At 48.3% G+C, this 71204-nt stretch overlaps 1 protein-coding gene across 3 annotated transcripts; it reads right to left on the reverse strand.

The window, feature by feature from the left end:
• Positions 1 to 15609: 15609 nt before the first annotated feature.
• Positions 15610 to 59614, reverse strand: TRMT9B (tRNA methyltransferase 9B (putative)). 3 transcript variants are annotated; one of them, XM_043969601.1, is made up of 4 exons: positions 59392 to 59614; positions 31404 to 31561; positions 24258 to 24431; positions 15610 to 19090 (listed from the first exon to the last, which is right to left on the reverse strand). In XM_043969601.1, the coding sequence occupies exons 2-4, from the start codon at positions 31558 to 31560 to the stop codon at positions 18102 to 18104; spliced, it is 1320 nt and encodes a 439-aa protein (XP_043825536.1). In that variant the 5' UTR covers position 31561; positions 59392 to 59614; the 3' UTR covers positions 15610 to 18101. The 3 variants fall into 3 exon arrangements, with proteins under 3 accessions (XP_043825536.1, XP_043825535.1, XP_043825537.1); XM_043969600.1 differs by lacking the exon at positions 59392 to 59614 and adding an exon at positions 44048 to 44097; XM_043969602.1 differs by lacking the exon at positions 31404 to 31561.
• Between the last annotated feature and the right edge of the window lie 11590 nt (positions 59615 to 71204).

Consider the following 71204-nt stretch of genomic DNA (forward strand, 5'->3'; position numbering starts at 1 on the left):
CTAAGGGGCTTTCCTCTCCGGGGCAGAGCCCCAGGCTTAACGGAGGAACCTGGGCCACTTTCCAGGCTTGGACTAACACCACCTTCCTTGGCTAAGTACCACAGTATAGAAGAAAGATGGCAGTCAGACTGAGGCCTGGTTCCTGCTTTGACTATACACCCCCCCCCTCTTCCACCTCAGTTTCCCCAGATATAAATGAAGAAGTTGGAGCAGCAGGACTCTAATCTGGGATAAAGATAGGAAAGAGGTCCGAATGGGGGTTTCCAGGAGAGAGAACGGCCGGTCGGAGCCTCTGGGAAGGAAGTGCTTGGCATTGTTGGGGAATGTGGCCAGGCCACAGCAAGGGGGAGCACCCGAGCCTTAGCAGGACCTGGGTGATGCCCTCCCCTCTTCGCCTTGGTTTCCTTCCTCTGTCAAATGAGGGATTGGATGGGATCGCCTGGGAGGTCATGACCTTGGGCTCCTCATTTCCCTGCTCAGTATCATTTCCATCTTGGCAAAGTAAGTGGTGTTCGGTTAAGCATCTGGGGTCCCTCCCAGCTCTGCCGGTCGGTCGATATTCTTTGAGAAACATTTTTGCTGTCATTTGATTTTATGTAAGCTAAATGTCCCCCGGCTTCCTTCCAGAGAGCCATGCCATAGTAATAAAGAAATGATTAAAGAGGAAGGAACAACTGGCAAAAAACCTCATCCATGCATCGCAAAAAACCTATCGCTAATGCAACTTTCCTCACCTGTGTGTGGCCCCCTACCTCGAAACCACCTCTGCAAAGGAGAAGCCGGGAGGTGACGCCATACTCTGTGGTGTGGTTTGGCCTCATACTCCACTCCTCCAATATTCCACAGTGCCTCCTGAACTGACGTTCTCCCCTCTATGTTCCACAGTCACTCCCGGCTCTGGCTTCCTCTGTTCTAGGTTCTGAACGCCCCTCCTCCCTGCTCAGCTAGCTGTTCTCAGGAGACACCTCAGAAAGCCCCTGATGGTGCACAAGTCTGGATAAATCCTTGGGATTGGTACCATCTAGACGCCAGGGCTTTGACATCAAAGACAGCAGGTGCCTTTCCACATGCCTAGGATGGGGGTGGGGGCGTGGAGGGGAGGTTCAAGGGCCAAATAAAGCTGGGGTCGGGACTCTGGTCCCCGGACCCTCCAGATAAGATGAGGAGATGTTCTCCACCCAGGTGAGTGTTAGCCAACCCTGCACAAATTGCAGGTGCGCAGGGCCTAAGCACAGCCCTGGGAGGCCATCGGTGCCTGGGGCATCGCCCCCTAAGCACAGAGGACACCTGCCGGGCTATAAAATGTACCTTCCCGCACCTCAGTTAAGTGAGCAAGAGGAGCCCCGGGGAGGGATCTTTTCCAGCTACAGATGCCCGGCTGGGGGTCTGCGGTCTCCCAGTGGGAGGAGGGAGCTGAGGCTGTTGTCCATCCTTCCCATTTTGTTGGGGATTCACTAGAGCCTGTGGCTGGGGGTGAGGAGGGGAGAGAGGGGCCTAGTGCCTGCCCCCCCCCCCAATTTCTGGAAATCCCTCTGGGTTTGTTTGCATGCCTCCCCCTCCCCCCCATTTGGGGTGAGTGACTTAATTACTCCTGATCTTGTATCCACAGAGTCGGTCAGGTTTCCATTGTTTGGGGCTTTTGTAAAAGACTGCTCTAAATGACCTTGGGAAGTGTCCCTTAACCTCCTTTCCTCCATTTTCCCAGGAAGCCCCAGAAGCTACTGTGGCCATTGTTGACCTGGCTGGGCTAGTCTCCCGGAGCTCCCCGAGGCTTTTGGAAACAAAAAGCAACTAATGGAAACAAAGCCTACATTTTCATAGCACTTAGAGGCTTGTGCCGAGACTTGCAAACAGGGTCTCTTTGATCCTTTCCATCATCACTCTGGGAAGCTGGTGCTGTCACCATGCTCATTTTACAGGTAAAGAACCTGAGGCTTGGGGCGGCTAGGTGGTGCAGTGGATAAAGCACCAGCCCTGGATTCAGGAGTACCTGAGTTCAAATCCGACCTCAGACACTTGACACTTAACTAGCTGTGTGACCCTGGGCAAGTCACTTAACCCCCATTGCCCCGCAAAAAAAAAAAAGAAAGAAAGAAAGAAACTGAGGCTTGGCGGAATTATGAACTGATCCAACCCCTCTGTAGAGCAGTTTAGAACTGTGCCCAAAGGGTTATAAAATCATGCTTGCTTTTTGACTTAGCAACACCAATTCTAGGTCTGTATCCATAAAGAGATAAAAAGACAAAGGAAAAGGACCCACGTGTACAACATATTTATAGCAGCTCTTTTCTGGTGGCAAAGAATTGGATATTGAGGGCATGCCCATGAATTGGGGAATGACGGAATGCTATCGCACTATAAGAAATGATGAGCAGGACGGTTTTGGAAAAACCTAGCAAAGGTCCTATGAGCTGATGCAAAGTGAAATGCCTTGTATATAAAGTAACAGCAATATTGTAAGATCCACTGTGACTGATAGCCATTCTCAGCAACACAAGGATCCAAGACAACTCTGAAGGGTTTAGGATGAAAAATGCGATCCATCCCCAGAGAAAGAACGGGTGTGTCTGAACATAGATTGAAGCAGAATTTTTTTACTTTATTTTTCTTGAGGTGGGTTTTTTTTGTGTTTTGTTTTGGTCTTTGTTTTCTTTCACAACATGACTAATATGGAAATGGTCTGCATGACTAATAGTAGGCCTCCACCAGTCGCAGACGACCATGGATCAGCTCCTTGAAGAGCCACAGGCCACAGTGTGGCTGTGCAGTCTGATACGGGAGCCACAGCTCCTGAGTGACTTATAATCGGTAACTGCCACATCCTGTGTTGTATCTACCCAATGGGGAGTAGCTGGAGTGTCCTCTCCATGACTACACATGTATAAACTATATCCAATTGCTTGCCTTCTCGGTGGGGGAGAGGAGGAGGAAGGGAAAGAATTTGTAATTCAAAGTTTAAAAAAACAAATGTTTAAAATTGTTTTTACATGTAATTGGAGGGAAAATGAAATAATAAAGAAATTGAAGCAGACTTGCTCAGAGCCACATTTGAGGTGAGGCTTGAACTCATCTTCCTGAGTCCCAGGCCCCACCTACCTGCCCTCGGTAGGGTCGAATGCCTGTTGTTGGCTCTGGGTTCTTTGCCTTCCTTTTTTTGTTTGTTTGTTTGCTTGTGGGGCAATGCAGGTTAAGCGACTTGCCCAGGGTCTCACAGCTAGTAAGTGTCAAGTGTCTGAAGTCAAATTTGAACTCAGATCCTCCTGAATCCAGGGCCGGTGCTTTATCCACTGCGCCTCCTAGCTGCCCCCTTTGCCTTTCTTTTTGAGGGGACCTCTGCCACCCACTTTCCCAGTGTGGAGTTTGGCCCCAGAATTGGCTCTGGAGGTTTGCTTTCTAGGATCCTAGATTGGTGTTAGAAGGCACCTTCCAAGATCCAGATAGAGTCTGAGGCTTCTGCCCCCTAGAGGCCCCGAGGCCCCTTGACACTCCTCAAAACGACCGAGGCCCCCAAGAGCTTAAACTTCTGTGGGTTCTGGTGGGATCGGTCCCTCAGAAGTGGCCTATGCGGCCCACCCGCAAATCGGAGCTGGAGTTGTTCTGTTGATCATCTGGACGTAAGAAAGTGATGGAGAAAATCTGAAGGATGCCGATCCAGCTGAGAAAATGCTACAGGGAGCCAACTGTGAAACATCACCAAGCACATCACTGTTTATAGCCATTCATATTTACTGTGTCTGACTTGTAGGTGAATAAATTTTAATAAAATACTGAGTTATTAATTTAACAATCCTAATAAAGCAATTACATTAACACAAATAAGATAGTTTCAAGAAAATAACTAATTTTACTGAGGAAAAATGGCATTTTGTTTTTTATCTTTTTGCAGATCTCTTTAAAGTCTGACTTAATAGAAGACTAAGTATGTGGGAGAAATCCAAAAAGTGGTTGGAAAAGGAAGGAATGTTTTAATAGGCAAAAGACATCTTAGTATTGTTTTCAAAATAGCTTTGAACTCGAAGACCCCCTGGAAAGGTTTTAGGAATCCAGAGACCACTAGGAGAACTGCCTGTTCTAGTCCAGCCCTCTCATTTTAAAGAGGGGGAAAAGCGGCGCAGACAGGTGAAGGCCACAGCGGCTGCCTGACCCCCTGGGCCTACAAAGTAATCCTTTGATAGTTTTGTTGGTGTGGCACTGAACACATTGTTTTAGGGAATACTTCATTTTCGTTGTATTGGCTCCACCTACTGGAGGCAGTGAATATTTCTCCAATTTAGATTTGTCTGTTCCACTCTACAGTGTTGTATCATTGGAGTCATTTAGTTCCTGTCTTGGTAAGTAAACCTGAATACATGTGTCTATGTATTTGCTATAAAGTGTCCTCATCTTGAGGAAAGTTAACAGTATTGCAGCTATACCTATTTAAACTAAAGATAAATGTAGGTAGGCATGGAAGGTTGAAGAAAACGATTTTGGTCCAATTTGGGTAGCTGCCCAGGTGGATTGTACTGCCAAGGTACCCTGACTCCTGTGTGAATCTCAGTGAAGAGTGCGAATCTCGGCTACTAGAAAAATATGCAAAAGTAAAAGTTAGACTGTTCTATGTTTCTGAGATCACCTTCCCTTATCTAAAAGGTTTGTGTAGTGGAAGCCTTTGGTATTTCAGTTTTTAAATGACATTTCCTAAAAATTAAAACTCTTTCTGTAAGCTTTTAAAGGGTTTTTGTGAGAACCAAATGAAATAATATTGATAAATCTCTTATCACAGTACTGGCAGATAGCAGACATTTAATAAACAATTGTTCCCTCCTTTCTTCTAATATAAGAGAGCTGTTGAGTCAAAGAATACATGAGCATATTCATAAAGCCAAATATTTTAGTTGCAAACTAAAGTACCAAATGGCCATTATAATTTGTTACTTAAGTTTGATGAAATAACATTTCCAATTTTTAAAAATTTCACCCCAAAATCCATTTTCCCCAACTCTGGTGTTTCCTGGTTTCTGGTGTTTCACACATTCCGAGATCAAGCCAGTGACAGACAGCAGGCAGATTTCCATAATTCTGGCATTTGCTGCAACTTGGGGTTCTCCAGTAATAGGAAGTTTTTGGATCTGAGCACTACCTCCACCAAAGCAGAATGGATCAGGGGATGCCCTCCTGTCACCTTTGTCTGGTGAGAAGACATCTACTGCATCGGTCACTCACAGGCATTAAATTAAGGGTAAACTACTTAGAGGATCAAGTTGGGGAGGAAAAGGCTTCTAGCCATGAAATAAAATGAAATTACAGACACAGGCAGTGTATTGGGATTTTGTCACCCGTAGGCCTAACTGTAACCCCCTGGCCATTTTCCCCATTGGCCAAAACTGCCCCACCCAAACATATGTAATAATAGACTTGTTATTCAGTAGTTTCTCAGTTGTGTCCAACTCTTCCTAAGCCCATTTGGAGTTTTCCAGTTCCAGTTTCTCCAGTTCATTTTACAGATGAGGAAACTGAGGCAAACAGGGTGAAGTGACTTGGATAGGATCACATAGCTAGTCAGTTTCTGAGGCCACGTTTGAATACAGGAGTCTTCCTGCTCCAGGCCCTACACTCTACCACTGCGCCACCTAGCTGCCCACAGAATTGGCTAAATTTCTTATTCTTGTAAAACATCACCATCTTGTGGACAAAATCTATATTGTAGCTTGTGAACGAATCCATCTCCTGGACCCATGTGTTGTCATGGTGGAGCTCAGTGAAACTATGAGCTATACCTCCTGGGTTATCCAAGACGGACATGTCATAGTGAGAGTCCTGACAAAAGGTGATCCACTGGGAAGGAAATGGCAAAGCACTCCAGAATCTTTACCAAGAAAACCCCATGGATACAGTATTAAAATGATCCAAGAGATGACACTGGAAGATGAGCTGGATTGTGGAGAAAGCAAGGGGGCCCCAGAAAAACGCCCACTGTTGCTTCATTGACTCCACCAAAGCCTTTTGCTGTGTGCATTACAACAAAATGGGATGAATTCTCAGAGAGATGGATGTGCCGGATCATCTTACTTGTCTCTTGAGGAACCTGCACGTGAGCTAAAAAGCCACAGCTAGACCACCATTGGAGGGAATGTGGGAAAACTGGAACACTAATGCACTCTTGGTGGAACTGTGCACTGACCCAACCATTCTGGAGAGCAATCTAGAATTGTGTCTCTACCCTTTGAGCCAGCAATACCACCACTAGGACTATTTCCCAAGATGATCAGGGAAAAAGGAAAGGAACCTACATGTTCTAAAGTATTTATAGAAACTCTCTTCGTGTGGGGCAGTGAGGTGGCACAGTGGGTAAAGAACCAGCTCTGGATTCAGGAAGATCTGAGTTCAAATCGGCCCTCAGACACCGGTCACTTTACTAGCTGTGTGTCCCTGGGCACACAGGTTTATTAACCCTAATTGCCCTGAAAAGAAGAAGAAGAAGAAGAAGAAGAAGAAGAAGAAGAAGAAGAAGAAGAAGAAGAAGAAGAAGAAGAAGAAGAAGAAGAAGAAGAAGAAGAAGAAGAAGAAGAAGAAGAAGAAGAAGAAGAAGAGCTCTCTTTGTGGAAACTGAGGAAGTGCCTATCAACTGGGGAATGGCTGAACCAGTTGTGCCATATGATCGTGATGGAATATTACTGTGCTGTAAGAAATGACTAGCCGGGTGATTTTAGAACAACTTGGAAAGACATGTGAAATGGTGAAAAGTGAAGTGAATAGAACCAAGAGAACATCATATACAGTAACAGAAATATTGTTTGAAGAACAACTTCAAGCAACTTTGTCATTTTGACTATTACAAATGCCCAAATTAACTACAAAGAATCTTTGACAAGTCTGTATATTGTCACCTTATTTATTTAACCTATATGCAAAGTACATTATGTGAAATTCCAGGCTGAATGAATCAAAATTCAGAATTAAGGTTGCTATGAAAAATATCAACAATCTCAAATATGCAGGCGATACCACTCTGATGGCAGAATATGAAGAGGAATTAGACAGTCTCTTGATAAGGGTGAAAGGGGAAGGTATAAAAGCTGGCTTGAAGCTTAACATCCGAAAAACTAAGATCTTGGCAACCTGTCCTATCACATCCTGGCAATTAGAGAGATGAGATCCTGGCAAAGTAGAGAAAAATGGAAGAGAAATTAGAGAGAAATGGAAGCAGTGTCAGATTTTTGTACTCTTGGGCTCAAAGATCACTGCAGACAGTGACTTAGAAGGAAAGCCCTGGCAAATCTGGACAGCAGACTAAAAAGCAGAGACATCATCTTGTGGACAAAGGTCTCTATAGTCAAAGCTGTGTTTTTTCCAGTAGCAACAAATGGCTGTGAGAGTTGGACTATAAGGAAAGCTGAGCACCACAGAATCAATGCTTTTGAATTGTGGTGCTGGAGAAGACTTCTGAGAGTGCCTGGGATAGCAAGGAGATGAAATCAATCAATACTTAAAGAAATTAATTCAAGATATTAACTGGAAGGTCAGATACTGAAACAAATCCTATGGCCACATAATGAAAATACAGGACCCATTGTAAAAGACTCTGATGATGGGAAAGATTGAAGGCAAAAGGAGGAGGAGGAAGCAGAGGATGAGATGGATGGAGAGTGTCCTGGAAGTAATTAACATATACTTGAACAGACTTTGGGAGATAGTAGAGAATAGAAGAACCTGATGTTCCATGGTCTAAAGGGTCACAGAGCGTCAGATATGACTGAACAACAACGAAGAACAAAATATCTTCCTTTTAGCCCTTCTTCTAGTCAGGGTTCTGGTGTGGTTTGTTTTCCTTTTAGATTCTGTTGGTCCCTAGCAGCCTCCTTCTGGGAGGGGGGACTGGAGGGACAAGGCTGCCAGGAAAGCCCCAGGAGTCTGGACTCCTGACCTCTCCTATCACATGAGCAGAGGATTTATTTGTGAATTAACACTAATTTTGTTTCTAACACTAAATTCATTTCTTTTTTTAATCAAAAAAGTGTTTTATTATTTTCCAGTTACATGTAAAAATAGTTATCAACATTTGTTTTCATTAGATTTTTAGTTCCAAATTTTTGTCCATCCCTCCCTTCCCTCCCTCCTCCCCAAGACAGAAAGCAATCTGATATAGGTTATATATGTATGCTCACATTAAACAGATTTCTCCACCTAAATTCATTTCTAATCCTTTTTTTTTAAAGTGAGGCAATTGGGGTTAAGTGACTTGCCCAGAGTCACACAGCTAGTAAGTGTTAAGTGTCTGAGGCTGGATTCAAACTCAGGTACTCCTGACGCCAGGGCTGGTGCTCAATCTACTGCACCATCTAGCTGCCCTCATTTCTAATCTTAACCCTAAATGCCTCTAACTCCAACTCTAACCCAAACCTGAATCTGAACCCAAACCCTCACCCTAAATTTGTTTCTAATACTAATCCTAAATACTAACCCTAACCCTAACTTTAAATACCTCTAATTCCAACTCTAACCCTAACCCAAATTCCAAGTTACTAATGGATAGCTTTAGGAAGTTGACTCAGGATGCTGAAATACCTGCTGTGCTTCTATCACAAAAGCAGCTTACTCTTTGTACTCTTTAGTAGGTCTTTACTTTGGGAGCAGCTGGGTGGTGCAGTGGATAAAGCACTAGCCCTGGATTCAGGAGGACCTGAGTTCAAATTCTGCCTCAGACACTTGACACTTACTAGCTGTGTGACCCTGGGCAAGTCACTTCACCCTTATTTCCCTGCCAAAAAAAAAAATAGAGAAAAAAATAGATCTTTACTTTCTGTTCTTACATTTCCCTTTGCAGCCCTATCCTTCCCTACCTGTCCCTCCCCCTACTCCCACCCCCAGCCATCCTTTAAGGCAAAGAAATGTTTAAGAAGAGGAAAATACATGCAGGAAAGGACATCAACAGATTCTGACCTTCAATGCCATCTGTGTTCACCTGTGACCCAATAACCGCTTCTCCAAAGGTGTAGGGATAATTACCTTTTCATATCTCTTCATGGGGGCCAACATGGGCTTTCATTTCACAACATTCAGTTTTTATTGTTCTGAGTTTGATATTCATGTGGTTGTAGTTTTCCAGACGCTGTAGACTTCTATTGCATCATTTTATATCAATGTTCCAGGTATTCATCAGGTTCATGTTTACACCAGCCTCACAATATTCCCTTTATGTGTCATGATTTGTCCAGTCATTCCCCACTCAATGGGCATCCACTTTGTTTCCAGATCTTTGCTATCATAAAAAGTACTGCTATAGGGGCAGCTAGGTGGCACGGTGGATAAAGCACAGGCCCTGGATTCAGGAGGACCTGAGTTCAAATCAGACCTCAGACACTTAACACTTACTAGGTGTGTGACCTTGGGCAAGTCACTTAACCCCAATTGGCTCACCAAAAAAAAAAAAAAAAAAGTACTGCTATAAATATTTTTGTGTAAGTGAGACTTTCTTCTTGTCATATACTTTGTAATATATACCTGGATCAAAGGACATGGGTATTTCAGTCACTTCCTTGGCATAACTCCAAATTGCTTTGTAGAATAGTTGGACCAATTCACAGCTCCATTAACAATGTACTAGAATGTGCATCTTAACACAACCTTTCCAACAATGACTATTCCTATATTTTGTCATCTTTGCCAATTTGCTGGGTTTGAGGTAAAATCACATGGTTGTTTTTATTTACATTTCTTTTATTATTAGTGATCTGCAGTATTCTTTCCTGTGGATGTTAACAGTTTGCAATTCTCTGTTCATCTTAAACTTAAAGTTTAAAACTCAAAGTTGTCTCTGTATATCGTATCCGAAACACTTATTAGATATGTTTAATGCAAAGATATTTTCCCCGGTTGATCCCTTCCCTTTTTTTTTTTTTTTTTGCAGTAAGAAAAGAACTGTATTTAGTTTCATTTTTATAAACCTTTAAAGTTTTTATTTTTAAAACACCAATAAAAAGGTACATCTCAGCTCCCTCCCTCCGCCCCCCCCCCCCAAACAACCGTGGGAAGTGAGGGCAGGGAAAGCCAGACAGCTAGTCAGAGTCTGAGAGGATGGTGATCTCTTCAGGGTCACATTGTGTTGCCACACTCATCTCGAAGGCTGCAGGCCTGGGAGCTTGTAGTCTAGGGGGCCTAGGCGGTGGAGGGCTACACCTAGAGCTGCTGACCAAGCCATGGCTGGACGGATCTGCTGCAGTGGAAGAGTCAGCAACTAGAACCAGGGAAGAAGCCCTTCCCTTCTTATTCTATGTGAGTTAGTTTTGTTTGTGGAAAAGTATTTCAATTTTATTTAAGAAACATTTTCTATGCTATCCTTTGTAATTACCTCTACCTTTTAAAAATGTTTTTGGTTTAGAATTCACCTTTCCATATCAAGGAAAAGATCTTTCTCTCTTCTAATTTTCATTGGAATGAACTTTAATATTCAGGTCATGTATCCATTTTGAATTGATTGTGGAATGTGATTTAAGATGTTGGTCTAGGGGAAGTTAGGTGGCACAATGGATAAAACACCAGCCCTGAATTCTGGAGGACCTGAGTTCAAATCTGGGTTCAGACACTTGACATTTACTAGCTGTGTGACTCTGGGCAAGTCACTTAAACCTCATTGCCCCACCAAAAAAAAAAAAAAAAGATGTTGGTCTAAAACCTAGCTTCTGCCTGACCGCTTTCCAGTTTTTCCAATATAGCTATCCCTTCCACGTTGCAACTTTCCCATCATGGTTGTGGTATAATGTGAGTTGGCATAAAAATTAAATGTGAGTTTTGGGGAAGCTGCAGATGACACAAGAAAGCCAGAAGACAACACAGAAACAGTTTAGAAACACAGAAATGCACAAATATATGTACAGTATTGTATAATATAAACATATTTTATCCTTTAATACCATAATAATTCAGACTTCTCTGGTATGAAGGGAGGGTCAAAAACTTTTACGCGGATTTTCCAGATTGTGGGAGAGCTGTGCCCCTAACCCCCATGATGTGGAAGAGATAACTAGTTCTTATCAAATAGGGAACTAATTCTCTTTGAGAAAAATTATGTTTAGAGGTTTACTGAATACTGAGTAATTAAGGTAAAAGACTGTTTTAAAAAGTTTTCATCAAACATTCTTTGTTCTTTCACACAGGTGTAAGTGGATGAAGAGGTTTTTCCTTTTAGACTCTATTATTCTCAAGCTGCCTCTGCTGGGACGGGGTGGAGGCAGGCAGCTCTAGCAGCAGGGATGTGAGAGACTTCAGAGCTCTGACTCCCCAGCCTCTCTGCACATAAGTGTGAGCAGAAGGTGGGGACATAATGACCTCTGGGGATGGTGGGAGGAGGAACAGGACCTGCCACTTTGCTGGGTGGCCAGAAGGTGACCGCATCCTCTCCTCAGGCAGAAGTTGTGGGCATGTCCCCTAAATAGGCGTTGGTAAGGAGGCAATCAATTATCAGTGCATTTGGGCAATACAGGAAATGAGGGAACTCTGATGATCATACCAATCAGAATAGGATTAAGACACTTGATTCCTCACCCACAGATTCCCTGACTGTCTGGGGCCTGTGGGCCCTGCCCACCTGAGTCAAGTTTCCCTCTGTCTCATCTTCTCCAGCCTCACTAGTTACAAATGTATTAAGACACCTGTTACTCTCTGACTCCCTTTGGGGTTTTCTTGGCAGAGATACTGGAGTAGTTTGCCATTTCCTTCTCCAGCTCATTTTACAGATGGGGAAACTGAGGCAAACAGGGTTAAGTGACTTGCCCAGGGTCACCCAGCTAGTAAGTGTCTGAGGATGAGTTTGAACTCAGGAAGAGGAGTCTTCCTGACTACAGGTGGGGCGCTCTATCCAGGCCACCCAGCCCTGGTGGTTTGCTAGGGTGGGCTATTTCGCTAATGAGTGTGGTTGTTGCCAAGCTGCCAGCTGAGTGGTCTCAGCCCCAGGTGAGCCATAAGCCTTTCTTCCAAGGGCCACTACAAGGTTCTATGAAGGTCTTTGCTATCTGGCCCATTCTTCCTCTGTGTTCTAGTCCCTGACTCGGTACTCGTGGATGGTTTGGACTCCTGCATCCCGAAGCTCTGTGGATAACCCCAGGGTTCCTGTGGAACATTCTGGGGGCTCCTCATTGGAGTCAAGTGAGCCATGAGCTGAATACCTTTTACCAACAGATGGTCCTCTGCGGATCAAACCTCTTGCCAAACAAAGAAACTGAAAGTGGGAAATTCAGGCTCCTTCCCCATTCTTCCCCCTTTGCCTGAGAACAGGAAAGATGCTGCAGTGCTCAAGAAGCCTAGATTGTGCACCGATTTCCAAAAGTGGGGAAAGAGTCAAGTGTCTGTGGGAAACAGGGTGATAAACCTGCAAACATTGGGGAACAGTTTATTAAGGAGATAATCTGTTACCTTCTAGAAAGGAAAGTAGTTACCACTGAAAGGCAGCTCAGTGCCATCATTCATTCATTCATTCATTCATTCAATCAATCAGTCAATCAAGAAGCAGGTCTTCACTGCCCATGACACTATGTCCTGGAGGAACAGACACAAACATGAGGCAACCCTGTCCTCAAGTTGCTTGCTGCTGTTGTTGTTTGTCCTACATTCCCAAAGAGGACCATGACATCAGGGTGATGTCATGACTTGCAGTGAATTGGATTTAAGTGAGGTGGGGCTGTGCAAGGCCACCAGCCTCACTATCCTCCAGAGTCATCTGGGTCCACTGGCAAGATATAGGTAAGGACAACTGGAGATGGCCCCGGAAGTTTTGAGGCAACGAGAGTTTAGTGACTTGCCCAGGGTCACACAGCTAGTAAGTGTCTGAGGTGAGATTTGAACTCAGGTCCTCCCAATTTCAGAGCCAGTGGTCTGTCCACTGCACCACTGAGCTTACATTTGATGGGGCAGAGGAGGCATGGGACAACCTATTCACAGGTACAGATGCAAAATAAATAGAAGGGGCTGGTGGGGACCTGAGCAGCCATCTGGATATACATATGCAGTCTTCAGGTCATGGTGATGGGGCGGGGGGGGGGTTACTGACAAATGGGGGAATCAGGAAAAGCCTCTTGAAAGAGAGGGCGTCTGAGCTGAGCCTTGAAGGGAGGTAGGGACTTAAGAGAATAGAGGTGAGAAGGTGGTACTTTCCTGGCCTGGCCAAAGCCAGGGAGAGAGGAGCTGGAGTGTCATGAATGAGGAACAGCAGGTAAGCCTGCTTGGATGAAGCAGGGATAGGAGCATAGCCTGGGGACACAAGCTAAAGCCAGGCTGAAAGGTAGGAATGGTGGGTGTCCCCTCTCCCCAGCTGAGGAAGAGAGAATGAGGGTGGCGGTTCACCTCCTCTACGTTCTACCAGAATAGAAGACCTGAGTTCTAGTCTTGCCTCTGGCTCACTGAGACCCTGGACAAGTCCCTTCTGCTCTCTGGGCCTCTGCTCACTCTGCTGTAAAATGAGGGATGGTGGACTCAGTTACCGCCAGGAACCCTACCAGCTTTGGTTTATAGTTCTATGATCTATGACCACTGACCCCAGCTCACCTACAAAGCACACGATGACTCCTACAGTTCTGCTACTACCCCATCAAAGGCTACAGGGTCAAACCTCGAGTCAACTGTTTTCCATTTCTGGATCTCAGCTTCTTGTTGAAGACTAGAATCACAGGCTCAAGGACTCTCCATTTTTCAAAAGGGGAAACTGAGGCATCCAGTACAGCCCATCAGTAACAAGTTGTTAAATCATATTCAACTCGAGGTCCACTGAAACCTTCGGCTCTCTTTTCAAGTGAGGTGCTGCCCCACCCCATCTTGTACTTGTGAAGTAATTGCTGTGTGTTCAAGTCTAAGAATGTATATTTACCCCTAGCAAATTTCATGGCATTAGATTTATCCAGAAGCTCTAGCCCCCTGCATCCTGGACCTCCCTCAACATGTTATTTTTTTCTTGCTGACATAGTAGGTACAAGTGTGATAAATGTGTCATCTCCATCAGTATGTGAGCCCTGATAAAAATGTCTGAGTCCGCAGAACCCCTGTCCCTCCACTAGGGGTCACTTTTGAAGATCACATCAAACCAAGAGCACCTGACCATTATTTCTGTCCAGAAATCTGACCATTGCTAAGTCTGCTAAATTTTTCTCTTTCCAGCCCATCTGTCTCCATCTTGGCTACAAGGATAGCCCGAGACTCTGTCAGATCCTCTTTTAAAATCTCAGTACAGGGCAGCTAGGTGGTGCAGTGGATAGAGCACTGGCCCTGGAGTTAGGAGTACCTGAGTTCAAATCCGGCCTCAGACACTTAACACTTACTAGCTGTGTGACCCTGGGCAAGTCACTTAACCCCAATTGCCTCACTAAAAAAAAAAAAAAAAGAATAAAATATCAGTACATTAAAGCACTGGCCCTGGATTCAGGAGGACCTGAGTTCAAATCTGACCTCAGACACTTGACACTTACTAGCTGTGTGACTCTGGGCAAGTCACTTAACCCTCATTGCCCTGCAAAAAAAATAATAAAAATTTAAAAATTAAAAAAAATTTAAAATCTCAGTACATTATGCACAGTCTACACTGGTCGGCCAGTTTAGTGACTGACTGGATCCCCAAAGAAGAGGAAGCAGGTGAGTCTGGCATGACCTGTTCCTGATGAAGCCACATCAGCTCTTGATGACTGCACCAACAGTTTGCTATGGCAGCTCTGTCTTCACTGACCAAGGGTTCACATTCAGGACCAGGGGAGGAGTTGGCTCCTGATACATCCATCTCTGTTCAGACCAAACCAGCAGGATCTTGCCCAAGTCTAAGCATCCCCTTTGAGCTTCAGAGAAGCTGGGGAGCATGAGGATCAGGGCAGCCAGGAGGGAGAGAAGATGGAAGAACATGCAAGAGAAGGATCAGGGGATGTGACAACTTCGGGGATTAGAAAGGCTGTCATGGAGGTGACTTTATGCCAAGTCTGTTTGGCTTTGCCAGGTAGGATTAGGGATAGTGGATAGAAGTTGTAGAGGGGGCAGATTTCAGCTGGATGGGGAACTAGGCAGGAGCAGAGTGAGATGCCCCAGGAGCTAGTGGACTTGCCATCACTGGAGGTCTTTACACAAAGGCTGGATCACCACTTGTGTGGAGTGCTCTTAAGGGGATTCTTGGTCAGGTGGGGATTGGTCTTGGCACCCACTGAGGCTCCTTCCGGCTCTGAGACTCTGAATGTTATTAGGAGCCATGCTGACTGAGCACACTTATTGGCACTGGAAGGAGATGTCTTATTGGGATGAAGGATGGGGGTTCTCTGGGCTCCTTGCCCACTCAAGTTACCTCTTCATTCCCTTGGGACACAATGGATCTATACTTGCTTCCCACTCCCAGAGCTTCTTGGTTTTTGTTGACAAACCTAATACCACAGGTGTCATTGTCACTGAGTCCCTTCACTTCCAGACAGATGCCAAGTGACATGCTCATGTCATCCTTGGATGCGATCAGAAAGGGAAGACTGCAGGGCATTTCTTCATCATGCTCTACCTATATCCCTGTAAGGACTGATGGTATGTGAGCAAAGTGACTTTGAAAAACAATTTTAACAAAGACCAGTCCAGAAAAATATCCGAATGAATAAGTGAACAAATGAGCATTTATTAAGCACTCACTGTGTACCAAGCACTGGCTATACAAATACAAAAAGCAGGACAGACCCTGCCCTCAAGGAGCTCACATTCTCATGGGGAATGGTGACACATGATTTGTTTCTTCCATGGCAGGTCTCTTTAACTGGCTTCCAGTGGAGGGATTCTACCCTCAGAAGCCATGGGAGGAACACGTTTTTTCCCAGTAGTTTGCCAGTACATACATGAGCACATAAAAGAAAATTCAAGGGTGACCAAGGCACAATGGATGCAGCTTTGTGGCTGAGGAGGAAAACACCTCAGCCTCTGGGAAGTCTTGGGAAGAACTCACCCCTCCCCACCCAGGCCCTTCCAACCAGAAAGGTGCTGTGTGGAGCTACCTGCAGGATCAAAGATAGAAAGTCTTCTGGCTTTCAAGCCCTTCACAACCTCAACGCACCACCCTGACCTTTCCAGTCTTCTTATGCCCCACTTTGCAACATGCACTCTTCTATCCTGTGACACCAATCGCCTGGCTGTTTCACCACCAAGATGCTTTGAGCATTCTCTGCCCACCCCCATGCCTGGAACCCTCTCCCTCCTCCTTTCTGACAACTGACCCCCTGGCTTCCTTAGTTTCAACTAAAATCCCATCTCCTACAGGAAGCTTTCCCCAACCCTTCCTGACTCCAGTGCCTGCCCTCTGTTGATTATTTCCTATTTATCCTGTATAGCACTGATCTATACATGGTTGTTGGCATGCTGTCTTCCCTGTTAGACTGTGGGCTTCTTGAGAACAGGGATATTTTTTTCTTTCTTTGCATCCTTAGCACTTAGCACAGTGCCTGGCACATAGTAGATGCTTAATAAATACTGTTGTCTGATTCCTTGTCAGAAGCAAGACTTCTATTCCTGTTTTTTTTTCCTCTGGCTGACCTCCAGTTCTCTTGAGTTTCTCTGTCTTGCCATCTGTGGTAGCACTGGCCCATTGGGTAAGGACAAATTGTTGACAGGCAACTTTCTCCTCAGGAAGGGAAACTCTGAGGTCACAATGGTGGCAAAGCCTATTCTGCCTCCCTCTGTTCAACTCAGTTACAGCTTTATTCCAAGATACAACTTAGAATTTTCTTTAATAAAATGAACAAAGGCATTCCTTCCAACAAGCTAGAAAGAGGCAGACCTTCAACATCTCAACATAAGACAAATGTTGCCCCAAACACCAAATTATATGGAATCAAGTATCACTGGAACCCTAATGGTGTGTATGAATGAATGAATGAATGAAAACACATTTATGAAGCACTATCTCTGTGCCAAGCAATGGGGTACAAACACAAAGCAGAGATAGTGCCTGCCCTCCACCATGGTCTCTGGTCAGGGAAGAGGCAGATGACCAGGAGGGCACTGAAAGTTCAATGCCCAGATCTTCTCTGTGAAGTTAGCCTAGTTCCATGTCCACCCAACAGCACTGGTAATCCACCAGATGAAGGTGGACTCTAGCCTGATTCTTACCCTCCTGTTAGCTCAGGTCCCTCTGAATCCTCATGAAGGACACGAGGAGGGACCAAGTCCCTTTTCAACCCATGGGGCAGGTGTCCCTGGGAGTGGAGGAAAAAGGAGACAAAGCTGCCAGACCATGTCCCTAATCAAAGCCCAGCATGGAGAGGCAGGGAGCGGGGAGGGCACCAGGGCCACAAAAAAGAGCCCCCACCCCCAAGGACTGTGAACATGGAGCTGGCAAGAACCAGCCCCAAAGTGAACCCTGTGCAATTGTAATGAACAAGCACTTTCCTCCCTCCATCTGTGTGCAGGTGAGGGGCTATGGATGATGTGTTGGTTGGGATTTGGGATTTCTTTTCTTCTTTTTTACTCTTTCCTATAAAAGATGGAAGACTGAGTGGTGGAGGAGGAACAGAGAGATTTGGAAATAAAGATGTAGTTTTAAAAATCAAAAGTAATAATAAAAGTCTGAATGCTTTCAAGAAAACCCTTCTGTAATATTGGGCATTGGCCCTAAATACCAAGGACTCCAGTCTCCAAAGGACTTCCTAGCTCCTGCTGGGGTATCTTGCAGGACAACAAGTCTCCCCTCCACTGTCCCCACACTTGGGCATGTGCTATACCTCCCTCCACAGCCTAGCAGGGTACAGCCTCTAGTCCCATCTCTGCGGTTCCTGGTGCAGCTCTGGCGGGAAGTTGTTAAAGGACCTAAGGTGTCCTCGGGGAAGAAATCCTGATTTTAAAAAGAGATGCTGATGGTGAATGAAGATGCTGGTTCTTAAAGGGAATACTTCCCTCTGAGAACAGAAATGAGCTGCCAAACAGAGGACAGAGGCCAATGGTTCTTCTTCGGGAGTCTCCTCCCCTGCCCCGCAGCTAGCCCTGCCAAGGCCTCTGCAATGACACCTCCTTGCATTGCCAGCCTTCCCAGGAGCCACCTGGGTGAGCCGGGTGAGCCCGCGTGCCTGCCACTGAAGGAAGCAGCAGGCCAGCTTCCATCTGCCTGTGAGTTACTTTTCCAAGAGGGCCTGTCAGCAGGCAGCCAACCCCGGCTTCTTCTCGGCAACAATGCACCAGTTGCCATGGTCATTAATGGCACTGAGGACATGGAGCTCCGGCACGTGGTGCTCCAGCAAGTGGCACAGTTCCCCTTCTCGGAACACGTGGTAGTAACGGGTGAAGGCTCCGGAGCCTGATGCCTCAGCCCGGGTTGCTCCGCTGGGCACAGCGGCTGCCAGGCTGATGGAGGGAGGGGGGAGGGAGGTCCTTTTCCAGAGCCGGCTTGCTGCCACCTCAGCCGGCCCCCCAGGGCAGGCTGACCTGAAGCTCAGCTCCACTGTAGATTGCCTGAGAAAGCAGCCCCCTTGCTGCTGGCTCTGAGTGTCTTCGTGGGACTCTCTGGGTAGGGGCCTCCGTACACCCGATTGCTGCTGTGGGCCAGGGTCAGTGGCGCCATCTTGTTCTGTCGACAATGGCTCTGGATGGAGTTTCAAGGGCTGGACAGACACGGGGTGACAGGGAGCCCACTCCCCTGTGGCAGGCCCAGCCTTCTCCACCTGCTTCTTCAGAGTGCATTCATCCAAGGATCGGGAGAAAAACCAGGAGCGGAATGACCTCCCTAAAATGCTGTAGAAACCACTGTCCTCGTCCCTCACCTCTACCAGCTTCCCACAGCAGCCAGGAGTCCCAGAACCATCCAGACTGTGGGACCGCCGGGCTTCCTGCCTCCTCTGAAGACACGCCGGGTAGCCACAGACAGAGCACGGCAGGTGGTGGGGAGGCCCAGGGGCAGCTCTGGGCTGTCCACACAAGTGCTTCCTTCCTGGGTGAGCGGGTTCTGCCAGGAGCTGGGAGCACAGGGCAGGGTTCCAGGGAATGAAGACATCCTGCTTGTCAAAGTGCCGGTGGTTCTTCTCCATGGCCCAGACATAGATCATGATGCGTCCTCCAGGGGCCAGCACCCGGGCCATTTCCTGGATGGCTCGGGCCCTCCTCTGCATTGTTGAAAAGTGGTGGATGACTGTAAAGAAAGAGAGAAGAGCTCAGTGCCCTGACAGTGGGTGTAGGGAGGCAGCTGGCCTCTTTTCTTCTGGTCTCAAACCTCAAAAATCCAGGGCTAGGGAATAGGACCAATATCATTAAAATGAGTCTGACAAACCTCCCCAGCTGAAGAACACAGCTTCCTAGAAAGAGGTCTTACCCACAGAACCACAGTTAAACTCTCCAAAGACCTTCATCAAGGCCCTTCTCCTCTCTGGGCTTGAGCTTCTGCCTCTAGGAAACAAGGAAGCTGAGAAAATAAACCTTGTTTGGGGAAGAACTTTTTATTGGATGAAAAGTGCTGGGAAAACTGAAAGGCAGTTTGGCAGAAATTAGTTTTGGACCAACATCTTCCACCAAATACCATATGCAGTCAAAGTAAATACATAACCTAAATAGAAAAAACAAAACAAAACACAATCATAAGCTAGGAGATAGGACCTGGGCTTGCTGTATATTCACTGATTAGGAAACTCTCTCTACCAAGGCAAGTGTGCAATTTCTAGTCTTAGAGAGTTGCCTTCAGCCCACGGAGGTGAAGCAAAGGTCACAGAGCCAATATGCATCAGAGGCAAGAACTAAACTTGGGTCTTCTGGAGTCTCAGGACAGCTCTTGGCTCACAATATATAATACACAGTAATACATAGTGCACTAAAAGAAGTACAAAATGAGAAGTTTAATGAGGGACAAGTGGGATACCCTTTGACCCAGAGACCACCAAGGATATTAAAGATGGAGAGAATTGTACTATGTCCTCCTAATCAAGCACAGATGTACTTTTTGTGATTGAAGAGAAATTAAAACAAATTACATGGCCACAGTTGGAGAATGGTCCAACAACCTGTGGCATATAAGTGCAAGGGGATGTGCAATTCAAAGAAGCACAAGAAGGAAATATCAACCGAGAAGGAATGATGAAAGCACCACCAGGAACCCCCCCCCTGTGCCCCAATTAGAGCAACCACAGAAATGGAAAGAGCAACAACAAAGAGCCACAAAAGCCCAAGATGGGCCCTGGAGTAGAGAGGAGAACATTCACCTCTATCCCTTTATTTCAGACACTCTCAGACTCTGCTAATGTGTTGACTGGGTTTTCTAAATTGTTTTTCTTTTTTTCCCTCTTCTTTATTCACAAGGGAGGCATGTTGGGTAGAAGAGAGGGAAGAATATTTTCAGAAATGAAGTTGATGTGAAGACCAAAGTTAGCAATAAAAATAAAATGAGGAAGTCAGATTAGATTGGTCGCTGAGGTTTGTTCAGGTCCAGAATTCTCTTTCTACATAGAGGGTGGAAGATTAGGCAAGGTGAACTAATGGAGTCTGAATTAAAGGATACTTCTAAAAGTGCCATTTCATTACTTTATTTTAAAAACTATTTTAAATTTATTTAGTATTTTATTTTCCCCCAATTACATTTAAAACATTTTTAACATTCATTAAAAAAAAGCTGAGTTCCTAATTCTCTACCTTCCTCCCTCCCCACCCCTCTTATTGAGAAAGCAAGCAATTAGATACAGGTGATACATGTGTAGTCATGCAAAACATTTCCATATGAGTCATGTTGTGAAAGAAAACAAAGACCAAAAGAAAACCCACCTCAAGAAAAATAAAGTAAAAAAGTATGCTTCAATCTGTATTCCAACACCATAAGCTCTTTCTCTGGGAATGGAGAGCATTTTTCCTCATAAGTCCTTCAGAGTTGTCTTGCATCATTGTATTGCTGAGAGTAAGTCATCACAGCCAATCATCTCACAGTGTTGCTGTTACTCTGTACACAGTACACTGGATTTTGCATCAGCTCATATGAGTCTTTCTAGGTTTTTCCAAGAGTGTCCTGCTTATCATTTCTTACAGTATGATAGTATTCTACCACAATCACACACCACAATTTGTTCAGCCATTCCCCTATTGATGGGCATCCCTTCATTTTCCCATTGTTTGCTACTAGAAAAGAGTTGCTATAAATATTTTTGTATATACAGGTCCTTTTCCTTTTTGTTTGTTTTTTTAATCTCTTTTTGTATACAGACCTAGTAGTGGTATTGCTAGGTCAAAGAGTGTGTGTGGTTTTATAGCTCTTTGGCCGTAGTTCCAAATTGCTCTACAGAATGCTTGGATCAGTTTATAACTCCACCAACAGTGCATTAATGTCTCATTTTTCCTACATCCCTTCCAACACTTGTCAATGTTCTTTTCTGTCCTATTAACCAATCTAATAGGTATGAGGTAGTACCACAGAATTGTTTTAATTTACATTTATACAATTAATAGCAATTTAGAGCACCTTCTCATATGATTGTAGATAGCTTTGATTACTTCATCTGAAAACTGTTCTTATCTTTTAATCATTTATCAATTGGGGTATGGTCCTTATTTTTAGAAATTTGACTCAGTTCTCTATATATTTGAGAAATGAGGCCTTTTCCAGAGAGACTTGCTTTAAATTCCCCCACACAAACTTATTTCCCTCCATCCAATTCTCCCCATTTATTCTATTCTCTCTCTTCATTCACCTTGTCCCTCCACAAGTGTTTTGCTTCAGACTAACTCCTCCCCCAATCTGCCTTCCCTTCTATCACTCCCCCTTCTCTTATCTCCTTCCCCTCCTTTCCTGTAGGGTAAGATAGATTTCTATACCCAATTGAGTGTGTATGTTATTCCCTCTTTGAGCCCATTCTGATGAGAGTAAGGTTCACTCACTCCTGCCCACCTCCCCTATCTTCCCCTCCACCATAAAAGTTTTTTCTTGCCTCTCATGTCATTACTTTTCAAACACACACAATAATAATGGGAATTAAGCTAGCTAAGTTGGCTAGTAGAATTCCTTGGGAGAACTGCCTCTATGAAGAGGTCAGAATTGCTTGTAAATGAATAACTATAACATTGGATTTAAAGGCCCCTGAAAGACTATTCAACAACCAAAGAAACAAATTGGAGCAGAGAGAAAACATTTTCAGCTGGGGTGATCCAGGAAGGGGACTCCGGGCTGAATCTGGAAGGAAGGGAAGGCTCCTGAAACATGGGGAAGAACACAGCCTCTCTGTGAGTCCTTCCCTTCCTCTCAGGCTCAGCCCAGGTACCACCAAAGCCATTCCATCTGCTTTGATTCCCTTCCCTGCACTTCCCCACTCCCACCCCCACCCCCACCCCAGGAAAGTCATGAAAGCATTTCTTCCCTCCTCCAATTTTTCTACAGTCATTTATCATCATGCCTCACCTTCTGTAATACCTAACTGTGCACAAGTGGAAACTCCTTGAAGACAGGGGCTGTTTGATTTCTACTCTGTATCCCCCACCCCCGTGCAGTAAATGCTTCATATCCCAAACACCTCATCATCCGTCCCCCAACACGCTCCCCTATTTTGTACTTCTCTGCTTCTGGTGAGGACATCACCACCCTCTCAATCACCCAGGTTCACAACCCCAGAGTCTCATCATTTCTCTCTCTCTCCTACTCCTCCACTCCTATCAGTTGCCAAGTTTTATCTATTCTACCGACACCAATGTCCCTGGTGTGTGTCTCCCTCCTTCTAGCCACTCCCTGAGCCATCTCCATCTCTCGCCGGGGCTATTGCAGTAGCCTCCTAAAGATGTCCCTGCCCCGTCTCTGCCTCTGCCGCCTGTACCACACAGCTCCCTCTCACCCTGACGGCAGGCGGTCACATCTCCTCTTGGGGGAGGGGGGGGGGAATGGCTTGCTCTCTACCAAACAACCTAATAAGCTGCTTTCTAAAACGCTTTCAGATTTGGGGTTTTGTTCTTGCAAACAAAAGAATGAGCAAAGAGGGCACCGTGGTACGGGACGGGCTCATACAAGCATCAGCTAAGAGCCAGAATTCGGAGGGTGTGTGAGCGGAGCAGCCAGTCTGACAGAACACAGAAAGCACGAAAGGAGGTGCCGGGAACCGGGCTGGTGGAAAGGTGGGAGGGAGCCAGACTGTCAGGAAGCCTCTAGTTACCAGACTGACGAGCTTGTGTTTGTTCCTGGAGGCAAGGGGGAGCTACGAAGGTTTCTGGAGCAGGGATATCGCTTGGCATGGTCAGACCGGTGGCTGTGTGGAAGATGGATTGAACGCCGGGCAGACAGGCTGAGGAGGAGGCTACTATCATGGTGCTAGTCGGCGGCAAGACGGGCCTGAACGAGGGGGTGAGAGGACTAGGAGCGAGCGGAAGAGGAATAACTAAGAGAAAAACTTCCTAGGACCCTGAGTTCTCTCAAGGCGTTGGGGCGAGCAGAGAGATCCCCCTCCCTGTGGGTCTGCAGACAAAAAGGATGCAGAGGGGCAGCTAGGTGGCGCGGTGGATAGAGCACTGGCCCCGGATTTAGGAGGACCTGACTTCAGATCCGGCCTCAGACACTTAACACTTACTAGCTGTGTGACCCTGGGCAAGTCACTTAACCCCCATTGCCTCACCCCCCCCCAAAAAAAAAAAGATTCAGAGACAAAGACTTCTGGCTTTAGCTGGACTGACTGTCCCTGAGGTCCTTCCCCTTCTATGTTCTGGGCTCCTGATGAGGAAACAGTGAGCCCCCTGACGAGGTGACCTTGGGCGAGTCATTCGCCTCTCTAGTCCTCCGTTTCCTCCATTGTAAATGTAAAAGGAGGGGGTGGCCCCTGAGGTCCCTTCTGACTCTAGATTCTGAGAAGGAAGGATGAGAAGAGGGAGAGGGAGAGGGAGAGAAGCGAAAGGACGTGCCCTGTCCTAGGGGAAGTCAGGAACTAAGAGTAACACAGTAGAAAGACCCCAGCTCTGGCGTCGGGGGACATCTGTCACTTACTAGTTGTGTAACTTTGTAATTTATTTCAGAGCCTCAGTTTCCTCCTCTGTAAAAGGAGGGAGTTGGGCCGGATGTCCTCTGAGGACCCTTCCGTGAATCTTATGCCTGGATAACCTCGACACCCTGAGACTATTTTCAGTGAATGAAGCCTCTCCCCCCGCCCCCGCTCCCGCCCGCGCCCCCACCCCCAGATTTCAGGTCCCTTTGAGGCCCATCACATCTTTATCTTCGATTCTTATTTTTCCAAGGACACAAGCCGCGAGGGATTAGTTATCTCTGGGTCGCCGATGCTAAGTTAGCTAACTGACCTCCCGCAGGCTCGGGATCCAGCAGGAGGAAGGGGGCCCCGTCCCCCTCCCTTCCTCACCGCCGATGGAGATGATGGCGTCGAAGCTGCATTCTCTGAAGGGCAAGCGCAGGTTGTCGCACACCAGGACCTCACATCCCCTGCTGTGCGCGATGTCCACCAGGGGCCCGCAGTAGTCACAGCCCAGCTTGTACACCTGGTTGTTGACGCGGAGATACTTCCCAGTCCCACATCCTGTGGAAGACAAGATCGGCAGGCTTACGTCTTGTTCTTTGTAGCGACAAAGATGTCTCCGGGAGTGCAGCGGGCCCCATAAACAGATAAATGTTACCCAATGTGACCCGGGCCACTCTGGGAGGAAATCCGGAGGCAGAAATCAGATCCAAGGGGTACCTCCCTTACTGAGTTATGGTACAAAATGATGTTTGTTTGGTGACAGTGCCTGGGAGAGGTCTCAGAGAAGCAGTGTAGTCTAGTGGAGGGAGCTGGGTTCAAGTCCCACTTTGGACTCATCCTGGCAGGGGGACCCCAGGAAAGTCACATTCTCCTTGGAGACCTCCAGCAGCAGAGAAGGTGCCAACGTGGACTAGCAGAAGGGCTTTCCTCACCTGCGAATGCCAGTGAAATCATAGGACCAGGGTATGTTGTAGGGCGGGAATCAGTGAAGGGAGGTGTGTGTGTGTAGGGGGGGGGTCGTTCTAGAAACAGAGAAGCTAGGGAAGGAAGTGGACAGACACTTTGAGGGCATGGATGCGGGGAACAAGGGGGACACGGGACTCTGGTTTGGCCAGATGGGAAGTCGTCATGTCTGTGAACAAGCATTGATTAAGCACTTACTATGTGCCAGGCGCTGCAATCAGTGATGATGATACAAAAAGGTGTCCCAACACCCCCAAGCCCCAAATGCCCCACGGACTCTGCCTTCAGGGAGTTGACATTCTAAGAGGCGAGATAATTCCGCACATAAAAAGCAAGTACAAACTGAGTGAACTGAGTGAAGGGGAGGGGAAGGCAGTTGGCGTGTGTATGGGGGGGGGGGTGGCAGCAGGAAAGGCTTCAGCCAAAAGGTGAACTTTGAGCTAAGACCTGAAGAAGACCAGGGAGGTCCCAGTGCCAGGGAGGGGAGCGTTGGGTGAGAAGATGCAGGGCTCAGAGTCAGCAAGACCCACCTCCAAACCTAGTCTCGGAAGTTCGTCAGCCACGTGACCATGGCAAGTCCGGGCACCACTGTCTGCCTCAGTTTCCCCATCTATAAGATGAGGATAGCAATAGCATATAATAATAATAATAATATAATAATAACAAATGCTATTATTGTTATTATTCTTGTTCAGTTGTCTCAGTCATGTCTGACTCTCTGTGGCCCCATTTGGGATTTTCTAGGCAGAGACACTGGAGTGGTTTAGTTATTCTCCAGCTCATTTGACAGAAGAGGAAACTGAGGCAAAGACGGTGAAGTGCCTTGCCCAGGCTCACACAGCTGGTAAGTATCTGAGGCCAGGCAGATTAGTCTTCCTGACTCCAGGAGTGGTGCCCCATCCACTGCACCACTTAGCGGCCCATTGTTATTCTTATCACTGTCAATGCTCCTAAAAGCCAAAGGATCCTTGAGGCCACCCTAGAATGAGGGCTGTCCTCAGCCTGGCTTCTTGGTAGAAAGAACATCTGGCTCAGGGTCAGGAAGACCTGGGTTCAAGTTCCCATTCTTCCATTTAATAGCTGTGTATCATTCCTGAGCACATTCGGCAGCCTCTCTAGACATAAGTCTGATCCTTGGAGCTAAGGATGCTGGGACCCTGGGCCTTATGGGGCAGTTGGAGAGAGAAGGACCTCAAACTTAAAAGTCTGGTTGGCCTCCCTCCCTTGCATTACCTGGCCACACACTCAGTATGACCTTGAAGAGGTCAACAGCTCTCTTCACAGCACAGGGGCTTTTTGTGGGTCAGAGAAGGGGCCATGTTCCCATTAGGACGACAGTTCGGTGCCTCCCCTTGATCTCAATACACTAGGGCAGCCCAGAGGTGCCCTCCATGTGTTTCATGAGGTCTTCTGATGCTTCAGGCAGACGGGCAAGCCCTGGGTTCTCCAAGGTTCTGTCCTCTAAGCATGAGCCCCAGCTTGGAGGTAACAGGAGAGGCTGCTACAGAAACTGCCAGCCACAGTGAGTGAGTGAGTGAGTGAGTGAGTGAATGAATGAATGAGTGAGTGAATGAATGAATGAGTGAGTGAGTGAATGAATGAGTGAGTGAGTGAGTGAATGAGTGAGTGAGTGAATGAATGAGTGAGTGAGTGAATGAATGAGTGAGTGAGTGAATGAGAGTGAATGAGTGAGTGAATGAGTGAGTGAGTGAATGAGTGAGTGAGTAAATGAATGAGTGAGTGAGTGAATGAGAGTGAATGAGTGAGTGAATGAGTGAGTGAGTGAATGAATGAGTGAGTGAATGAGTGAGTGAGTGAATGAATGAGTGAATGAGTGAGTGAATGAATGAATGAGTGAATGAATGAGTGAGTGAGTGAGTGAATGAGTGAGTGAGCGAGCATGAGAAGGGCTCCCACGTATATGCAAAACCCTGGGCTAATGCCAAGCCCCTGCCCATCTGTTCAGCTCCTAGAGCATTTTGGAGGCATTTCAGGGAGGTTTGCCACCCCGCCTCACCCCCATCCTTTTTTTTGCATGTCAGACTCTGCACTGAGTTACAAATGGCTTGGCTCCCACACAGAGACCAAAGTTCACTTTTGTTAGGAGCCCAGGGGGCAGAGGGTCAGGACCAGGAGAAATCATTCTGCCCTGGGTGGCAGGAGGCTGGTGCCAGCAACTCCCAGACTTTCCTGGAAACAGCAAGGAAGGAGCAAGTGACCCCCATCTTGGAGGCCCAGAGATGGGCCTGGGAGCAGGCACGGAGAGGCAGGTCTTCGGCCTCTGTGAGGGGTTTGAAGAGGGAGAGTGGAGGCAGGCAAGGGAGGGGCTAGTTTCCTTGGGATGGGGGAGAGGGAGTCGAGGAGTCAGTTTGGGGCTGGGAGAAGCCTCACTGTGGGCTGAAACCTGGTGTGTATGCATGGGGGAGGGGGAGAGACACAGAGAGACAGAGAGAGATGGAGAGATGAAGAGATCTGCCTTGGCCCCCCTCCTCCTCCTCCTCCCCTCCCAGTGCACACATGCCAGCACTAGGAGGAAAAGGCCCGTGGATGATCTAGCTCCTCCTGGCCTCCACTCAGGGCCAAGATCCGGGTCCCCGTTTGCTTCTGACAGGCTTAGAATTGGCTCTTTCAGTGAGTGGACCTTTGTCTGATGCAGGGCAACACCCACTGGGGTCTCCCTTGCCCAGCCCCACCTGCAGGTCACTCAGCTCCATTGGCAGGGCCTTAGAACGGTGGCGCTGTCCTAGGTCAGAGAGCTCAATCCCTTCCTTTTACAGATGAGAAAACTGAAGCAGGCTAGAGGCTTGGGGACTCCCTGGCTCACAGAACTGGTAAGTGCCTGAGGCAGGATTTGAACCCAGGCCTTCCTGACTCCAGGCCTGTCCACCTCGCTGCCTCCTATTTCCCCTCTCTGGGCCTCGGTTTCTCCATCTGTAAAAGGAGGGTAGGATTCGACTGGATGACCTCTAAGATGCCGCTAGCTCTGACATTCAGTGCTTTTTCAGTCTCAGAACATCTTGATCGGAGCAGAGTCAGCCTGACTCTCAGTTAGAGAGGTTTCTCTGGGTCTGCCCCACCCAGCTTGCCGCACATGCTCAGGCATCTGCCTGTCTTCCTCATGACTGACAGACTTCAGCCAGGCTGGCCCTCTCAGTGCAGTGGACAACTCAGCCTCCCGGTGTTTAGTGTAGGTAGGAGACATTCATCCACCTCCTGCCTCAGTGACACCTTCCACGACCTAAGGGAGCTCTTTTACTCATGCCTGCTTTGAGTTCGGCCCAGGAAACAAGCCAACAAAAGATGGGGGCTGGGCTCTGGTGACCGGGACCACCCAGCTATGGGAGATGATGCTTTGGGGGTGGGAGTGATGGGCCTCATGCACTTGGCTGAAGGTTACTGCCATGGGGTACTGGGAAAGTTTGGGAGAAATCCAAGCCACTGAAGATATATATTGGGGGCTTCCATGTTCAATTACTGGATTAAAAATGTCCTACGGACATATTTCTGGCTAGGAACAGCATTTGGGGTGTGCCCATAGGCCCCTGAATCCTCTTTCCTCTTTTCTTCTTGTTTCTCCAATTCTTCATTATCAAGCTTGTCTCTCCAGGATGAACCGGGAGCAATGTGGTGATATAAAAATGAAAGCTAGCAACAGGAATCTTATTTAAGAAAATAAAGTACACGTTCCCATATGTGTGGGAGATAACATTGGTTCGGCAGTTTAAGGAATCTGAGGGCCTTAGTTTCTTTAACTGTGAACACTTCATTGGGTTTCTATCCACACATGGGAAATCTTTTAGAATCTTTTTGTTCAGGCCACACTGTGATTCCATAGGTGGGCCCTACAATACCACCAAGTCTTACCCCTTCCTTTAACAAATGTAGAAGCAGAGACCAAGTGACATTGAGGGACCTCCACACAGGGAGCGAGTGTCTGAGCAAGAATCCAACTCAGTCTCCCCTGCTCCAAGGTTAGCACTCTGCCTGCAGCTTCAGTGTGGACATAATCCCATGAGCATTCTAGGCTCACCCCTTCCTTGCCATCACGGCTGTTCCCGGCTTTGTCTTTGTGCTGCTGCTCATCAGTCATTCAGGACCCTGAGCCAAGAGGTCACTGAGTCTCCCGGCAGGGGGAGGAGATGGTTCTCCTCTCCATCCTGGCCAGAACAGCTGGCCCTGTCAGTGAGTGACAGGAGGGCTGCTCACTGCAGGACGAACGCTGCAGCCTGGCTAGGGCTCACACCAGCATCACCTCCACGTTGTTACTGCCCTGGCTTGGTTCTTGGATCTGTCAGCTTTCTCCATAACATTTTCACAGGTTTCTATACCTCAAGCTGGAAGGGACCAACCTCCTCATCACACACAGGAGGAAAGTTCTCCACCTAGGGATGTGAAGTCCCCGGCCCAGGTTCACACAGGGAACCCGAGGTAGGATTTGAACCTGGATCCACTGACTCCAGGGCCAGGGCTCATTCTACCATATCGGCCGCCATGTCTTTCTGCTTGGTGAGGACTTCAAGCACTTGCTGTTGGGTTAGCTCTGCAGAATCCCTCATGAGAGCGGCTGTTGTGTGGTTCTGCTTGGTTCCATGGACCACTGTGGGATGACAAGCACACATTTGCCCTAAGGAGGCCTGGGGTAATGGATGGGAACTGCCTCTCATCAGGGCCATGCTGGCATCCACCAACATGCAGCCAGGGGGAGCTTCTGGGATGTGAAGTCACTCTTCTAGGTGGGAGGCAGAGCAGCGTGAAAGCCACAGAGAAGAGGCAGGGTCTGTGCTCGTGGGGGATGGGAGGATGTGTACACTGGATCAGGATTGTGCTGGTGGAAGGCTACCGTGAGCGAGCGAGTGATCAAGCCAGTGAAGGTGGGTAGTTCAGAAGCTCCCAGTGAGTGGGGGGGTGGAAAATTCTCCATTGCCAGTCAGGGGTCACTTGGCTGGACAGTCCATCCCCTAGAGTTGTTGTCCCTCCACTGTCTGTCACCACCTCTATCCCCCATCCCAAGGCCTGGCAGCAGGCAAGGGCGAGGCCCCCTCGGGAAGGACCTAACTCAGAGATCCCAGGGGGAACTGGACACTGCCATTCTTTTAAAGAATTCTTTTAAATTCTTTTAAACCCTCCAGCAAAACTGGACCGTTTCATGGTGTCTTGGCCAGCTGTCTAGGGCCTTCTCTGTCTGAAACAGGGACAGGTAGCATTGAGAAGGGAAGGGAATATGCACTGGTGGAGGGTCTACTATGTGCCAGGCCCTGGGCTAAGTGCTTTTCACCATGATTCTCTCATGGGATCCTCACAACAACCCTAGGAGGTTGTTGTAATCATCTCCATTTTACAGTTGAGGAAACCGAGGGAAACAGGGCTAAGTGACCTGCCCAGGGTCACATAGCTAGCAAGTGTGTGAGGCAGGGTTCGAACTCCAGTCTTACTGACTCCAGGCCCAGCTCTCTAAACACAGCGTCACCAGCGGCTTCTCTACAGGGAAGCTCTTTGTGGGGAGGAAGGGGACCTCCCCTGTTCCATGGACCCTTCTAGACTTGTGCTTGCCCAGATTCTGGCTGACACCAAGCCAGGACTGGTGCTGAGGCACAGAAAAGCCTCGGGAGCAGATTGTTAAATTCATAATTTATTTGTTAAGGGCTCTGTCACTGAAGGGCGAGCAGGAAGGCAGCCCGTCAGATGGGGCTCCTTCACTGGACTGGGAGCTTCCTGAGGGCAGGGCAGGGCAGGCCCTGTGCCTGGGCTCATTTTTGGGTGTCCAGGCCCAGGGCTAGGCCCTATGTGGGAGGAATGATTAATAAACAGCTCAGGTCCTTTCTCTGGGGTGCCACAGTGCAAGCCCTCAGCCTTCTGTGGGAAACAAGAGGCCTGATGTGGGCTGGGGGTTGGGGAAGACTCGTGCAAGCTGAGCACCTGCTGCTCCATCATGTCAGGTCACAGAGCTCCAAGCCCCCAGTCAACAGTAGCCAGGGTCTCTAATGGGGATGTTCTCTGGTAGCCAGTTCTGTTGTCCACAGGAACCTCTGGCCAGAAGGAAATCCTCTGGACCGAGCATGCCACGGGTTCGATAACTACAAAGAGATCTTTGGGGGTGGGGGTGCGGGGGAGAGGGCCTGACTGGCTATCTGGCCTCAAAGGGCAGGACGAGGAGCCAGGGACATGCTGAGCTTTCATCTTGCTTTAGTTTTTTGTTTGTTTTGCAGGGCAATGAGGGTTAAATGACTTGCCCAGGGTCCTGAGGATGGATTTGAACTCAGGTCCTCCTGAATCCAGGGCCGGTGCTTTATCCACTGCGCCACCTAGCTGCTCCCTCAGCTTGCTTTAGAGAAGAACTTCCCAACCCCAGAGCGTCTGCCTGCACCAGGGGGATGCCCCTTCCCTCAGTAAAGACTGGCTGATCCCTTGTGGAGGAGGACCGAGGTGGGGATTCCCACTGGAGCAAGGGTCAGCCTCACCGTGCCACCCCCCAGCCCGCCGTCCTATCCCCCAGCCCGCCGTGCCACCCCTCAGAGTGCCATGCCACCCCCAGCCCACCGTCCATCACCATGGGAGGCCTGGGCTTACCTATGTCTGCCACGAGGCTGCCAGGTTTCTGCTCCAAGAGGAACTGTCGGACCCGGGGCCAGGCTTTGCCTTGAAGGTCGCTGAAATAGGCCGCTGTGCTTTTGTAGACTTCATGCACGTGCTGTCTTTCCAGCTGGGCAGCCTCCTCGGGCTCCATCCTGGAGGAGAGGGACAGGGCTGAGAGGCTTTCCTGCTGCGCCTCTAGAGCCCATTGTTAAATGTTTGCCGGTGCTAACACTTAGGATCCTTTTGTTGATGTCTATACTTGAGGACCATGGAGGAAAACGTCACTGGTGTGGATCACACTGAAAAGTGGGCTGTGTGCATTTTTTTTGGACAGTTGGTTGTTAAACATTAACCAGCACACACCTGCCTGAGACCCATCACAGATACCCAAAAGGGGAGGTGCTCTTGCTGAGGGACTTGGAGGATGTACACAGGTCATTCTCTCTTGTCATTGGTGGCAGCCAGCCACATCAACCAGGGCATGGCATCCAAAGGAGAATCCACTAGTCTTGCAGCCAGAATCCTGGGCTCAAGGCTAGCCTCCTCCACGTCCTAGCTATGGGACCCAGAACAAATTGTCTGAGCTCTGGGCCTCCATTTTCTCATCTGCAAAATAGGAACCATGATGATAGCGACTACCTGCCTGGCAGCGTTGCTGTGATGACAATTAGAACAACAATTGGCTCCAGAAATGGGAACAAGCATCAGTGACTTTCGGGTCCCAGGAGAGAGAGTTGAGTCCCTTCACTCAGAAGGCTCATGGGAGCTGTGTACAAGTCACAGGGTGGGTTGGCAGAAGTGCCACATGCTGTAGGGGGAAGGGGCTGAGTCCTCCAGCTTGGCTTAGCAGCTGTACTGTCCAGGAGGCTCTGAAGGGCCATCTCTGTGGTCCCCAGCCCAGTGGGCTTCTGGCTGTCTCCATCACCTCTCCTGACTACCACACACCTGGCTCGTCCTAGACTTCTGACAGGCTGCCCCACCCGGGCTCATCCCCCACATTGGGGGACTGCAACAACTGTACTGACAGTACCTCAACCTACCCTTCTCTCCACTGAGCCCCACAGAGATGGTTATTCCCCCTCAAATGCTCCACTTCCCTGTTCAGGAACTCAGAAATGCCTCAAAATCTGATCCCAGTCTGCTGTCTTCCTACCTCTCCCTCTCCTTGCACACCCAGCCTTATTTTTTATCCTCAACCTGAAGACCAAGCCCTCTGCCCCTCACCTTCTTCCTGCCCTGAAAACTGTCTATTATGCCTTGCCCAAGTAAAAACCACAGAGCCTCAGCACAAAAACTTGGGACAGTGCAGGAATAGAAAACACCATCTCTCAAAAACACACCAAGTAACAAAAAAAAAAAAGGCATAAAAATGAGCAACCAAAAAAGCTGACTACAGAAAGTTACTATGGTGATAGGGAAGATTAAGGAAGACAATAGTGCCCAAATGGCTACAGGTGAAGCTTCAAAGAAAAATGTAAATTTGTCTCAGGCCCAAAAAAGAATTCCTGGAAGATCTTAAAAAGGACTTTAAAAAGCAAATTACAGAAGTAGAAGAAAAATTGGGGAAAGGAATGAGAGTAATGCAAGAGAATCATGAGAAAAAGAGTCAGTAGCCTGGTAACTTTCTTTTTTTTCTTTTTTTTAAGTGAGGCAATGGGGGTTAAGTGACTTGCCCAGGGTCACACAGCTAGTAAGTGTTAAGTGTCTGAGGCCAGACTTGAACTCAGGTCCTCCTGAATCCAGGGCCAATGCTTTAACCACTGCACCATCTAGCTGCCCTGCCTGGTAACTTTCTAAAAAACAGAATTAGCCAAAATGGAAAAGGAAGTACAAAAGGTCACTGAAGAAATGAATTATTTACAAATTAGAATTAAACAAATGGAAACTAATGCCTATAAGATATCAACACATGATAAAACAAAATAAAAAGGTTGAAAAATAGAAGAAAATGTGAAATTTCGCATTGGAAAAACAACTGACTTAGAAAATAGATCCAGGAAAGATAATATAAGAATTATTGGGGGGCAGTTAGGTGGTGCATTGGATAAAGCACCAGCCCTGAATTCAGGAGGACCTGAGTTCAAATCTGGCCTCAGACACTTGACACTTACTAGCTGTGTGACCCTGGGCAAGTCACTTAACCCTCATTGCCCTGGGGGGTAAAAAGGAATGATTGGACCACCCGAAAGCCATAATTACAAAAAAAAAAAGAAAAAAGAAAAAGAAAAAAAAGCCAGGACAATATCTTTCAAGAAATTATCAAAGAAGGGGCAGCTAGGTGGTGCAGTGGATAGAGCACAGGCCCTGGAGTCAGGAGGACCTGAGTTCAAATCTGGCCTCAGACACTTAACACTTACTAGCTGTGTGACCTTGGGCAAGTCACTTAACCCCAATTGCCTCACTAAAAAAAAAAAAAGTAAGGGGTGAACTCACCACCAATGAAGGGGAAATTAAGACAATTAAGAAATTAAGGCAATTGTTATTTCGCCCAATTATATGCCAATGAATTTGACAATATAAATGAAATGGATGAATATCTACAAAAATACAAATTATTCAGATTAGCAGAAGAAATAAAAATCTTTAAATAGGCCCATTTTAGAAAAAGAAATTTAACAAGCCATCAATGAACTTCCTAAGAAAAAATCCCCAGTACAAGTGAATTCTACCAAACATTTAAAGAACAATTAATCCCAATATTATATAAACCATTTGAAATAATAAGTGAAGGAGTTCTATAAAATTCCTTCTATGTGACAAATATGGTGCTGATACCCAAACCAGGAAGAGTCAAAACAGAGAAAGAAAATTATAGATCAATTTCCCTAATGAATGTCGCTGCAAAAAAATTAAATAAAATACTAGCAAAGGGATTACAGCAATACATCAAAAGATTCATACTCTATGACCAGGTGGGATTTATACAAGGAATGCGGGGCTGGTTCAGTATTAGAAAAGCTATCAGAAACAAAATAAAGCTATCAGCATAATTGACTAAATCAATAACAACACCAATAGAAATCATAAGATTATCTCAATAGACGCAAAAAGCCTTTGACAAAATGCACTACCTATTCCTATTAAAAACACTAGAGGGGGCAGCTAGGTGGTGCAGTGGATAAAGCACTGGCCCTGGATTCAGGAATACCTGAGTTCGAATCCGGCCTCAGACACTTGACACTTACTAGCTGTGTCACTTAACCCCCATTGCCCCGCAAAAAACAAAAAAAAAAACAAAACAAAAAACCCACCACTAGAGAGCATAGGAATAAATGGAGCTTACCTGAAAATAATAAGCAATATTTATCTAAAACCATCAGTGAGCATTATCTGTAATGGGGATAAGCTAGAAGCCTTCCCAATACAATCAGATTGAAGCAAGGATGATCATTATCACCTCTATTATTTAATAAAATACTAGAAATGTTAGCAATAAGAGAAGACAAAGAAATTAGAATATGTAATGAGGAAACAAAACTATCACTCTTTGCAGATGATATTATGTTATACTTAGAAAATCCTAGAGAATCAACTAAAAAATTACTTGAAATTATTAGCAACTTTAGCAAAGTTGCAGGATACAAAAGAAACCCACATAAATCATTAGCATTTCTATATATTACCAACAAAGTCCAGCAGCAACATATAGAAAGAGAAAATCCATTTAAAATTACTGTAGACAATATAAAATACTTGGGAGTCTATCTGCCAAGACAAACCCAGGAACTATATGAGCATAACTAAAAAATATTTCTCACTCAAGTCAGGTCTAAACTATTGGAAAAATATTAATTGCTCATGGGTAGGCTGAGCCAATATAATAAAAATAACAATCTCACCCAAGTTTATTTATTTAGTGCTATACCAATCAAGTTATCAAAAAAATTATAGATCTAGAAAAAATAATAACAAAATTCATCTAGAAGGATAAAAGCTCAAGGATATCAAGGGAATCAATGAAAAAAATATGAAAGAAGCTGGTCTATCTAGCAGTCCCAGATCTCAAACTGTTTTATAAAGCAGTAATTATCAAAACAATCTAGTATTGGCTAAGAAATGGATGGATCAGTGGAATAAAATAGGTACAAATTACATTATAGTAAATAATTACAGTTATCTAGTATATGATAAACCCAAAGATGCAAGCCTTTGGGGGAAAAAAAAACCTCATTATTTGACAAAAACTGTTGGGAAAACTGGAAAACAGTGTGGGAGAAACTAGGTATAGACCAACATTTCACATCGTATACTAAAATAAGATAAAAAATGGGTACATGGGGCAGCTAAGTGGCACAGTTGGTAAAGCACCAGCCCTGGATTCAGGAGGATCTGAGTTCAAAACTGGCCTTAGACACTTAAAACTTACTAGCTGTGTGACCCTGGGCAAGTCACTTAATCCTCCTTGCCCCACCAAAAAAAAAAAAATGGGTACATGATTTACACATAAAAGGTGATACCATAAGCAAATTAAGAGAGAATAGAGGGGCAGCTAGGTGGTGCAGTGGATAGAGCACTGGCCCTGGATTCAGGAGGACCTGAATTCAAATCCGGCCTCAGACACTTAACACTTACTAGCTGTGTGACCCTGGGCAAGTCACTTAAACCTAATTGCCTCACAAAAAAACCAAAACAAAACAAAACACACAAAAAGAGAGAATAGAATAGTTTATCTGTCAGATTTATGGACAGGGGAAGAATTTAGGACCAAGAAGATATAAAGAGCAATACAAAATATAAAATAGATAATTTTGATTATATAAAATTTAAAAGATTTTACACAAATAAAACTAATACAACCAAGATTATATAGGAAACAGAAAACTGGGAAAGAGTTTTTGAAACAAGTATCTCTGATAAAGTCCTCATTTCTCAAATATATAGAGAACTGAGTCAAATTTATAAGAATACAAGTCATTCCCCAATTGATAGTCAAAGGATATGAACAGGCAGTTTTCAGACAAAGAAATCAAAGCTATCCATACTTATATGAAAAAAATGTTCTAGATCACTATTGATCAGAGAAATGCAAATTAAAACAACTCTGGGGTATCATCTCACACCCAGTAGGGTGGCAAATATAACAAAAAAGGAAAATATAGGATGTTGGAGAGGATGAGGGAAAACTGGGATGCTAATCCATGGTTGGTGAAGTTGTGAAAAAATTCAACCATTCTGGAGAGCAATTTGGAACTATGCCCAAAGGGCTATCAAACTGTACATACCCTTTGATCCAGCAATGCCACTGCTAGGTTTATATACCAAAGACATCCCCAAAAGGGGAAAAATACCTATTTGTACAAAAATATTTCTAGCAGCCCTTTTTGTGGTGGCTAAGAATTGGAAATCAAAGGAATGCCCATTGATTGGGGAATGGCTAAACAAACAGTGGTATATGATGGTGATGGAATATTATTGTGATATAAGAAATGACAAGCAGGATGATTTCAGAAAGGCCTGGAAAGACTTGTAAGAACTAATAATATATGGTGTAGTGAGCAGAACCAGGAGAATACTGTGCACAGTGACAGCAATACTGTTTGATGAAGAATTGTAAATGACTTAACTATTCTCAGTAATGCAATGATCCAAGACTAATGATGAAGCATACTATCCACCTCCAAAGAAAGAAATGATATTGATTAAACACTTTCTTTTTTTCCATTTTTTTCCTTTTCAGTCTTCTTATACAAAAGGACTAATATGGAAATGTTTTACACAATTGCATATATATCTGCTTACTGCCTTAGGGAGGGGGGAGGGAAGAAAGGATAGAATTTGGAACTCAAAACTTTAAATAAAAAAAATTTATTATTAAAAAAATATTATTAGTATTATATTAAATTACCCTGAGGGAGTAAAAATAGTTTTTTCCACCTTTGTTGAAAGGGATTCATAGAACAAAACAGTTGGGAATCACTGCTTTCTATCACTTCTTGCTTCGTGATTTCATCAGCTCCGTGGATTAAATTTCCTCATATCCATTTATCTAGCTCCAACTCTTTCCTGACCAACAGTCATACATCACCAACTGCCTTCTCGACATCTCAAATCTCATACCTGTCTCAAACTTAAGTCATCCAAATAATTCTCTATTTCTCCCCAAACCCTTTCTTCTTCCCTATTGCAGTCAAGGACACTGCCAACTCCCCAAACTCCCACACTCACTATCTCTTACCACCCCACCATATCCAACATGGTGCCAAGGCATCTCACCTCTGCAGCATCTCTTGAATATGTCCCCTTCTCAAAAGGACCCACATGTACAAAAATATTTATAGCAGCTCTCTTTGTGGTGACAAGAATTGGAAATCAAGGGAATGCCCTTCAATTGGGGAATGGCTAAACAAGTTGTGGTATATGAATGTAATGGAATACTATTGTGCTGTAAGAAATGATGAGCAGGAGGAGTTCAGAGAAATCTGCAAGGACTTACATGAATGATGCTGACTGAGAGGAGCAGGACCAGGAGAACATTGGACACAGTAACAGCAACATTGTGTGATGAACAATGGTGATAGACTTGGCTCTTCTCAGGAGTGCAATGATCCAAAACAATTTCAAAGAACTCATGATAGAAAATGTTCTCAATATCCAGAAAAAAGAACTGTGGATTATTAATGCAGATTGAACCATACTGTTTATACTACTGGTCTGGTTTTTTCCCTTCTTTTTTGAAGTTTTCCCCTTGTGCTCTGATTCTCCTTTCTTTTTTTTTTTAGTGAGGCAATTGGGGTTAAGTGACTTGCCCAGGGTCACACAGCTAGTAAGTGTTAAGTGTCTGAGGCCGGATTTGAATTCAGGTCCTCCTGACTCCAGGGCCGGTGCTCTATCCACTGTGCCACCTAGCTGCCCCTCTGATTCTCCTTTCACAATATGACTAATGCAGAAATATGCTTAATGTGATTGTACATATATAAACAATATCAGATTGCTTTCTGTCTTTGGGAGGAGGGAGGGAAGGGAGGGTGGGAGAAAAATTTGGAACTAAAAATCCTATGAAAACAGATGTTGAAAACTATCCTTCCTTACATGTAACAGGAAAATAATAAAATACTTTTATTAAAAATAAAATAATAATTAAAAAAAGAATATGTCTCCTTCTCTTCTGGGACACAGCCTCTACCCTGGTCCAGGTCACCTCATGCCTGGACTACTGCAATAGCTGCTGGGGAGGGAGCATCTGCCTGCCTCAAGTCTCTCCCCATTCCAATCCATCCTCCATTCACCCACCAAAGTGATTTGACTCAAGCACAGGTCACACCATGGAAACCAACCCCTCTACTCAAGAAACTCCTGTGGTTCCCTATTGCCTCCAGGAGTAAATACAAAATGCTCACAGCCGGCTTCCTTGATGTTCCTCATACAAGTTAATTCTCTCTACCACTTCTCTGTCCCCCATGCCTGAAATACCTCCCTCTTCACCTTTGCCTCAGTCCCCTTCAAAGTGCAGCTCAAGCCCCACCTTTTGCAGGAGACCTTCGTTCCTCCCGCCTACACCTTCAGTCTCACCAATGTCTGCCCTCTTGGATGACCTTCCATTTTAATGGCAGCATCTTGTGGGGAATCATTGTTAGTACATCATCTTTCCCTTTAGAATGAGGGGTCACCGGGCAGCTAGGTGGCGCAGTGGATAGAGCACTGGCCCTGGATTCAGGAGTTCCTGAGTTCAAATCCGGCCTCAGACACTTAACACTTACTAGCTGTGTGACCCTGGGCAAGTCACTTAACTCCAATTGCCTCACTAAAAAAAAATGTATAGAATGAGGGATTACTGAAGGCAACCACTATCGTTTTGCCTGTCACTGTGGCTTAGAACAGTGCCTAGCCACAGGAAGGAATGCTCCCGGCCTGCCTGAGTCAAGTGACAAAAGCTTTAGGTGCAGACTGGGGTGGGGCTGTAAAGGACTTCAATGCAGAACAGTTTATAGAGGATCCTCGTGCTAATAGGGAGCCAGGGGAGATCACTGAGTAGGTGAGGAGCACAGGAAGACCACTCTGGTAACTGGGTGGAGGATGGCTCACAGAGTGCAGAGAGAGGAGGCAGGGAGGTGGATGTGAGGAGACCCTTAGTCCAGAGGAGAGATGAAGAAGGCCTGAACTTGTGTGTTGGTAGAGTGAGCGGGGAGGAAGGGACGCATGTGGGAGAGAAGACCTGGCCTCCATTCAAACACGAGGCATGAAGGAATGAGGACTGAGGTTGGGAATCTGGGTGCCTGGAGTTGGAATGGGAAGCTGAGGGGAGGGCTGGGCTTCGGGGGACCCTACTGGGTTCTTCGCATCCAGGGCTGAGCTTTAGCTACCTGAGAGCCAGCTGCCCAGACCTGGAGAAGGCAGCATAGAGGCGAGCCGTCATCGGATGAATCAGAGCAGTGAGAAAAGAGAGGACCAAGGACGGCTCGTTTCCTCATCCAGCCTTAGAGGACTGATGTGGAGGAGGAGAGAGCAGCGGAGAGTGAGGAGCGGGACTAGAGGCAGGACTAGACTGGAGGAAAACTATAGGGCTGAGAAACTACCCCGGAGGAAAGGTAATATCAGTAGAGGGGAAGGAAACGGGAAGAGGCCCCCAGTGTAGAAGAAACTTCGGTGGGGAGCGCTCTGAATGCCGAGGCTGGAAACCAGACCAGGAAGGCTGAGGAAGTGAGTGAGAGGAATGGGAAAAGGCATCAGACGGGCAGCAAGCAACCAACGGCAGACGAGCCGCGGGGACCACAGGCAGCGCCAGCGGAAAGAACTACAGCACAAAGCAATCTGGAAGGAGTCGGTGCTGCTAAACAAAGTCGCAGAGAAGTCCTGCGGGAGTGAGAACACATCTCCCCCTTCCTCACAGGAAGGGGCCGGGGCTTCTGGTGCTGCAGAAAATGTCAGATTGCGGCCTCAAACACTTCCTAGCTGTGGGATACCGGCTAAGTCCCTTCACCTGTCTGCCTCAGTTTCCTCCTCTGTAAAATGGGGGTCATATTAGCACCTACCCCTGGGGTTGTTGGGAGAATCAAATTAAATATTTGCAAAGCACTTTGCAAACCTCACACTGCTATATAAATGCTCGGTATCTTTATTATTATTCCCCCCCCTTTTATTCCTTTCCCCCTTAAAAACAATATTTCTTGTCGTCCTGGAAGCTCTTAGCAAGAGGAGAGGGGGAAGGATTCAGAGAGAAATCTAGGAAATGGTAAAACAAAAGATCAGTAAAAACCAATTTAAAAAAAAAAAGATTTTATCTTTGAAAAGGAGAAAAATGAGTGGGTTCTAGCGATGGATGATTGAGGATGGGGTAACTCGGGGGTGCATGTGGGCATCTGGAAAAGGCAGGTTAAGCCCGCCAGTTCATCCATCCTTCACACCTGCCTGGCCAAAATGACTGCCTTTAAGTGCAGACCTAAGCATGTGGTTTCTTCCTTCAGACAATTCCTACAGTTCCCTAGTGCCTCTGAGTGCAAATAGGAAGTCCTCTGTTCGGCTTTTCATTTGGGGGGGGGGGGAATGGGGGTTAAGTGACTTGCCCAGGGTCACACAGCTAGTAAGTGTCAAGTGTCTGAGACCAGATTTTGAACTCAGGTCCTCCTGAATCCAGGGCTGGTGCTTTATCCACTCCACTACCTAGCTGCCCCCTGTTTGACTTTTAAAGCCCTCACTGGACAATACCCTCTGCAGGATGAACAAAACCTGCCTTCTCTCCACCACAGACACAATACTCCATTTCACATTATCAGACTTTTGCCCAGGCTGTGCCACCTACCTAGAATGCACTTCTTCCTTATGTGCACCTCATGATCTCTCCTTTCATTTAAGATGCTCATTGACCATCTTCTCCAGGAAGCAGAAGGCTCTTCCAGTGACCTCCCTCCCAAACTATCTTGTATTTGACTCCTTTGTATCAATAACAACAATAATTTATTAAGCATTCACTATGTGTGGGGTGCTATGCTAAGCCCTGGAGACAAAAAGAAAGGCAAAAGATAGTCCCAACGATCAAGGAACTTACAGTCTAATGGGAGATAACAAGCAAACACATGTACAAACAAGCATAGACAGGATAAAGAGGAAATAATTAACAGCAAGAAGGCACTAGGGTTAGGAGGGGTTGGGGAAGGCTTCCAGGAGTCGGGATTTTAGTTGGGACTTGAAGAAAGCCAGGGAGGTCAGTAGTCAGAGGAGGAGAGAGGAGAGCATTCAAGGCATGGACAGCCTGAAGGAATGGCCGAGTGGAGAGATGGAGGGGCTTGTTGGTGGAACAGCCCAAGGCTCATGTCACCAGACCAAAGAGGACGTATTGGGGAATAAGGGTAAGATGACTGGAAAGGGAGGAGGGGTCTGGGGATGAAAGACTTTGGATGCCATTTTGTATTTGATCCTGGAGGCCATAGGAAGCCATTGGAGTTTACTGAGCAGGGGGTGATATGGTCAGACCTGTGCTCTGGTAGCTGAGTGGAGGATGGATAGCAGGGGAGAGGCTTGAGGCAGGCTGCGCCCCCAGCAGCTGCTGCAGTAGTGCAGGTGTGAGGTGAGGAGGGCCTGTGTCTGAGCAGAGCCCGGGGCATATTCGGAGATGCCTCAGGGAGGACTCCACAGGCCTTGGCTACAGCTTGGATCTGGGGGAGGTGGGAGAGTGTGAAGAGGCACCTCCTAGGTAGGTAGTGAGCCTGTGGTCCTGGGAGGAGGAGGGTCTCAGGGAAAAGATCAGAAGTCCTGTTTCAGACATGATGACTTTAAGATGCCCGCTGGACATCCGCTGGAGATGTCTGAGAGGCAGCTGGAGGTCAGCAGAGAGAGTGGGGCAGGGCCCATAGATCTGAGAATCAACAGCACAGAGACGGCCATCACTTCCACAGGAGCTGAGGAGATCAGCAAGTGAAGCAGTACGGAGGGAGAAGGGAAGAGGTCGGAGCCCTGGGGGACCCCTGTTGGGAGAGGGATGATCTGGGAGGGCCCAGCAGAGGAGCCAGAGGAGGAGGAGAAGCAGGAGAGAGAGGGATCCCCACAACAGAGAGAAGAGGCTTGACGCTGCCATCCCGCGCCATCCCTGCCATCCCACACCACACCACACCTTGCCTGCCCTTCACACCGGCTACCCCCACCTTATTAACCCATGCCTTTTGAGGCCCTTGGAAGATGCCCAGGCCTGAGGCAGGGCCATCATCCCAGGTAACTTCTGACCAGTTACATAAATGCTCCCCGTCTAGGGCCACTTGACCTAGTAGGGTCCCTGGCCACCGTGTGCCCTGTGACAGAGAACGAAGCTGAGAGTGAGTGGCAGGGACAGGCAGCACGTTCCAAATCCAGCCTCTGGCCACCAGCTAGTCACACCCTCCCTGGGCCTGTTTCCTCACCTGTAGAATGAGAGCTTTGGAGGCCCCTTCTGGCCCTGGGTCTGGGGCCACAGGGAGCAGGTGGAGCCAGAGACAGGAGCAGGTCTCTCCTTTGTCTCCCCCTCCCTTTCTTCCACATTGGCCCAAAGGGCTCTGCCCTTTTCCCGCTGCTCCCCTATCCCTCTATAGGTGGTGCCACACTCTCTGGTCCCACCCCCAAGTGCTTGAAGTCCTTACTTCCCTCCCTTGACTCAAGAAGGCCACCAGAGTCCCTGCCAATATCCCCCAGGCCCCTCTTCTGCCCGGGATGTGTGACCAGGGCCGAGAGCCGAGCTCCGTCCTGGAGGTCTGCTTTCTGCTGGTCCCTGAGCCCCGGGGGTGCCCAGGCAGATTTCACAGCCAGCTAATGCCAGGAGCTAATCTTGCTTCATAAATGAGCTGTGACAAAACTTTCGCCCACATCCCGACAGCTTGCATCTCACCCCAAGCAGTCACCACACACATATGGTTAGCTTCAGCAGCCCATGCCACCAGAGCATTCAGAGCAGCTGAATGGAGTGTGTTCTGTCCAGAGCTTGGGAGGCCCAGGCACATCCATCAGTCACTCAGCATGCATTAAGCACCTGCTGTGTGCTGGGGATACTAAAAAAGACAATTAGCCTGCACACAGGGGTCACCAAGTCACACTGGCTACGAGCAGAGGGGATGTTGGCCCCTTGGCCCCAAAGTCATTCCTCAGGTTACCCCTGCTAAGGGGACATCTCCATCTCAGAGTCAGCCTCTGACTGCCCCCTCACAGGAGAAGCCCTGAGGGGGAGTGTGTCCTCCGTGGTTGTGGCTGCCAACCTGGCATGCTCAGAACACCTGGCTCTGGAGGCAGGGGGGGTCACAGCTGTCACTCTATGTCACAAGTATGCACCCTGTCCTCCATTCTTTTTTTTTTTTTAATTTTTTTTTAGTGAGGCAATTGGGGTTAAGTGACTTGCCCAGGGTCACACAGCTAGTAAGTGTTAAATGTCTGAGGCCAGTTTTGAACTCAGGTACTCCTGACTCCAGGGCCGGTGCTCTACCCACTGCGCCACCTAGCTGCCCCCCCCTCCTCCATTCTTGCAGAAACAGGCCTGGGTTATTTCCAGCCCTCCCCCCCCTTAGAGGCCCTGGAGGAGGAAGGCTTATGAGAATGTGGATGAAGGAGAGAATCATCTCTCTGATCCCCCACCCCAGCCCAGAAGGGCTCTCCTTCCTTCCCAGGGGGCCTTTGGGCCACAGCCCTACCCACGTTTCATTCACATTCACCGTGCTTGCCCCTTCCCTGCTCCCCTGAAATCCTACCAGGTCATGCATGGTATGCTTCAGCAGGGGACGCCCACTCTCCAGGGGGCCCTGGGACCTTCAGCAGAGCCTGATTGATGGAGCAGGAGCTACAAAGAGGAGCTTGTGAGCTCACCCTTTCTGATCCGTCTGTAGAGACAAAACACGCCTGTGGCAATGGATGCAAACAGGGTTGTCTCCGGACAGAAGAATCCTGCTCCCCCAGAAGGAAGGGCTTGGCCCTTTAGCAGCATGTCCCACGAGGACCCCGTTCTCCGACTCCTGCACCAGAGAGAACAGGGGAAGGAGAGACAAGAGCCTCCTGTGGGTGAGGCGGCAAAGACCCATGAATGTTCATAGGGCCCGGCCAGGTTTGAACAGACAGAACTGAGCCTAGGGCCACAACAAAGGGAGGGGGGAGGCATCCCCTGGGGTCTCTCAGGACTGGCGAGGGCGGCGCCTTGCCCACTAAGGCCCGTCACTACTGACCCAGTCATGGTCACTGGGCATTCACTTGAGGCCGACGGGGTAGAGGAAGCACAAGATGAAAGCCCTCTATGATAAGCGAGAGGCCATTTTTCAGAGTACTGGGGAGCCACCACATGCAGAGGGAGGAGGGTGGGGGGAGCAGGAGGCTGGCACTAAGCCTGGTGATGCCAGCTCACTAATAAGCTGAGACCCAAGTCTCAAGTGTGGGTGAAGGCAGGGGGGGGGGGTTGATGCTGCTCCTTTAGAAGCCACCGGAGGGCAGCAGGAGCTGCTTAAGCCAGGCCCAGGTCCAGAGAAAAGATGAGGCCAGTTTAGGGTCGCCCAGGGCACAAGGCAAGCCTTCTGACTCTAAATTCTGGGCTCCCTTGGGGGTGATGCATGTCCAGGGCCCTGAAAACCTCTGAGGGTATCCCCACTGATGAAGCAGCTGGAGACGGGTCCCCTGGGTGCCACCTTACTCTCGAGGCTGGCAGTGTCCGAGCCCCTAGCTGGGCCACCACTCCCACTTGTGGCAGAAGGGTCACACCGAGGCCATGATGGGCCGGGGCGAGCTGGGCATTCTGGGGGATGGGGCACGACCTGGCGTCCTCATCTTTGCTCCGGCTTTCACTGAGCCCTGAGCAGGAGCCTGACTTTTGTGCTTCTGCCGTCCTGGGTGTGCAAGGGGGCTTCTGCCACCAGACTGTCGAGGGACAGCATCTCCAGCCCCGGGCCATTCTGGACCCTCAAAGGGCACAGAGCAGTGCAGGGCCCTCTCCATTATTCAGTGATCGTGGAGGAGGGCTGCTCCCAGGCTTGGGAGGAAGGGCAGGCCTGAGTTGGGGAAGGAGAAGGAAGAATAGGAAGGTATTGAAATGGTGCTCCAGAGTGGAGGAGACACAGAGGAGGTGTCCGGGAAAGGAAGAGGGGGAAAGTCCAGGGTGAGGCTGTGTAAGTGATGAGTAGGACGGGGGCTATCCCTGGTGTAAGGGCTAAAATTCTAGCTAGTCTGTCTAAAATATCTAATGAGTGGTCGCCAACAAATTATAAGCTTTAGCAAAAGTTAGACTTTTAAGCATTTATTAAGGAGAATAAGAATTTGGTAAAGAGAGAGAAAGGCCTAGATTCCTCTATCTATTAAAGGGAGAGCACATTCCTAGCTCCGCTCTCCGCCAGAGTCCACAGGAAAGAGAGCGAGTCAGAGCCCCAGCCTCCCCCTTCTTCCTCCCACAAGCAAACGTCACTTCCTGACACCAAAGAAAAGATGCATGGTCTTGCCCTCAGAGACCTTCACCTCATGGCGGAGCTTTTCTACAGTAAGTCTCCAGCAGATGGCGTCATTCCAGTCGTTACACTGGGAGATGCTGATAAGCTCAGAACATGACTCAACTCCAAAGCCCATCAGGCGTCCCCAAAGGTGCCCAGGAGTGGGCAGGCAAGAATGACAAAGAACCAAAGCTGAAGAGGCAGCTAGGTGGCGCAGTGGATAAAGCACTGGCCCTGGAGTCAGAAGGACCTGAGTTCAAATCCGACCTTAGACACTTAACACTTACTAGCTGTGTGACCCTGGGCAAGTCACTTAACTCCAATTGCCTCACTAAAAAACAAACAACAAAACAAAGCAAAAAAAGAACCAAAGCTGAAGCCAGCTGGCATTTTTGAGGGCTCCCTCTGAGCTGGACACTTGGCTGGGCCAGGGGAGCAGAAAGACAAGGGAGGGCCCCCACTGTCCAGCAGTCAAGGTCCCTTCAGGGGAGACATGTGCATATCCTTGCCTAGGCAAGTGCCGAGAAGTCCTGCAGGTATGGGAAGTGTCCACATGCCAGCTCAGGCAGCAGGGCTCTGGGAAGGCCGAGTGTCCGCTGGGCTTGCCCAGAGCACCGGTCAACCTCTCTGCCAGCGGAGAGGCGGGGGTGTGTATGTGCAGGGCAAGTGGACAGGCTTCCTTCCAATTACCGTGGTGCTAACCCTAAGGAAAGTCACAGAGGAGCCCAGCCTCCCACCCTCCCCCAGAGGCCAGCAAAGAGCCAAAGGGACCTCAAATCCAATCACATCTAGAAGAAACATTCGGAGCTCCACCATCCAGCCCAGGAGGGCACAAAGATGGCCCAAAGCCAAAGGCACTGGGAGAAAAGCCAGGCTGGGGAAGCCAGCAGGAGTGCAGGTCAAAGGTCGGAAGCCAGCCAGTGGCCTGGCCACCGATGCTCCAGGGACTATGGAGCCGAGAACAGTGACAGAGGATGCACTGGGGGCCACAAGCCCAGAGTGAGCTGACCACGGACACAGTGGGGAGGTGGAAGCCAGTGGCAGTAGTTACAGAAATCAGATGAAATAGAACCTTGGCACCCCATCCAAGACACCTAGAGGGGGGATCCTGGCCCTGATACAAAGGCCAGGAACGGAGGCTGGAGATGAGAGGGAAGAGAACACTGAGCAGGATGAAGAAACCTGATGGGTTAGGGTAAGGACAAGAGATAAGCCCAGGGAGAGAGGAGACTCCAGCGAAAGCTACAAGCACTTTCACTGGGGGTTCTTAACAAGGTCCACAAGGCAGAGCTTCCAACAGCCACCTAAAATGTCTCCATCTCGACCTTGGCAGAGATGCCACCTGGGGCTGTGGAGGCAGGCTAGGTCCCAGCCCTAGAGACCACCAGCATCCCCCGATACAAGGAATGAGACAGATTCACCCACATGACAGGCAGCAGTTCACTGCAGTCACTCCCTGCAGAAAGGCCATAATTTCCTCTGCCCTCCTAGGGGAGGGAGACGCTCAGTGCTAAGTGATCACCATCTCTAGAGGCATCACCAAAAGTAACCCCAGAAGCATGGAGCCCACGCTAGCCACCTCCACTTGTACAGTCATTCCATTCCAATCCTGACCAACGGCACCGATTGTCCGGCAGTTAACAAAAGTTACTCAGATGGAGCAGTAACATGCTATCTGCCCCAGGAGACACGGGGGCAGTCGTGCTTCCCAGGGTGCCCCTGCCTGAGCCTGAGGGGAGGTGTCAGGCAGGAGGGGCAGCAGCATGGAGAGACAGTGAAGATCCATGGTGATGAATGGATAGGAGTTCTGCTTCAGACTGGAAGACCTGTGGGTTCAAACCTGGCCTCAGACGCATCCTAGATGTGAGACGCTGGGCAAGCCACTTAACCTTGTTTGCCTCGATTTCTCCACCTGTAAAATGAGCTAGAGAAGGAAATGGCCAACCACTGCAGCATCTTTGCCAAGAAAACCTCAAATGGGGTCATGAAGCATCAGATGTGACTAAACAAAAAATAATAAATATAGCTCTTCCACCCAACACTGTTTCCTGTCTTCAAGCCTTTGCCTTGGCTGTCCCCCATCCCCGGAATGCTCCCCTCCTCACCTCTGACTCATGGGATCTTCCTTAGGCACTGTGTCCTCCCTGAAGCCTTCCCTGATCCCACCAGCCGCTCACACCCTCCCCCTCCCCAGACTCTGTTGTCCTTGACCACTTTCTGTTTGATCACTTGACTCTCCATTTATTTGTTTATAGACACCCTCGTCACCTCTCCGAGGACAAGGATATTTTTGCCTTTCTCCATATGTCCGGAGCCAAGCACAGTACATGACACATGGAGGGGGCTGAGTCACCAACACCGATCCAAGGCTGGGGACACTTTATTCAATGGCTAAGGCCCAGAGGAGTGGGAGCTACGGCCCTGTCAGGGACCTTCCAGCCAGGCCAGATGGCCGGCTGGACGGCCTGGTGTGACACGACACGACCAGCAGCCATACAGGTAGCAGTGGGGGGCCTCCTTGACAAGCTCTCAGTGGGAATGAGCCCCCCCCCCCCCCCCCCCCCCGCCCAGGACTTTGCCTAGAAGCTTGTCACTCTCCTCACCCCGGGGCCAGATTTCCCTGCGCCCACCCCCCCCCAGTGGAGGAGCAGAGGGGGCCCTGCACCCTTCTATTCTAACAGTGGGAGGAGGCGATAATGATAATAGTGGTGAGAATCAATTAATGACAATTAACATTCTTCAAACACTTTAAGGACTACAAAGCGCTTGGCAAACACTCTCTCATTTGATCCTCCTCCACAACAACCCTGAGAGGTGTGTGCTCCGATGATTGCTATTTTGCAGGTGGGGAAACTGAGTCAGGCACTGAGGTGAAGGGGCTTGCCCAGCTACTTAGCATGGGAGGCAGCACGTCCAGGGACAGTTGCAGGAGGGGGCGATCAGACTGGAAAGGCTGGGTGTGGCCAGCGAAGAGCAGGAAGTCAGGGGAGGCTCTCCTGGCAGCTTGTGCTGGGCAGACTGGAGAGGAGAGAGCCGGCCCCAGGGAATGGAGGCCCCTTGGTCTTCCACAGTCACGGCCATGGCGGGTGGGCCGAGATGGTGCTGGGGATCCCAGTGAGCTCTGAAGGCTGGCAGGGCCCTGGGACAGAGGCCAGCCTCGCCCCAACAGCATTTTCTTTCTGTTTCAGAAGATCAAGGCAGCTCCCTGCTCAGCGCATCTGCCCCTTCCACGCACCAGTCTATATTTCTGCCCTCTGGGATCTCCCGGGCATGCCCGCCCCCTGCCCCATGCAGCACCGGGTCCCAGGAGCTGGGGATGATCTGGCCCACAAGACCATCCCTCCTCGAGTGCCCATGCTCAGCCTCTCCTGCTCAGTGGGGCTGGCCAAAGCTGGAGGCAGAGGCCTCCGGAGCGGCACCTGCTCTGTGCCCCAAGAAGGCACCTGACGGAACAGGGCAAGGCCACCCAAGCACCATCCCAATAAAGGCAGCAAAGGTTTTCTGAGAGGCTAAATATCCCGTGGCCTGAAAAGGTGTGAGGCAGGACTTTCCCTGTCTAATGTCCTCCTAATGGGGGCTGGCCTAAGGGAGTGACATCCCTAAGGTACATGTGTGTGCATGTGCACATGGCGTGCTATGTGTGTGTACACGTGTGGATCTGGGGTTAACTGAGTGCACCCCAAAGCTACTCGCACGAGTCTTCCTCAGGCAGGCACTGAGAGAGCACAGTTATCTCTGCAGGCCTGCTAGGGCTGATCCCAGGTGTTGTCCCAGTGTGGAATATGCCTGAGAAGCCTGGCAGGACAGTCTCAGGAGCCCGAGGCCTTCCCAGTAGGCATTGCTTTGGGACATAGGGAGTCTGAAAGGAAATAAAAATATCTCTTTGTCCCAGTTCCCAGCCCAGGTGTCTATAGCTCAGACTGGACGCAGTGAAGTTCAGTTACCCAAAGCCTTCTGGAGGCTCTCCCCAAAGAGGAATGCCTCCCGTAAGAAGGTACCCCACCATTGGCCCCTTAGCACCACCATGACAGATGGAGGTGGATGGCAGGACTAAGGAAGTGCCAATGTTCCCCAAGAGGAACAGAAGGGAGTCAGCAAACTACAGGCCCGTGACCTTGACCTCCCTTTTAAAAATATTTGTATTTTTTGGGCAGGGCAATGAGGGTTAAGTGACTTGCCCAGGGTCACACAGCTAGTAAGTGTCATGTATCTGAGGTCGGATTTGAACTCAAGTCCTCCTGAATCCAGGGCCGGTTCTCTGTCCACTGTGCCACCTAGTTGTCCCCTTGACCTCCCTTTTCCTCAAAATTCTAGGGCATCATGATGGGCGGTAAATGTCCAGGAGAAGAGGGCCCTGTGGAGCTGCCTGGCTTTGTCACAGTCAAGGAGACACCATGGGTGGGGAGGGGAGGGGAGGGAGAGAATTTGGAGTCTGAAATAAAAATTAGTGAGCAGAACCAGGAGAACACTGTGCATAGTGACAGCAATATTCTTTGATGAAGAACTGTGAATGACTTGACTATTCTCAGCAATACAATGATCCAAGACAATCCCAAAGGACTGATGATGAAATACTCTATCCACCTCCAAAGAAAGGACTGATATTGATTGAACACAGACTGAAACATGCTATTTTTCACTCTTCTTTTTTTTTTTTTGCTTATTTTCTCATACAAAATGACTAATCTGGTAATGTTTTACATAATTGTACATGTATAACCTATATCTGATTGTTTACCGTCTCAGGAGCAGGGGAGAAAGAGAGAAGGAGGGATAAAATTTGGAATTTAAAATTTTAAATAAAAATGTTTATTATTTAAAAAAAGAGAAATGTGAAAAATAAATAAAAAACAATCAATGAGAGAAAACCAGAAAAGCACTTTGTAAGCTGTAAAACATTATGTAAATGCTACTAACATTAGCTATTACCATTACTAGTGATAACCATTAGTAGAGACACTAGTTAGCACTTGTGGATGTTATATCATATTATTATTGCTGCTACTACTAAAACTCAGGCCAGGCCAGATTAGCCTTGTTTCTGTTTTGGAGAGGGCTGTGAGCCTGGCGCATGTGGGCCACGCTGAGCTCTGACAGATCATTTAAGCTCAGCAGATGGCCAGAAATAGCCAGATGAGACCACAGGCAAAGAGCCATGAAATGGCCGAAGAAACCAACCCCAAAAGATCCGACTTGATGCTGAGTGAGGAGCCCTCCCTGTGCGTCTGTGTGGGCCCTGTTCTACTTCACATCTTCATCAGGGACCAGCCTGGATCAAGGGGAAGACGTTGTGCTTGTTAAAACAGCACATGCATGGGGCAGCTAGGTGGCACAGTGGATAGAGCACTGTCCCTGGAGTCAGGAGGACCTGAGTTCAAATCCAACCTCAGACACTTAACACTTACTAGCTGTGTGACCCTAGGCAAGTCACTTAACCCTCATTGCCCCGCAAAAACCAAAAAAAACCAAAACCAAAACACCAAAACAGCGCATGCCCAGCCTGGCTGAGTAGCTCGCATGCTGGACATTGTGGCGGGACCCCAAAAGATCTGGACAGCGGGGGCCATTGGACCACTCTCATCACAGGAACTCAAGAAGACAAATGCAAAAGGTGAGCAATGATACTAAAAGAAAAGCCCCCTAGGCTGGGGGTCAGAACCTGGGACCCTGCTAAAAACATGGGGGTACTTACATAGAATCGAACTGGCTTCCTTGGAAATCCCCCACATTTCAGATGAGGAAGCCAGAGATTCTGGGAGCCCCGGGTCTACCCAACAGGTGGCTGGAAAAGAGTGGGCGCTCAGCGGTCCGCAAGCCCACAGGCACCAGGCTCCAGAGGGGAGACGCACACGGAGCGTGGCTCAGGCCCCCGAGGCCGTCACCTCCCCCGCCCCGGTCCTCCGTCTGCCCTGATCCCTGAGGAGCTGGAGACCTGGCTCCACAGCTCTGGGATCGAGCCCGGACAAAGCCGACTCAGGAGGGAAGGGAAATGAGCCAAGCACGGCGCTAAGCTCCTTCAGACAAATGTCTCATCTGAGCCTCACGACGAGGGGCGGGGGGCAGCTGCTGTTATGATCCCCCTTTCACAGATGAGGAAACCGAGTCAGACAGAGGTGAAGTGACTTGTTCAGAGTCACACAGTTAACAAGCATTTGAGGCAGGATTTGAACTCAGGTCTTCCTGACTCCAGGTCCAGCCCTCTAAGACCACAGATTTAGAGCCGCAACAGGCCACGGCTGCCCCTGAGTCAGGCCTCTTATTTCACAAATGAGCAGATGAGGACAGCAGCTCTCTAAGTGTCCTGAGGCCGGATTTGAACCCAGGTGCAATGCTGCTTGGCCTCAGAGGGCTTGTGCTAGGCAATGCCCCCCCCCACGTGTCAGTCTTTCCTCCCTCGGGGCTCCTGGGCCACTGCCAGCCAACATGGCCAGATGCCCCTGCCCCAGCAGCCTCCTCTTGACCCTGAGGTGCCTGAGTTCTGATCGCATGCCTCTGCCTTTCCTTCTCAGTCCGTCTTTCTTCTAGGTTTGGCTTCCTTCGTCTCAAGGGTAGAGGGCAGCTCCTGGAGGCCACGGACTGGTTCATTTTGGTCTTTGTATGCCCAGCCTGAGGAGGGTTCTGCCAAACAGCAGGTGTTTCATAAATGCTCGCGGCTACATTTCCAGCCACACTCCTTCGAAAGGCCCCTACATGCATGGCCTCCACTGCCCAGCTCTCACACAGTAATCCATTCCCAAACCCACCACCACGTGGTTCAAACGGTGCCCGAAGCCGAGCCTGCCATGGAGAAGTCAGTGGTATTCCGTCAGTGCTCAGCTTTCAGCCAAAAAGTCAGGGAAAGGGCATTTATTAAGTGCTTACTTGTGCCAAGCAATGTGCTATGGACTAGGGGAACAAAGTAAAAACAGCCCCTTCCTTCAAGGGGGTCATAGTCTAATGGGGGAGACAACATGCAGAGAGGACATCCAAGGAAGAAAGGGGAAGCAAAGGGAAAAGAGAGAGCCTCTGAGGCCCAGACATGGATCAGAGCCACCCTGGGTAGGGGCAGGGCTCCCTCAGGAGGAAGGGCTTGAGTAGCAGCTGAAAGGAAGCCAGGGAGATCAGTGGTCAGACAGAAGAGGGAGAGCCTGCCAGGCCCGAGGGAATAGCTGGGGCTGAGCCTCAGAGAGACTTGTCAGTGGCACAGCCTGTAGGCCTGGGTCACCAGATGGGAGGGAGCTATAAAGAGACTGGGAAGGGGATGAAAGGCCTAGAATGCCAGAGCATTTTGGATGTGATGCCACTTGGCAATAGGGAGCCAGCAAGGTTTATGGAGTGGGAGTGGGTTTGTGTTTGTGACATACTTAGACGAGCTTTAGGAAGGTCACTGACGTCTGAATGGAGGGGGATGGACCGGAGTGAGGAGGGATTGGAGGCTGATGGTCTTACCAGCAGCTATTGCAACAGTCCAGGTGGGAGGTGACAAGGGTCTGCACCAAGCTGGGGGTAGGGTCAGAGAGTGAAGGGGCGATATCAGGAGATGTTGCAGAGAAAAAATTAACTTGGCTATGGGGGGAGGATCCTGAGGGACTGGGAGGATCGTGGCGTCTTCCACCATGCTAGGGAATGGTGGGGTAGGGGTGTCAGGGGGAAAGATACTGGCTTCTGCTTGGATATATTGCATTTAAGATGTCTGCTGGATTGACGCTCAATAGGCAGCTGGAGCTCTGGGGAAGCGCTACCCAAGGTGACTTGGGGGCAGACGCTAAGTGACTAGGGAGAGTCAAACCGATGCTACTTGCCTTCGATAACACTAAATCATTCAGCATAGATGAACTACGTCCTGCGTCCTACAAGTCCAGGCAGATGGGATCGCAGAGCTGTAGTCAGAGACCTAAGGAAGACTGTGGAGAAGAGGAGAGGTGCCACAGGACTGGGGAAGGGTCAATGTAGGCTTAATGCTTAAAACCAGAGAAAGAGGGGGCAGCTAGATGGCCCAGTGGTAAAGCACCGGCCCTGGATTCAGGAGGACCCGAGTTCAAATCCAGCCTCAGACACTTGACACTTACTAGCTGTGTGACCCTGGGCAAGTCACTTAACCCTCATTGCCCCACCCAAAAAAACCAACCAACCAAACAGAGAAAGAAATGGAGTCTTCTCCTTACAGGCTGTGGAACTTGGCATTGGCTCATGGGAAAAGTCAGAGTAACTCGTGAATGAGGTAGCTGGTGAACATGTGGACAGGCAAGCTGTGACTGCAAAGAGCCTGCCTGGCTTCATCAAGCACAGGTCATGCTGGACCCATCTCACTTCCTTTCAGGGTAGGGTTTCTAACTGCTGTGGAGAGAGGTGACCTACATTTCTGCCAGTGCTCTTCTTGTGACCCAGTTAGGCTAAGGGCAGAGAGGTGCACTTGGAACGACTTGAGTGGCTGGGCTAACAAAAGAGATAGCAGCAGTGCTATGTCAGCTTGGAAGGTCTCAGGTGGGAGGCAGCAGGGATAAGGCACTGGGGCCTGGAGTCTTGTGGGAACCTGGGCACCTCCCGCAGAAAGTTTCCTCATCTGTAAAACGGGGTGACAATAACAGCCCCTCCCTTCCAGGGTTTTGTAAGGGTCAAAGGAGATTATATCTGTGTGACCTGTGCTTAGCACAGAGTCTGGTGACTTAGCGGGTGCTATAGAAAAGTTTTCTGCTTCCTTCCTTCCCTTCCTGGCCTGAGCACATCTGCATCTCTGTGGTCAGTTTGGGCCCTACTGTTTCAGAAGGACATTGATAGGCTGGAGAGAGTCCAGAGGCTGTAACCGTGACAGGGAAGAGCCCCAAGGACTGGTTGGCTCAGGACCGGCTGAGAAGAGTTAGAGAGAACCTGTAAGGTCTCCTCAAGTGTTTGAAGGGCTGGTACTTGGAAGAGGAAGCTTGTTCTGCTTAGCCCTAGAGGGGTAGACTCTGCAGCAGTGAATGCAAGGAAAACCTTCTGTGGAAATTTATTTTGATTTGGGGACCCTACCTTTAGGCTGAGATTAGAAAGCCTTAGACCCTCAGGGTCTCCCCCCTCCTCCTCAGCTTCAGCTGAGTGAAAAAGCCCCATGGGCTATACAAGACCCCAGGTCAGACAGCTGGGGGGGAAAAAAAATAAAAGCCCCCAGCTCCCTCTGACCTGAGCGGATCCCGGATAGCCTGTGCTGAGGCACGTGAAACTTGGAGCGCCCCCCACCACCACCAGCCGCAGCTCTGGCTGGCGGATTAGCTTGGTCTGTGGGGGGGGGGGGTGGTGAAAGAAGCCCCGAGATTTGAGTGGAGAGAAGAAAAGGTATATATAGAGCTGGGAGTTAGAGAAGGGGGGGGGGTGATGAGGATGGCTGACTAGAGGAGGAAGGAGAAAGGAGACGGACTAGAAAAAGAAGGAGCGAGGACGGACAGACTAGATAGAGAGATAAGATTAAGGAGAGAACGGCTGACTAGAGCAAGGAAGGAGACGGGGAAGGAGACAGACTAGATAAAGAAGGACAGACTAGAGGAGGGAGGCTGACTAGAGCGAGGACGGACTAGATAGAGAGAAAAGTTAAAAAAGAGGGGGCTGACTAGAGCTAGGAAGGGGGATGGATGGAGGAGACGGACTAGAAAAAGAAGGAGCGAGGACAGACTAGATAGAGAGACAAGCTTAAGGAGAGAACGGCTGACTAGGGTAGGAAGGAGACTGGAAGGAGACGAATTAGAGGAAGGAGACTAGGAGAGAAGCTAGACGAGACTCAGGGGTTCAGCCGGACAAGAAGAGGTCAAGAGGAGGCTGAGGAGACAGCAAAGATTGGAGACTAGAGATGGGTCTGACAAGGTTACAGGCCTTAATACAAACCAGGGAAAGTGTAACATGCCCTGAGGCCGGAGGCGGCTAAGGCCCTTATTGTATTCAAGAAGTTCAAAGAGCAGCAGGTGCGAAAGAGAGACGAAAGAGAAGAAAGAGACGCAGTGGAAAGAGACCACAGGAAAGCAGTCAGGTTGTACACTTTATTTCCCTGTATTCCTAATTTTAAATAGTATCCCATAAATAAACTCTGCTTTGATTATTTGGTTAAGAGGCTTCTTAATCTTTAGTCTATGAGTTTGGGAGCAGTGTGGTGGAACTTTATAAACGGCCCACATTAAATTAACGAAGTCAGGTAGCCAAATAGTCAACAGTCCCCAGATTAGTCCTCCAGTCAGCTTCAGTCCCCCCCAAATTAACTTAGTCATTTAAAAATATTTCAACATTTGAATGGCGACCACGAAGGGACTTATGGCCCAATTATAATTTTTCTAAATTTATCATTTTTCATATAATCATAATTTTTCATAAGTCCAGTTATAATTTTTCCAGGTTAGATATAGTTATTAATAATTAATTTTTTTATACTTCCTAGCAATGAGAATCATCCCAGAGTGCCGAGGGTGCTAGCGAGCTCCCCGTCAGGAGGGGTATCCAAGTACAGACTGGTTGAGTCCTTGCTTGCTATGTTATGAAGGAGATTTTTTGGGAGGGGGTCGGTGTGTGCAGTGGTTGGACTATGTGGCCACTGAGTCTCCTTCCATCTCTGACATTCTGAAGGCCGATGGCATGGCAACCCAGGACGATGCCTGGTAAGTTTTGAGCAATGCCAAGGTTCCAAGGCAAAGGACAGTGTAGGTGCAAACTCGGGATTTCGAAGGGCATTCCGAATGTGTGGCTGGGGCAGGGGGAATGGAGGGAGGAGCAGGGAGGGCAGAGAGATGGTGTTTACAATGAGGACAGAAAATGGGTCTATGAGGCTGATGAGAGAGGGATGGAGGTGGGGCAGGTCAGAGACCCTCTGGAGTCCAGCTGGTGGGGAGAGCAGGGGCAGCATGGTGCCACCGGTGACCAGCTGGCCTCGGTGCTGGGAGGACCGTGATTCACATCTGGCCTCTGACATTCTGACAGCACGTGACCCCTGGGGACCGCAGTGCCCGGCCTGGGCTGTGACCCTGTGTGACTACAGCAGAGCAAGGCTGACATCAGGGGAGGCCAGGGGGTTGAGGGGCCACTCACCACACTTAAGTCCCCTCGTATGAGGATGAGAGTCATTCCAGGCACTGAACCCCTCGAGGAAGGAAGGGTAGCAGCAGCCCAGCTCTTAACTGGGGGCACAGAGGGGCCCAGTGAACCTCAGAGAGTCAGTGGCAGTGGGGAGGGAGGGAGCATGAAAGGAAGTGTACCTGGAATGGGAGGGATGATCACAGCACCTTGGGCTCTTGATTTACAGCATAGATGGAGACACTGAGGCCTAGAGCAGCCAAAGGCCTGAGTCTGGGTCCCTCAGCTAAGGATCAGAGGTGAACCGGGAGCTCTCATTCTGTGTGTGCAGGCGGATAAAGGACCTCCACTCCAGTCCCACCCGGCAGCATTCTAATCCTACTGTGAAGTTCTAGGCCACACTCGGCCTCCTTCCACGGGCCTCAAAATCTCCTTCACTCTCTTCTAACCCAGGGGAGGCCCTGGGGCGAGCGGGAACCTCCCCCAACCCAGAACATTTGTTTTGTGGAGCCTGTGACCAGAAGCCCAACAGGCACAGCTCTGGATCCCAGCAGACCCAGGAGTCCTAGTTAGGGAAAGAGAAGTCAGTCCTTGCAGAGGCCATCCCGGGCCATGGCTGAGCAATGCCCCAAACTGGATCATCTCTGCAGATCAGCCTTCCTAGGGAATCCTGGAGCGAGCAGAGATCACCTCCTTTTTGCGGGGGCGGGGGGGGTCCCTTCCAAATCTGAAAATGAAATGCAGGGGGCTGCTGCCCCCCCCCTTTCAGCCACCAGATGAGGCAGGCCCTGAGTCCTCTTGCCTGAAGGGGCCACAATCATGAATAAAAACCAGGGAACAGGACCAGCTGGCCCTGAGAGAATGACAAACTCTGCAGCAGGCCGGTCTCCTTACCAGACTGCCCTCGGCAATCCATGCTCCACAGCGGCCATCACAGGTCTGACCCCGTCAGTCACTACCCTCCTCCCTAACCCCAGTGGCTCCCTAGTGCCTGCTGGACATTTTCCAGGCTTATGCAGTCCGGCCAAACTGGGCTTGCTGCTGTGTAACCCCAAGGGAAGCTCCAGCCCCGTGTGCCTTTGACCTCGTCTGTCCCCACACTGGGAATGCTCTCCCTCCTGGCACACAGGGCCTTTCTGGGTCAGCGGGCAGCTCCTCCCCACCCCCAGAGAAGTTCAAGGACAGGACTCAAAACTAGGAAGCCTTGGGCTCAATGCTGCCTTTGAAACATCCTGGCTGTGTGACCTTGGCCAAGGTCCTTACCCTCTCTGGGGGAGGATTTTCCCAGTCTGGGAGTTTTCTATGCCAATGAACCCACAGCTAGAGTCCCTAGCACGGCCTCTCTACAGGCATTCCAAGGTGTGATCTCTTTGAGGGCAGCACCGTCTTGTCTCCTGTGGTCCTAGTACAGCTCTTGGCCACAGAAGGTGTCCAATAAATGCCCTTTGGTAGAATGACTGGCTCAAGAGAGGAGGCTGCTCCAGGTCTTCTCTTACCAGCCCCTTCCATCCTCTCTTCTCACGTGGCTCTAGGGCACCACTGCCCTGCTTGAAGAGTCCCAGAGGGGACACTACCAGCCCAGCTGAAAGGTCCACACAATGAGCCTTCATTAACCACCAGCCCCTCGGGCACTGCTTGATAAATAAAGTGGGGAGAGAGAAGAGGGCAGCAAACTGGCTAGTGAAGGAGCTGGTGACAAGGAGCCCTGTCCTCCCCCCCCCCCATCCAGGGCCTTCATTTGGGGCACAATCCAGGGAGCCAGGTGGCTCAGTGGATAGAGCGACAGGCCGGGAGTCAGGAAGACTCATCCTGAGTTTAAATTCGACTCAGACTCTTACTAGCTGCGTGACTCTGGACAAGGCCCTTCCCCCTGTTTGCCTCAGTTTCCTCTTCTGCAAAATGAGTGGGAGAAGGAAATGGCCGAGCGCTCCAGCACCCTTGCCAAGAAAACCCCCAATGGGGTCACAGAGAGCCGGACACGAGTGCGACTGAACAACCACCACCACCAGGGAGTTGACCTCTGATGATTTGTGGGGGCACGGTATGATTTCCCACACATAAAAGGGGGGATGTTTCCCAGACCCAGCCTTCTGGTTCTCTCCTAGTGGGTTTGTGTCCTCTCTCACTTCTCACAAAACCTCCCCGCCCCCCCCAACCAGGCAGTCTCCCTCAACCCCTCCCCCACAGAATCTTGGGGGCTAAGGGGTGGATCCTCCCCCCGCCATGAAATCTGGCCATTATTCTCTGCTGAGCAACATTTCCCCAAACTTTTTTGCTGGAGAGGCAGAGGAACGTTTGGATCAAGGGTTCAAATCCTGCCTCAAACACTCCTACCTCTGTGACCTTCCTTTGCCTGGACCTCAGTTTCCTGCTCTGTAAAAGGAGGGGTTTGAGCCCAATGGCCTCTGGGGTCCCTCCGGGCTCTGGCTCTGGGATCTCCTGGGATGGAGACAGGGACAGGCTCCCTGCCCCTGTCAGCTCGGCTGCCCCTGCCTTGCTCCCAGCACCTCCAGGCCCCCCCCACCCCATTCCTTCTGCACCCAAGGGTGGGGGGAGAGGTAAAGGGTTTCCACACAACCTTGGTAGATTCGGGGATCAGTCATCGGAGCTGGCTGCGGACTTACCTCGAGCTGGCCGCTGCCGCCGGGCTCCCTCTGTGGCCGTGGCTGTGACCGTGACCGTGACCATGGGCTGGGCGGGCCCTGCAGCGATTCCAGGAGCAGAAGGGAGGAGGGCAGGCGGGGTTTCCAGGCCCAGATCCGGGGGAACGGCAAGGACCAGGATGGATGGCTGGGCCAGGAGGGGCGGACGGATGGATGGACAGGTGGCGGGCCGGAGGGAAGGAGGCGAGCGGAGGTGGGCGGGGTGGTCTCCACGGTGCGGGGGTGGGGAGGTGGGGTCTTCTCAGAGAGAGGGAGCAGTGTGTGCGTGATGGGTGTGTGAAAAAGAGGGAGTGTGTGAGTGGGTGTGCGTGGTGGGTGTGTCTTAGTGTGGTGGGGCGGGGCGGCTCCCCCCACCCAGTGTTTGCCTAGCAGCTCTCCACCCAGCCCCTACCTACAAACCCTAACCGCGCGGGGCGGCTCCCCCCACCCAGTGTTTGCCTAGCAGCTCTCCACCCAGCCCCTACCTACAAACCCTAACCGCGCGGGGCGGGCGCCTGGGCGGGGGCTGCAGCAGAGGCGATGGCCCCGCCCGGCTCGGCCGGGCCCCTCCCTCCTTCCATCTGCCTCCTCCTCCCATCCTTTCTCCCCGCTCCTCTTTCCTCCTCCCTTTCACTGTCTCGCTCTTGTCCCCCTCCTGCCCTCCTCTTCCACCCTCCTCCTCCTCTTCCCCTTTGCAATGTGACCGTACCACATTCCCATCTTCTCCATGGGTCTCTTTTTTCTCCTCTGTAAAATGGGTGGGTTGGCTTATTTGCCTTCTCAGGGCTCCTGCTTGACCCTTAGAAACTCATTGACTGTGAAATGGCACCAAATTTCCAAAAACCGGATGCAGTCATTGAGTCCATCCATGGGCTGTGAGTGAGGAGGCTGTTAAGATGAAGGTCCTGTGATATTACTGCACCCAGGGAAATCAAGGCCCCATGAAAAAGACAGAACTATGGAAACACGGGAAAGTGACGCCCAGTCAAGAAAGGGAGACCAGTGTAAATAAAATAATGACCTGGCGCATCAGGTCAAGCAGGGCTGGGGACGGGAAGGAAAACAAAAGCCCGTGGTTCTAAAGCTGTCCAGTGGAGTTTAGTGTAACCTGAAGACCACCTGGCACACTACACTAATGGACAGGCAAGCTAGAAGCAGGCCGAATGGAGGCGTTAGCCAGCACTTGAATGGCTACATGTGCATGATCTCATTGGTGTCTTACTACAGCCCCAGGAAATCTATAGTACCCTTGGTAACAGGGAGCTTCAAAGGGCTTCAGTCAGGTGCCTATAGTCATGAATAGGCCTGGAAGACAGGCCTTTCAGAGTCTAAAGCCAGTGCTCTCCCCATGTTAGGTGACAACGCCTCCCCACAAAATTAGGAATCCCTCTCCCCCATATATATATATATATATACACATATATATGTGTATATATATATATATATACACATACACACATATATATACACATATACATATATATATACATATATAAGTGTGTATGTGTGTAGACAGAAAAGTAAAAAGTGCAGAAAGTAAAAGGAAACATTTTTGTGGCTATCATACGAAGGCTGTTATGTCTACATGGTTCTGTCAGGAAAACCTGAGTTCAAATTCTCCCTCAGACATTTCTTGGAGAAGCTCATTTCCAGACTTGGGGGTAACCTCATGAGTTCCACAGTGGGAGTTCCTGGGCCCCTCAGTCAGAAGAAAGCAGCAGGAGGAAGCCCTTCCTTCCATTTCCTGCCCTCTCAGAGGAGTTGATCCCTGCCTGACAGGAGGATGGGTGCAAGCCAAGACATGGGATTTCAGAAGACACTGATTTCCACAGAGCCATTCACCTCCCAGCGGTGAGAACCCGGTGAAAGTGAAATGTCTCTTGGGCAGGTTCCCAGAATATCTCCTCTGAACTGGAGAGAGGGTAGCAGGAAGCCCAGGAAGCTTTAGGCCAAGCGTCACCTCAGAATCTTTGGTGCTCTAAGCATTACTCTTGTATGAAGGAAACAAATCATTGCCTTTTTCCTGATCCACATTGTACATTGAATAATGTTCTGACTCCCTTTTGGGAACCTTCTGGATTCAAAGAGAAAGCTTGGGAGTGATTTCCCACAGGGAATAAAGACCCAGGAATGAGCCAAAGAGCCTGAGGGGGCAGTTAGGTGGAGCTGCCAATAAAGCACTGGCCTTGGATTCAGGAAGACCTGAGTTCAAATTTGACCTCAGACACTTGACACTTACTAGCTGTGTGACCCTGGGCAAGTCACTTAACCCTCATTGTCCAGCAAAAAAAACCCAAACAAACAAACAAACAATAAACAAAGAGCCTGAGCCCTCCCGGTAGAGGACAGCGGCCCCCAGGAATGAGGCCAAGACGTGTCCGAGCCTGGAAGCCGAGGGACCCTTCCTGGGAGAGGGCATCCCCAACCCTCGGAAGCCAGCAAGGAAACTGTTGTCAGAGACTGAAGAGACCAAGGGCAGAGACTAGAGATGAAGGTGTCGGGGGAGGAGTTAGTCTAGCCTTCTCCCAGGCTGGCCCCATATTAGCTTGTTAAGCTTCCTTTGCTCAAGAAGCTTCAGCAGTTCCCTATAGCCTTGAGGGTAACCTCACCTGGGCTGGCTTTCACAGCTTCCCCTTTCCAGCCCGATCCTGCATCCTGGCTCCAACCGAAGGAGGGTCCCGGGGCTCTCAGGAGAGGACCCCCCCAGGGCCTTCCTCCATGACTTTGCCCAGGCTGGTCCTGCCCAGTGCTCTGCATTTCCTTCTCTGTGACAACCTGGTAGCCCCCAGTCGAGGGGAAGCTTCTGGCCCCGTTGGGGGCCCTTGAGTTTTGTCTGTTACTCAGGGACCCAGCCCTGAGCCCGGTACTGAACAGACACCCAGTCAATGTTTGGGTCACTGTGCTCTCAACAATCAAGCCAGAGGCGTCTGTTTGCCCAACCACAAGCGTGCAAACAAGAGTGTTGGGCTGGAGCCCACTTGCACACAGAGGCTCAGACATACTGAGGAGAGCCAATGATCACATTTTCAAGGTGAGCATTTGCACCTCGGAAATGGCCAAACACGACAGCTCATTGTTTCGTTGATTATCTAGACTTAAGAAAATGATAGAGAAATGTTAATAATGTAAATTAATCTTAAAAGTGTATGTGGGGGCAGCTAGGTGGCGCAGCGGATAAAGCACCAGCCCTGGATTCAGGAGGACCTGAGTTCAAATCTGGCCTCAGACACTGGACACTTACTAGCTGTGTGACCCTGGACAAGTAACCCTCATTGCCCTGCCCCCCCAAAAGTGTATGTGGGTGTATTTTTTTGGAGAGCTAATTGTTAAATTAATTGAAGTGCCATTCAATGTTCTCATTACCCGTAAGAAGCCAGTGCCATATATATGCCCACAGCCTGTGCAGAGGAAGGAGGTGTTCTATAGTCTAGAACTAGAGTAGATGCCCTCCCTGCAACTCTGAAGCCTCCAGCCCAGAGACATCAGTTGTGCTATAAGAACAAAGACTCTCCTCTTATTAAGTGTTGATGTTCTTTATGAAGTCACTAGCTCCCTCCTGGACCAAGGTTTCCTTTGAGTGAAGACCTGCGCTGCCATCACAGCATTACTGACCAGTGGTCTACCAGCCTCCCCTTGAAAGCTCCAGACCTATGACAGCTCTTTGTTGGGAAGCATATCCTTCCATCAGGTCTCAAACCACCGCTTTGCAACTGCTGTGTCCACAGCACAGCCCTTCCGACATGTGCAGGCAGCTCGTGTGTCCCTCCTGCACAAGCCTCCCCCTCACCGTCCTGTGGTCTTGCTCCTTCCCTGTCCGGGCCAGTCTCCTCAGGACATGATCCATGGTCAATGTTCTGCCTAAAATGAGTACCCAGCAGACAGTGCCACTTGCTGATGTGGTTTAAGCAGGGCAGAATTCAGAGGAACTGCCCCGTCCCTCCTCTGGGGCAGGGGCGGGACTCTGCAGCCTCAGAACCTCCCTCAGCTGCCTCAAGTTCCCTCATGCTCAAAGTGAGGATGGGCTGGGAACTGAGGCCCTCCAGGTACTCCTGGCTCCAGAGCTGGGATGGATGGTGCTCCACCACTCACAGCCTATTCAGTAGAGGTGGCAGTGCCAAGGAGAGGGCACTGGACTGGGCATCAAGACAACCTGAGTTCAGACCCCACTTTCAACACCTGCCAGTGGTGTGACCCTAGAGAAGTCATTTAACTGTTCTGTGCCTCAGTTTGCCCATCTGTCAAATGAAGGGGCTGGTCTAGATGGCTTGCAAGGTCGCTGGCAGCTGTTTATGACTGTGCTAGCCAGCCTTGCCTCCCTCCTCCTGACCCTGCTGGCCTAGCCTTGGACAAACCAGGGTCACTGCCATGTGGGGAGGAGACATTTGAGTGGGAGATCCCAAGTCCCTGTGTGTGTGTGTGTGTGTGTGTGTGTGTGTGTGTGCTTCATTAGAAACTAATATAATATTCATGCTTGGTTCCTCTGACCAAGGTTTCTATTAAGTTAATAAAATAGATTCAATTAAGACAATTGAAATGACTTGAATATGTGACCCAATAATTCATTTCTAAATCTAATTAAAAGGCAAAAATGGCTGCCTGACTCACTCCCTTTCTCTTGCCAAAGCTGGGGATTGGGCCACTCCGCCCTTAAGGGCTAGGAGAGCAGTGAGACTTCCAGACTTTGATTTGACTAATAAGCAAGACTTAATGAACGTTTCCCGTTTAAGCTGATAACCCAGAGTGGACATTTCAGGGAGGCCCTGTGGTAGACCCGTGAGGGAGGTCAGAGAGAAAGAAAGGGGAGGAGGAGGAGAGAGAAGAGAAAGGTGGGAAATCAGAATAGCACGTCCTGGGAGTTCAGAGCTCCTTGAGGCCCCATCCCCTCATTTTACAGATGAGGGAACTGAAGCAGACAGGGTAAAGTCACTTGCCCAGGCTAACACAGCTAGTAAGTATCTGGGGCTGGATTTGAACTCAGGTCTTGCTCACTCCAGGCCCAGGCTCTCTGTATTGCCCCATTGGTACCCTGACTGATGAGAGATCTTGGGATAGTCCTCCAGTGCAGGGGTGAATCAGAGCAGATGGCCTGTTTGTTCAATGCTCAGCTACCTGTCCTGTATTTATCTTGTCTGTACTGATTTTTGTCTCCCCCCGTTTGGATGTTGGGCTCCAGTTTGTCTGCATCCCCAACACTTCATCCAGTGCCTGACACACAGAAAGCATTTATGTCAAGTCAATAAGCATTTATGAAGTGCTTGCTGTGCACCAGGCACTGTGCCAAGCACTGAGGATACAAGGAAAGGCAGAAGAAAGTGCCTCCAGTCAGTCTCATGGGGGAGACGACATGCAAAGAGCTGTGGTGGTGTGGTTGTTTGTCCTTCGTTGTCCGAGGACCAATGGCATCTCAGGCATGAAGAGCGGATGGAGGCAAGGCAGAGCTGCACAGTCCTCAGCCTTGCTCTCTTCCAGGGTCATCAGCAGGACAAGGGTCAGGTTGACCGTGACGAGCGGGGATGCAGTGGCAGAGCCCCGTATGCCCCACCCTCCTCTCAGATGAACCCCCAAACCACACAGGGAGAAGGCCCTAGCCTTCAGGGGCATCAGGAAAGGCTTCCTGTAGGTGGGATTTTAGCTGCCATGATGGAAGGAAGCCAGGGACCTCTGGAGGCAGGGATGAGAGGGAGGGGGAGCACCCATGGGGGCTGGGGCCAGGCCTTCTGCACAACCTCAATTATAAATGTAACACCTACTATGTGCCACACCCTATGCTAAGCACTCTATGAATCTTAGCTCATTTGAGCCTCACAACAACCTTTACAGTTGAGGAAACTGAGGCAAACAGGGTGAAGTGAATTGCTCAGGGTCACAGTTAGTACTTGTCTGAGGTCACATTTGAACTCAGATCTCCCTTACTCCAGTCCCCTCACTCTAGAGATCTGTTAGCCCTGACTGCAGGGTTACTCTGTGGGAGTGCCCTCCCTGTGCCAGACCCCATTTACCCTTGTAACGATTGGAATGACGCCACCTGCTGGAGACTTACTGTAGAAGAGTTCTGCCCATGAAGTGAAGGTCTTTGAGGGCAAGACCAGGAGTCTTTTCTTTGGCATCAGGAAGTGACGCCAGCTAGTGGGAGGAGGAAGGAAGAGACTGGCGCTGAGTCTGGGGCACTCTTTCCTCTGGACTCTGGTGGAGAGCGGAGCTAGAAATGTGCTCTCCCTTTAATAGAATAGGAATCTAGGCCTTTCTCTCTCTTTACCAAATTCTTATTCTCCTTAATAAATGCTTAAAAGTCTAACTCTTGCTAAAGCTTATAATTTATTGGCGACCACTCATTGGATATTTTAGACAGACTAGCTAGAATTTTAGCCCTTAACAGATGGCTGACCACGAAGAGGAAAGCTGAACCTCACTTCTGATCTTTCGGTTGGGTAAGAAATTTCCCCTACCTTAACCCTTTAAATCCGAAGTACTGCTGAATTGCCCAGTGTTTTCCCTTTAAATTTTTTCAAATGGACCTTTTAAACTCCCTAATTACCCTATTTTTGATTTTAGTCTGTTTAACCAGACAAATGGGAGATAAGATCATGTTAATGCTTTGTTTTTGTGGATTTTCTATTTTTCTTTTTATTTTTGTTAAAAGAGCCAGCAACTTACTCACACAAGGAAATATCTCCCCCTCTCCCAACCATGCTTTTTCAGAGAAACCTGAAGAGATTCCTGCAGTTTTTCCCAGTTCCAATACTAATTGTTGCTTTAATTTTGCATGCCTGGAGGCAATGACCCACCCTCTAGAAGCTTTTAATCCCCTAGCACCTGGAGGCAAAGTGGGGGAAGAGGAATCCAGGCCTGAGTTCAAAATCAAGTCTGATTCAAATTGCGCTGGTCCCTCCCCTCCTCTCCAGACCCCACCCTCTACTCCTCCCATGGCCAAGCCCATTGCTTCCCCGGCCTGGGAAGTCCAGAGATCTAATGCTCATGTGCAACTTTCTCTAACTAATTTGCAGCTTCAGGCTCAGCCCTTCCCCAGCCTGGCTGTGCTTCTGAGACAACCTTAGAAAACCCTTTAAATTCCAGATATGCTCGTTTTGTTCATAATTTTGCTAACCTGCTTTTGTCTTTAATTAGTAATTTTATAAAGCATTTGTATGGTGAAAAGACTGACAGACAATATAGAGGGGTTAAAGAAGAAAAACTTAAGCCGAATAAGAATGACAATCATCAACATAGTTCAAGACTCCGATTCTTTTGCCATGGAAGGGTATATATTTTACAGAAATGTAGAAGTAAGCAGCAAGGTATTGATATGAGTATTGGGGATTTTAGATACCGGAATCAAAAGTGTTCTGAATTCACTCAGAGTAATAGTATCAGTTCAGAGGTTACATAGGATTTCTATGCTATTACATATACATTTTGAAATTAATGGTATGGGTTTATTTTCATAGAGATTTTCATGCTTTTGAGATCGTGTCATACTTAGTTTTTAAAACAAGGAGAATATTTGTAAAAGCTTTTTATAGTCATGTGATCAAGTTTATATTTTATAATACTCTTATTAATATTAAATTCATGCTCATTTAGATTTCCTTAGTTTGAATTTCACTGTTTTTTATTATTCCATGTGTATTTTCTTCTATTCATTTATCTAATTTTAAAAAATTGAGAGATGGTTTTGATTTCATAATACAATGTTAATTCTAGGAGTATTGTGCTCCCATATTCTGAGTTGTTTTTGTTATTTTTTCTCAACTGATTATTTGATCAAACCCTTTAAAGCATTTCCCTGGCAAATTGGTTGCCATGGCAAGTGTAAATTGATTCTAGAAGTATTATTTTTGATAAGCATATTCCAAAAAAAAAAAAAAAAGAGGGGAACATTTGTAAAAGTTTTCTTTTTTCAAAAAAAAAGTTTTCTTTGAGATTCTGTTGTGCTTTAACTTATATTTAAATATGTTCTGATTTTTCACGAAAGTGATTGTATACTAAGTAAAAAAAAAGGGGTATTATTTGAAATTGTTGCATAAATATATATTGTGTCAAGTCAAGTCAAGATGTGTCAAGTCAAGATGTATTCACATTTTTTGCAATCATTTATTATCCTCAATTTTTAAATCCATATGAGACTTGGATTATGGGAACTTATCATTTAAGACATTAATTGCCTTTATTCTGAGTTATCAGATGCCAGTTGGCCAAGATGCCATCCAATCACAAAATGAGAAATACATGTAAGAGCAGACACTGAACTGTCACATGAGGGGAGACATGCATGAAGTCAAGGTATGGCCGAGGGAACGGCTTTTGACTAATGTTGAGGTTGGATTCTCTTGGTTTAATATTTTATTTTATTTTTCCCTACAGTATTGTACAGATGGCTGGAAGTATTGATCCCACCCATCTCACTTCTACACCTGGCTTCTATGCTCCCTCCTATATGCCTGATGCCATGGACATCTCAATCCCATGCATCTGATTAAGTCTGACTCAGTTTCCTCCAATATGTTCGGTGGCATGGACATATATTCCATCCATCTATTTTAAGGTTGGCATACTGTATGGGCAGTACATACTGCTCAAGTGTGGGAGTGCTCATATGCCATCATTTCTCTGTTCTTTTATGGTAACCCCCATAATTATCTCAGGTGTCATGATAAATAACAGTGTTGAATTTGGCCTTGACATCTGTTACTAATTATATTAGATTTTTAAATGTCTCATAATGGCATGAGGATAATTAGGTAGATGATGCAAAAAGTGATGAAACAAAGATAAAAATTATTTTTAAAAAATTAATATCGCAGCAACTGTCTTCTCAATTACTCTCCATAAAGGGGGACTATAGTAATATTATAATTTTAAAGAATGTTTCAATTTTTGTTTTATTATATGTTTCATGTGTAACAACTAAGATTATGAATTCCCTTAGACATGTTTTTGAGAACTTTCATTGTTTGATTTGATTATTGACAAAGCTATTTTTTTTTCTTTTCTTTTCTTTTTTTTTTAATGAGATATTTTATTTTTTCCGTTACATGTAAAGATAGTTCTCAACTTTTGTTTATACATGTTTTACAATTTCAGATTTTTCTCCCTCCCTCCCCTCCCTCCCCCCTCCCCTAGACAGCAGGTAATCTGAGATAGGTTATATCTATATATCTCTATACATATACATATAGATATATATATATACACACACACATATATATACACATAATAACATTAATCCTATTTCTGCATTAATCCTGTTACAAGAGAAAGAATCAGAGCAGTGATGCAAAACCTCAAAATAGAAAAAAAAAACAGCACCCAAAACAAAAGAAATAATATGGTTCAATCAGCATCTATACTCCACAGTTCTTTCTTTCTTTTTTTTCTTGGATTTGGAGATCCTCTTCTATCATGAGTTCCCTGGAACTCTTCTGTACCATTGCATTGGTGAGAAGAATATAGTCCATCACAGTAGGTCAACACTCAATGTTGATGATACTGTGTACAGTGTTCTTCTGGTTCTGCTCATCTCACTCATCATCAGCTCACATAAGACCCTCCAGGTTTCTCTGAACTCTTCCTGCTCATCATTTCTTACAGCACAATAGTATTCCATTGTATTCATATACCACAACTTGTCCAGCCATTCCCCAATTGATGGGCACCCCCTCAACTTCCAATTCCTTGCTACCACGTAAAGAGCAGCTATAAATATTTTTGTACATGTGGGTCCCTTTCCCCCTTCCATGATTTCTTTGGGCAAAAGACCTAAAAGTGGGATTGCTGGGTCAAAGGGTATGCACAGCTTTATTGCCCTTTGGGCATAATTCCAAATTGCTCTCCAGAATGGTTGGATCAGCTCACAGCTCCACCAACAATGCTTTAGTGTTCCAATTTTCCCACAGCCTCTCCAACATTTATTATCTTCCTTTTTTGTCATTTTAGCCAATCTGATAGGTGTCAGGTGGTACCTCAGAGTTGTTTTAATTTGCATCTCTCTAATCATTAGAGATTTAGAGCATTTTTTCATATGGGAATAGATAGCTTTGGTTTCTTCATCAGAAAACTGCCTGTTCGACAAAGCTATTTTAAAGTTGTGTTAAGCTCAATTTTGTAGGAAATTTTCCTGGCTGATTACCAGCATCCACACATCAACCCCTGAAAAGACTTCCATTCCATGACTACACCTAGAGGACATCTGAGAAAGGACTTTCAGAGACTTTAAATGAACAGTTTTGATTTGTTGTTTTTGTTGTTTTTTTTCTCTTTCTGTTATAATATACACAATCTGTAACATGTATTCTCTGCAGAGGCCCTCCCTTTGCAAGACTAATGTCAAAGCGTCGGTTCATGAGGACAAAAAAAAAAATCGCCCCTCTGGACAAAACTTTCCTCTTTTCCTTTTCTATATTGTTGTTCACATTATTAGTTAGCAATAGTTATTATATTGTTTTTACTGTTCCGTCAAGGAAACATTTTGTTTCTTGAGGAACAACAGGGGGGACTGTAATGATCGGAATGACGCCACCTGCTGGAGACTTACTGTAGAAGAGTTCTGCCCATGAAGTGAAGGTCTTTGAGGGCAAGACCAGGAGTCTTTTCTTTGGCATCAGGAAGTGACGCCAGCTAGTGGGAGGAGGAAGGAAGAGACTGGCGCTGAGTCTGGGGCACTCTTTCCTCTGGACTCTGGTGGAGAGCAGAGCTAGAAATGTGCTCTCCCTTTAATAGAATAGGAATCTAGGCCTTTCTCTCTCTTTACCAAATTCTTATTCTCCTTAATAAATGCTTAAAAGTCTAACTCTTGCTAAAGCTTATAATTTATTGGCGACCACTCATTGGATATTTTAGACAGACTAGCTAGAATTTTAGCCCTTAACACCCTGAATCTGGAGAGAAGGCAAGAAAGGGGAGACAATGGGCTGGCCAGTGGAGTCCAGGCCTTGGCACATTTCTGGCCCCACCCAACTGCTCCACCTGGCTTAGGCCTAGAATACCTCTACACCTCACTGAGGGTGATGGCTTAGAGCCAGGAGCTTTGTTTGCTGTGGGCTAGAGACACCAGGAGGCCGTTTCTTGGCTGAGTGTGAGAGTGTCTGGGGAACGCCCAAGGCAGGTCCCCAGCTGACTCCATTTGTTGTTGAGTCATCTCAGTCGAGTCCCACTCTTCCTGGCCCCATTTGGGGTTTTCTTGGCAAAGGCACAGGAATGGTTTGCCATTTCCTTCTCCAGTGTTTACAGATGAGGAAACTGAGGCAGACAGGGGTAACCAGGCAGGGTCACATGGCTAGTACGCACCCGAGGCTGGATTTGAACTCAGGGCTTCTTGAGTGCACGCCCCCTACTCTAGCCACTGCAGCACCCAGCTGCCCACTGACCCCATCTACAGGGTAGTAACTCCAGCTCTGGGAAACAAAGTCTCTCAGACGCTTGGCTCAAGGCAAGAACCCAGAGATGGGTCCATGAATGTCATTCGAAGCGGCAGAGGACACTGTTAAAGAACAGAACAGAACAGAACACCGCGGCGATCATGACTTTGGAGGCATAAAGACGGTGTAGACCGAGAAAAGGAAGGAATCTGGAAGCGCAAACTCGGGCGGTAGAGACCGGTGCCTGAGCTCCGACCAGGCTCGGGGCTGACCCGCTGGACACAGCCTGAGGCCGTGGACCTGCCCTAGCTACCGAGAAGTCTCTCCTGGTGCTGAGGGCTCAGTGTCCTTGGCCTGGGCTGCCGGGTCTCCGCCGCCGCTCCGAGCCTTCTGCGCCCCTCACTCACATGGGCACAGACACGGGCGCCACCGGGGCCGTCC

The sequence above is a fragment of the Dromiciops gliroides genome, chromosome 6 (genome assembly GCF_019393635.1).
Source record: "Dromiciops gliroides isolate mDroGli1 chromosome 6, mDroGli1.pri, whole genome shotgun sequence".
Lineage (NCBI taxonomy): Eukaryota > Metazoa > Chordata > Mammalia > Microbiotheria > Microbiotheriidae > Dromiciops > Dromiciops gliroides.

Coding starts and splice junctions, on each gene's coding strand:
- TRMT9B (XM_043969600.1), bottom strand. Junction 24,432..31,403: donor CAGCCTCGTGGCAGACATAG/GTAAGCCCAGGC, acceptor TGTCTTCCACAG/GATGTGGGACTGGGAAGTAT. Junction 19,091..24,257: donor CGCCATCATCTCCATCGGCG/GTGAGGAAGGGA, acceptor CTTTCTTTACAG/TCATCCACCACTTTTCAACA.